This window comes from Engystomops pustulosus, chromosome 6 (genome assembly GCF_040894005.1).
Source record: "Engystomops pustulosus chromosome 6, aEngPut4.maternal, whole genome shotgun sequence".
Lineage (NCBI taxonomy): Eukaryota > Metazoa > Chordata > Amphibia > Anura > Leptodactylidae > Engystomops > Engystomops pustulosus.
In genome coordinates, this window is record NC_092416.1 from 158,552,045 (window position 1) to 158,624,133 (window position 72,089).

Consider the following 72,089-nt stretch of genomic DNA (forward strand, 5'->3'; position numbering starts at 1 on the left):
GTTTAGTTTATTTGATATATTTGTAACACTTTGCTGTTCAGAGGGTTAATATTTCTAACGTAAACCAACACCATTGATGGAGAGATTTTTAAACTGTGGTCATGCAACATTGCGCGTAGATCAAGACTAAGGCTCATTGCTGAAACGCGTCGATCTGTTTGTTGCGTTACATTTGGAGAAGAATTCAAACTTCCAAGTGCTTGATCTATTTTTCTTTTTACAGTGGCAGGATAGGGATGTGGATCTGGCTAAAAGTATTGAATATAGTACTTATAGTCCTCATGATTGACCAATGAAAATAAATGGCCAATCATTATATCTATAATAAGAAAGAGTTTAATAATGAGTTTATTTCCTTAGGCTAATCATCTACCAATCAAAGTATAACTACACTGCCATGTATGCAGTCACTGGGGGTCATTTATCTTATCTCTGTTTTGGCTAGTTTTTGCCTGTTCTTTTTTTCCTCACTTGTGTAATTTATTTATTTTTTTTTTTCAGATCTCTTTTTGAGACATTTGTTACAAATGTCGCAAAAATGCTGCACAAGTGTTTTGAGACAGTTCTTTCCATTTTTAAAGTTTTCCTTAAAGGGGTATTACCACAAAGACAAGTTCCTTATATGTACTCAAAATAACAAAATAACACATTCTCTAATTCACTGTTATTAACAAAAATGCAGCATTTCACAGATATAATTCCAACCTTTCCTATCAGTCCTGGTGTAGACAATTTCAGTTGCCCCTAGACACAACCCTGTAACTTCTGACTCAGGGTTAGGCCGCCATCTTAATTTTCTTTGTGAGATCTGGAAAAAAAAAACATTTTACACAAGGAAAAAGTGAGATTGAAAAGTTATCAAAGAAGCAGAAAAAAGACAGGCAAAAACTTGCCAAAACAAACAGAGATAAGATAAATGACCCCCAATGACCGCATACATGGCAGTGTAGTTATACTTTGATGAAAAGATGATTAGCCTACAGACTATAAGTACTATATTCAATACTTTTAGCTAGATCCACATCCCTATCCTGCCACTGTAAAAAGAAAAATAGATCCAGCACTTGGAAGCTCGAATTCTTCTCCAAATTTACTTTTTAAAAAACACCCTCACATGGGCAAAATGTAACGCAACAAACAGATCAACACGTTTCGGTAATGAGCCTTAATCTTGATATAAGAGCAATGTTTCATGACCATAGTTTAAAAAATTGGTTTCCGGTGGGTGGAACTTGTCCCACGAGAAAATATTAACCCTCTGAACAGCAAAGTGTTACAAATACATAAAATAAACTAAACCAACATCAAATGCTAAAAAACAGGGAGAGAAATTTGTACAAATAAAATACAAGCTTGGTGCAACTTTATGCAACTTCTCACGTCTGCAGAAAACAAGAGAATGAGACCCTGGCCAAGTTCTGCTCCTGTAATAACTTACATTTATGCCTGAAACTCACATCCAAAATGGGGTTTACACGCCTTAGGGCTCATTTACTTACCCGGTCCAGTCGCGATCCCGGCGAGGAATCGGGTCTGCGGGCATTCACTAGATCATGCGCCCAATATCCAGCAGGTGTTGCTGCTGCGCCGAGGTCCGTCGGAGTTCACCTTCTTCTTCCTCGTGCATGTGAGTGCAACAAAATATTTTGGGTTGTCCGATGGCCACGCCCCCCAATTTCTGTCGCATGAAATCGGGCACCGATGTGCTTAAGATGTGTGAGTTATAAGCTGCCCTAATTTGCCCTGACGCTTTGTGTTCTCTCTTGAAGTAAAACTAGTGATCAGTAACTCAAGTAATTCAGCAAATTAAGTGAGATGTCTACATGTAAATCCACTGAGATCATCATAATCTTTATGTACAGGATCTATATGGTGGCAAGTCTGGAATATTTCCTCACATTGAAGAAGATGATGCATGGAATAAGTAGTGGAAACCAGCAGTGACAAATTTACATGAAGTATATACTCCGTGCTGTGTGGGGGTGCTCATCATATATAGACAATTAACTGAGGCTATAGAGCAGTGGTAGCGAGCCTATGGCACGGGTGCCAGAGGTGGCACTCAGAGCCCTCTCTGTGGGCACCCAGGCATTCACCCCATCACAGAGTTTGCCAGATATGACTCAAGGCTTTCTCCCGTGGTCCAATACAGCCCAGGACGTGCCATGCTCCATGCTATTTTAAAGCAACATCCTTGGCTGCCAGGAGGAGCGGGAAGGTGTGGATAGAGATGGATTGTCATTTGAGCTCCTGCTCTGGGTCCCCTGATTCTTCCTCTTCAGGGGACTCTGGAGGGAAGCTACAATCCAAATTCCTCCATCATCTTTCTATTGTATTGGTAAACTCAGGACCAATACAATTAAAGATGTGATAATGCAGGGATAAATAAGTTACTGCTTAAATTGTCATGTTGGCACTTTGCGACATGTAAGTGGGTTTTGGTTGTAGCTTGGGTGCTCTGTCTCCAAAAGGTTTGCCATCACTGCTATAGAGTATTATGCATCTGCAGGGGTTAGATTATTCTCCTTTACTCCATTCTCACTCTCATATGTAATGTTTTGGGCAATTTTCCAAAAAGTAAACCTGTCCTTTTCACATCTCCCTGAGATTAGTAAAATATTCCTCTCAGAATAAATGAAACAATTAATGATCATCTAAGTTTTTATTGAAATTTTGAGAAGAAACATTAAACAGGTGTTGACTCTTTGGATACATATGAAAACGGTGAAATGCACATAGAAGAAGAAAACATTGATATATAATCATCATCTTTATCTTACTGTAAGTTAAAGGGGTTTTTCATGTATAGTGTTAATGACATCCACAGGATTTGTCATAGATACATGATAGATGTGGGTCCGACCTTTCGGACCTGTAACAATCTTGAAAATGTGGGTACACTGATCTCCCTGTAGTCAAACTGAATTGGAAGTTGGCAGTGGTCAATTCTGAGAATGAATATTTGATATTTGTTATTAAATGAATCCAGAAATCAAACACATGTGCAATGTTTATAGCTTTAAATTAATATTAAAATTATATCATATAAACTATCATCTCTATATAACAAGCAGATAGGTAGCATATCAGTGTTGTAAGATTCAAGTCCAGATTCTGGATATCACATGTCCACCCAGAATCACAGGTTAGTTACTATTATGAGCTGTTTGTCACATCCATGGATAGGAAACTCTTGACATCAATAAACTTGTCACATTTGAAGTTCACCAGTAGTTTCTTTTCTCCCAACACAAAAGGGTTAATGTCCAAAGTGACCTTCATTGTCTGATCAGGTTCCACAACATCAAAACTGCAGGAACAAAAAACATTGGACTATTACTCAAAACAATCTGCAACCAAATCATAAAAAAATCTAAAAACAGATTTGATAAGATTTGGAAGTACCAAGCATCTAATGCATAATGCATCACTTGACTCTTACTAAATTGGGATGTTGGATTGGGATGTTGGTGGCAACATAAGTTGTCACCAAGGGGCTTAGCTCCTTCCCTCCCCTCCATATGCATGATAATATAAACAAAAAAATATTTATGGGATTCTGAAATTGCTATTGTCCAATGAAGCAGTCCATGGGCACCAATCATATATTTGGCCAGACTAATGTTTTGTCAATCAGAGACTACAATGTTGCCATGACCCAACTGTGGCCACTCTTTCAGAAGACCTCTTAGCATACAGTCCACGATATAGACAGTATTCTAGCTGAACTGGAACAGTTTGGCAGCTGTAGTTAATGGTAATGGTTGGTCATACCAAGAGAACTAGCAACAATATCCTCTCATTGAGGAAATTTTTCCAAAATGTACTTATTTATGGCTTAAGCCTCTTTCAACTGACCATAATGGGGGTCATGATGTGACGGCACAATTTGCACCCAGTTGCGGGGAGAGGTAAGTACACATGTCCTTTTTTGAGCATATTTGCGTTGTGACCACTCATCTTTCAATCTTACCCCTTGTGCTGACCTGGGATCCAATTTTGGGCGAGCAAATGGCCATATGAATGTTGCCTTATCTTGAGCTAGATGAGCTGCTTCAGGGGTAACATGGACACTGCAGATTGTATGCAGCAATCGGCTTCAGACACTGTACTCTCTGATGATATCAGCTAATTACTGTACGGCTTCTTTGTCTGGCTCCAGGACTTACCTTTTCATTACTTGACTTTTTATTAAGCCGCTGCCCTCAGCTGTCACTACACAGTTCCTCACCGGAGTAGATAATGGATTAGTAAATTGGACCTCAACAGTCACTGGCTTACCCAACACAGCTGGTCCTAAAACCTGAAAGAAGAGGATAGAGGTGTTTTCTGATTTTTTTTTTCCACATTTTCCATATACACATGCATACACTTTCTTATTTTTACAGGCAGTATTGAATTAAGAGATATAGATCCGTGCAGAGAGCTCGGGAGGAAAGTGATCTACAGGTGTTGAGTCATGTTGTGTTTGGGCTGTATAAGGACTTGCATCTACCAAAGGATCTTCTCATATGACGGGTTATCTAAGTTATCTACAGGATGAGGTATCTGAAGTATCTGAAGTTTGGAGGCCAGCAAACAGAGATCATGAAAATGAAGGTTTACAAGTGTTCCAAGTGTTATACATGAATGGATCCAACAGTGAAAGACTATATAGACAAGATAGATGAAGAAAAGTAATGACTGTATACAAATATTCCAGCACACCCTTCCCACTTTTTTAGATGTTGCTTGTGTTTCCTGAGCACAAACCTTCCCTTTGTTGTTACAGTATATCATAAATCTAAAAGAAATCAGGTCCAGCTCCAACAACACAACATCACAACATCTTTACTGGGGAAATTGCCATAGTGCAGGTCACTGAATCGTGGCTACATATGGTCCATATGTAGCCACTCACTCTCCCCGCCTGTCTCTCTGTCACTCACTCTCCCTGCCTGTCTCTCTGTTGTTGAAGCTAGACCTTATTTCTTTTGGATTTAACAGCATAGTGACCCTCTAATTATTATGGGCAAACTCAAAGGTGCCTGAGGCACTGATCAACTTTTTTTTCTGGTCAGCACCACAAGACACCCAATTTAATTTTCCTCCATTTGGCTGAGCAAGGTTGGATGGTACCGCTGCCTTGTAGTTATTTATGGTTTATTACACTGTGTTGCACTGTTTTGTATATTTGTTTATTACATGTAAGTGTACATGGACATCTGGTACAGGAGAGCTATTGTAATTTATTTAACTACAACCCCCTAGAAGAGAGAACCCACATTTATGTGAAGGACATCACAAGGTGGAATGTTGTTGGTTAGTGGAGTGTCAGAGTGGTGATAGGGAGGGAAAGAGATACTGATTCAGCCCTTGTCTCAGGGACATCTTGTAAAACAACATGGCAGAGCTGTATCTGATTCACCTAGCTCTACATTTAGGGGTGTATCTCAGGAAATAATCTAGGGCCTACAGGCCACATCTTAAGTCAGCCTTACCTATGCCCAGCCTGCTACCATGTTCTGTGCTGTAGCTGTTGTTTCCTGGACCGGAATAAGGAATTATGAGTTTGACCCAATGGTCTCCACATAGGCCATCCTGGGCCTCCCCTGTACCATCAACTGGGACTGTTATTACCAGAGAGTGCCCCAGGGAGATCATTATAGCCATGTGGCCTACTTTAACATCAACCAAGACAATGCCATTGTTACAACTCTGCTAGGGCTCAGACCAAAACCAGTCAAATCCAGAGCTTTAACTCCCTGAACCCTGTAAGTGCCTAGAGGTCATGTTCAGGAAACATGTACTTTTGTTCTCAGGGAATATAGGCCACCACCAGAGGTTTCTGGCATTGGTTCACTCTACATTTCCCACTCAAAACATGTCAACTTTCAGCTAAACAAATCATGTTCATGCATGAAGATATTGAGAAGACTAAGTGTTGTTTGGCCATCCACTATCTAAAAGCTCCCATGGACATAAGATAGAATGGCAACTATTGTTCCCAACTAGGATAGTATAGGTCTATAGGATATAATATACTGTAGTACAGGATTTGTGATCAACGGTAGTTTGACACCTGGGAGGAGCTTAGCTACAAGAGCAGATTCTTTACCTTTGTAATGAGTGGTGGTTTCTTGAGGACTATGTTTTTTTCTACAAAAAGATCTCCCCAGTCTTCGACCTGACATACCGTCGTCACGTTAATTATATTGTCTGTAGTTAAAAGATTCTCATATTGGGAATATGCAATCTTTATAGGGATTTCCTTCTCTGTAAAAAAAAAAAATACATGAGAAAATACAGTATTTTATAACTTTACCATGTGGCTGTATATACATATATGATTAATTTCCATGTTATATGGACATATATAAGTGTTGTGTATGTATGTTATATATATTTACCACTATATTTAATCTGCTGCGAATTTTAATGTGCACAGCAGCATTGAAATTACATGAGTTTCAAAGTTATTAAAACCCGGAGAGAATTTACCGCATGGATTCCACAAGGAAATTCCACTCCGGATGCTTATTGTTCACCCGATAGGTGGCAGAAATGGCAGACAATGAAGGCAACCTTGTTCGATTTATTTTGTCTCTAAAAACATTAGGAGGATTTCTCATTAGCGAGAATACTTGTGCTAGTGTTTTAGAATGTCTAAGTGTCGCAAACAAAGTCTCATATTTTTGCTCAAATCGGCAGTTGAGACAATTCTGAGACATTTGTTCACCATAACACTGACTGACTGACTACAATTCTCCCCCCATTATCTGTTGGCAGAGAATTACCTTCTGTGCTGTTCCAAATAAAGACTGTATGGAACTGACTATTCATATTGTGATGATTGCAAAAACGGCCAATTGGGCACAAGGGGCAATCATCCGGAACCAATTATTCTTAATTAATTACTCATAGTTGCCTTCCTTGTGGGCCTTGTCATAAAAATGTGTCACAAAATTTTCATACAAAAATTAAAATTGGTATTATAGGTACAGTTAAAGGGGAAATTCTTAATAGGTTAAGACATCCTTCACCATAATTACCCCTATGATCCCTACAGTGGTTAAACCCTATCGGTGCAGACCTCCAGAAGCCTATACCTTTAATTTTTGTAGAATATTGTAGATTTTTCCCCTTTAAGGTCCTATAAGAAGTGATTAATCAGAACTGTGGATCACAATTTAGAAGTAATTCATAATTTTTGATTCATTCTACTAATTCAGTGAATTATATTCCGATTTGGATGAATTGATTTTATTTTTTCTTTCATAGAGATTACATTTGAAAGAATAAGAAACTTACCAAACTTTTTCTTTCTTTTGCTTGGAATGCAGGATAAACAAGCGGGCATTGCCCGCCCATTACCTATCATAGGATAAGGAAGTTATTGGCTGTCACATCAACCTTTCAATTATTCTACCAAGTTTTCTACTTTGCATGGTTTTAAGTTACACAGACAGTATGATGACAAATATTTTAATCATTCTATATTTGTGTTGCCTTCTGACCAAAGGAAATGAAAATTTCAGGAAAAGTTATATTTTCTGGTTCCTTAATGTCTACAGGCAGCAGCTGTAAGTGTTGTGAAGCCAATGATATTAAGTTTCTGTTGTGGAGTATTGTTCAACGAGTTTCTCTGCACTTTTCTTCGTAAAGTATGGGTGACCCATTGCATCCACCATGAGATTTTGCCAATGTTCAGCTTCCATCTTAGTTCCATGAATGTTCTCAAGAATTCTTGCGAGAACTTGCTTGGAAATCCTTAGCCACTGATCGCTCGTGTCTTGGGTCGATGCTGGTAATAGGAGTAAAATGTTATTTTCCTTTAAACAAAAGTCGACTCCACATACTTAGCACCTTCACAGGTAGCAGAAATGTACAGCTTGGAAATAGAAGTTCCCAATAAGCCATCTAGAGCACACCATTGACTTTCCTGATATCAAAGTCAAAAAGCCTTAGGTGATAGAAGCAAGATAATAGCTGCGAATATTGGCCAAACGCTTCCAAAGCACCAATCACGACACAGTCCTACTAGAACTGATACTAGAAGTCATGCATTTTTACCTGTGCTTGAAAGATGCACAATCCTTCATCCATGTCTTCCATGATTTCAAATAATTCCAAAAAGATAATTAGGACTTTTGAACTTCGACATTGTCCAACTTCATGCCCCTAAGTCTAACTCACGAATGTACATGCAGTTGTAAATCATATAAAAGAAAAAATACCTTGTGGGAAATCATATCAAGAATTATGAGATGCTTGGAGGCAACATATTTATTGTTAACATTAAATATGGCCGCCTTGTCCCATCTATTGGTCGGATGTCTTCAGTCGTATTGATGTTTCTCACCATAAAAAAATTCTTCTGCTTTGCATTCAAATCAACAAAAAAGAATAGTTGTGTATAGTATAATTGTAGAGAGAAAAAATGTCCCTTAATCACTGCTATATTTATGAAGTCAATGCCGCACAACTATAGAGGGTCTTTGAGAAGGCCCCGAGACCTTTCTACCACATATTAAAAACCTCAGAATTGAAATTAAATTCATGGGAAGTGAATTATCATGGTCATCATTGTGATTGTGCTGGGTCTCCAAAAATAGTAACAATGACCACTGAACGGGTTTGGTGGTGGAAAGGGCTTTCTCTCTCTCAAATTCCTCACTTGGAATACCAACACACGGTACAGGAGGTTGGTCAGCCAGGGGTCTATCATGATATCATATATAATATATGTTATATCAAAGAGTTTAAAGAAAGACTTACATAAATGAAAGTGTGCAAAAGTAATAAAGCAAAAAAAATATTTAGCATATCTTTCAAGACACCAACCAATAAAATAAAAAAAAAAAATGTTGCAAAACTATATTCACAACAAACAAAATCTCAATTAATGCAATTTTTGATATTCTTCAGGAAAGATTTTTTTCTTTTTTTTTAAATGTTGAATGTTGAATAAGAGCAGCCTGATTATTAAGGGAGTTAAAGGGGTTGCCCCAAAATTAATGTTGGGCCCCTTACACACAAGCGAGTATGATGCGTTTAGCTCTCATCACACTCAACTTGTGCTGGCGGGAACGTCCACTGAGCAATGACACTGGAATGAACTCAACGGGGGTCATTTACTAAGGGCCCGATTCGCGTTTTCCTGACGTGTTACTCAAATATTTCCAATTTGCGCCGATTGTACCTGAATTGCCCTGGGATTTTGGCGCACGTGATCGGATTGTGGCGCATCGGCGCCGGCATACACGCGACGGAAATGGGGGGGCCTGGCCGAACTAAAACCTGACGGATTCGAAAAAAACGCCGCATTTAAAAAAAAAATTGTGTCGCGAAAATTTCACTCACCTTCAACCAGGATAGGCTGGTGTATTTCGAGGCATTCCAGCGAACTTCAGCGCAGCAGCTCCACCTAGTGGACGGCGGAGGAACTACCATCATAAATCCCGGCCGGACCCGATTCCAGCGCAGAGAACGAGCCGATGGATCGCGAATGGGCCGGGTAAGTAAATCTGCCCCAACGTGTCAGTGATCGGGATGGTCGTTCCAGCCAGCACAAGCTGCAAGTGTGATGCCAGTTAAATGCCTCACACTCTCTCATGTGATAACCATGTAATAATGGATGTGGTCAGATCACTGGGATCCCTAATGATCAAACAAACAATGTTTTCATCATGTATAATCTTAGGACAACTCCAAACATGACCAATGTTTGTAAAAAAGAATCCAGGTCGATATCTCAATCTACCATGTAAAAGCTATCTACAAGTCCACAATTTAACCATTCATGATGTCCTCGATGATGTCATCTCCTGTATGTGCAACCATTGCTGCTTATATAACTGAATGACGGACTTCTTCTGTAGTGAATTGTCTGTGATCTTGCATTGAAGGTTTTCTTCTCCTGGATTTTTCTGCTTCCGACCAAACACTCGTTTTACGGTCCACTTACACATCTTAACGGTCTTTAACATTTATTTAAAATTGTGTAAAAATATCTTTTTATCATTTATGTCATTTGAGCACAACAAAAAGTATCAAAAATAGTGGGTTTCCATTTTTAATCTTCGATGAACATTTCTACAGAAGATCAGGATTCTGGCCCATGAAGTCCTAGTCTACTTCTTCTCTCTGTTTCCATCACTGCAGCTTGTGAGTATAGAACATCCCCCAGAACACATCCTTCATTAACATTGGCAAAGTGTGTAAATTTTGGTTTATATGATATATGGTCACTGTGTGCTGCCTTAAGATATTAAGGGAAATCATTTCCAATGTTCAGAATGGCATATATGCATATATAACCAGTGTCAAATAGTTTTGAATAGTCTTAATAGTTTAGCAGCACATATTTTACCTTCTTTAAATTATGAAAAGATACCATACAATATAATAGATACAAGCATTAAACAAATATGAAACATTTTTAATAAATACCATGCCACATGCCCCCTAACATTCAGCTCTTCATGTCATGTGACCATGGTGGGGTCATCTATGGTTCTTTGCCCAGTAAAATTAGCATCTACCCCATGTATGCATCTGCTTACATAAAATCACAACATGCTGCCATGGAATTACACTCCTCCCCATCCTCCATGGAGGCATGCTGTGATTTCATGTGATCAGATACATACATGGGGTAGATGTTAACGTTGTTTGGTAAAGTAAATGTTATTGGGTAAAAGATCTTAGGTGACATCACCCTAGTCACATGACATGGAGTGCTGAATGATTTAACATAGCTTTCAACGTTCCAACAAGGCATTGTGTAAAACATTTTTCTAGCACTGATAATAAGTTAGCATAGTTGTATATGTCTGAAGTTGAATATTGGCAGACAGTCCCTAAGTACTAGTTCCCTACAGCTGCATGACTTACTTGTTCCCATCAATCAGGAACAAGTAGACAAAGCAATGCAAGTAAAATTAAATATGTAGGACTCCATTGACATCATCTGGCTCACCCTAGGTGATTTGAATATAAGTTTACATAAGTTTATAAGTGATTTGCATAAAAGTTTGCAAATGGAGAGGACTGAGCCCTCTCCATATGCAGCGGTTGCCACCTTTTATTATATAGCTGACATTTGCTGTGGTCAGTGCTGGCACCTAACAGATTTGCTGCTGGGCGTTGCTATTTTTAAGTGTTCGTCCTCCATGACATTGCACAATGACAGCTGGGGGCCTGTCATTAGAATTTCTGTATTACAGTCTGTCTCAGACAGTAATATAGGAGCAGGATATCTACAATTTACAGCAAAACAGTTGTATGGTAGTATATTGTGTAGGTGATCAGACCCCCCTAGGGTTCACGTATAGAGATGAGCGAGCACTAAAATGCTCGGGTACTCGTTATTCGAGACGAACTTTTCCCGATGCTCGAGTGCTCGTTTCGAGTAACGAGCCCCATTGAAGTCAATGGGAGACTCGAGCATTTTTCAAGGGGACCAAGGCTCTGCACAGGGAAGCTTGGCCAAACACCTGGGAACCTCAGAAAAGGATGGAAACACCACGGAAATGGACAGGAAACAGCAGGGGCAGCATGCATGGATGCCTCTGAGGCTGCTTAAATGCACCATTATGCCAAAATTATGGGCAACAGCATGGCCATGACAGAGTGACAGAATGAAGCTAGATAGCATCTAAAACATCCAATAATTGACCCTGACACTATAGGGGACGGCATGCAGAGGCAGCGGCAGCAGCGGAAGGCTAGAGAGTGGCATGGCGACATACCCTAAATGGACTCAGGCTTCAAACCAATGGGTAGCAGAGAGGAACCAAAGGAGGTGAGCAAGAAGCGCTCAAATAATATTGGTACATGATAAAAGTTTGCCAGTATATTTTGTGGATTACACAGCAGGGTGGCGACAAAGTTAACATGGAAGCCATGAAAACAATCCAAAATTCTGCCTGACACAGCTCGTTTGATAAGGGGACGATGTATGGAGGCAGTGAACTAGTAGTAGATTAAAGGTGCTGCAGTTAAAACTATGTTAGTTGGTTCTTGGCATGGAGCTGGCGCTCCGCTGCCAGGCGAGCTTTCGCCAATCCAAGCCCCTGTCTCTAGGCTACTCCCCAAACAGCACTTCTAAGAACCTTTCGGATAAGATCAAGTGTAGTAGCGTTCTTATAAGTTTGGGATATGGCGGGTGAGGGGAATGTAAACATCTGCGCAAGAAGCGCTGAAATAATATCCGTAAATGAAAAGAGTTTTCCAGTATATTTTGTGGCTTACACAGCAGGGTGGCGACAAAGCTAACAAGTTTGATGTGGAATGCCCTGCAATAGCTCTTGGGCGGTGTGCCTTTTATCACCTAGGCTCAGCAGTTTGAGCACCGCCTGCTGTCGCTTAGCAACGGCACTGCTGCTGTGCCTAGAGATACCGACTGATGGCGCCATGTCCACGGATGGTAATTCGGAGGAGGAGGAGGTGGAGGAGGGGTGGGAGGATTTGGAGGTATAGTAGGCCTTTGAGACCTGGACCGAGGTAGGCCCCGCAATCCTCTGCGTCGGCAGTATATAACCAGCCCCAGGGTCAGACTCGGTCCCAGCCTGCACCAAGTTAAGTGTAGTAGCGTTCTTATAAGTTTGGGATATGGCGGGTGAGGGGAATGTAAACAGATGCGCAAGAAGCGCATGATGCGCATGGAGCTGGCGCTCCGCTGCTAGGCGAGCTTTCGCCAATCCAAGCCCCTGTCTCTAGGCTACTCCCCAAACAGCACTTCTAAGAACCTTTTGTATAAGATCAAGTGTAGTAGCGTTCTTATAAGTTTAGGATATGGCGGGTGAGGGGAATGTAAACAGATGCGCAAGAAGCGCTGAAATAATATCCGTAAATGGTAAAAGTTTGCCAGTGTATTTTGTGGATAACACAGCAGGGTGGCGACAAGGTTAACAACTTTGATGTGGAATCCATGAAAACAACCCAAATTTCGGCCTGACAAACCTCGTTTGATAAAGGGACGATGTATGGAGGCAGCTATATGGACGACTTTTGGAGGTAGCAATGGAGACAACGTGTGGAGGCTGCTATGGAGACAATTCAATTTGGATAGTGCCTGTATGTGGCAGTCCAAAAAATTTTTCAAACCAGAGGAGCAGGTAGGTGGCCCTCCAGAAAAATGGAATAGATTGAGTGCCTGTATGTGGCAGTCCAAAAATTTTTTCAAACCAGAGGAGCAGGTAGGTGGCCCTCCAGAAAAATGGAATAGATTGAGTGCCTGTATGTGGCAGTCCAAAAAAGTTTTCAAACCAGAGGAGCAGGTAGGTGGCCCTCCAGAAAAATGGAATAGATTGAGTGCCTGTATGTGGCAGTCCAAAAAAGTTTTTAAACCAGAGGAGCAGGTAGGTGGCCCTCCAGAAAAATGGAATAGATTGAGTGCCTGTATGTGGCAGTCCAAAAAATTTTTTAAACCAGAGGAGCAGGTAGGTGGCCCTCCAGAAAAATGGAATAGATTGAGTGCCTGTATGTGGCAGTCCCAAAAAATTGTTTAAAACAGAGGACCGGAAAGGTGGCCCTCCAGAAAAATTGAATAGATTGAGTGCCTGTATGTGGCACTCCCAAAAATTGTTTAAAACAGAGGACCGTGTCGGTGGCCCTCCAGAAAAATTAAATGCATAAAGTACTATACCTAGAGCCAGTGGGCCCTGTCAAAAAACAGCCAGTTTCCTCTGCTTTACTGTAGAAAGAGGAGGAGAAGGAGGAAAATGAGGAGGAGGAGGAGTGGATAAATTATTCAGGTTGAGCTTCCTTCACCTGCTGGAGATTTGAAATTAGGAGAAATCCATGCTTTATTCATCTTGATAAGCGTCAGCCTGTCAGCGCTGTCAGTCGACAGGCGTGTACGCTTATCGGTGATGATGCCACCAGCTGCACTGAAAACCCGCTCTGACAAGACGGTAGCGGCAGGGCAGGCAAGAACCTCCAAGGCGTAGAGTGCCAGTTCGTGCCACATGTCCAGCTTTGAAACCCAGTAGTTGTAGGGAGCTGTGTGATCATTTAGGACGATGGTATGGTCAGCTACGTACTCCCTCACCATCTTTCTGTAAAGATCAGCCCTACTCTGCCGAGACTGGGGACAGGTGACAGTGTCTTGCTGGGGTGACATAAAGCTGGCAAAAGCCTTGTAAAGCGTACCCTTGCCAGTGCTGGACAAGCTGCCTGCTCGCCTACTCTCCCTCGCTACTTGTCCCGCAGAACTACGCACTCTGCCGCTAGCGCTGTCAGAAGGGAAATACTGTTTCAGCTTGTGCACCAGGGCCTGCTGGTATTCATGCATTCTCACACTCCTTTCCTCTCCAGGGATGAGAGTGGAAAGATTTTGCTTGTACCGTGGGTCCAGGAGAGTGAACACCCAGTAATCGGTGCTGGAATAAATTCTTTGAACGCGAGGGTCACGGGATAGGCAGCCTAGCATGAAATCTGCCATATGCGCCAGAGTACCAACGCGTAAGAATTCACTCCCCTCACTGGCCTGACTGTCCATTTCCTCCTCCTCCAACTCCTCTTCTTCTGCCCATACACGCTCAACAGTGTAGGACTCAACAATGGTCCCCTCTTGTGTCTCGCCAACATTCTTCTCCTCTTCCTCCTCATCCTCCTCCACCTCCACCTCCTCCGATGTGCGCTGAGAAACAGACCTAAGGGTGCTTTGGCTATCAACAAGGGAATCTTCTTCCCCTGTCTCTTGTGAGGAGCGCAAAGCTTCTGACTTCATGCTGACCAGAGAGTTTTTCAACAGGCCAAGCAGCGGGATGGTGAGGCTGATGATGGCGGCATCGCCACGGACCATCTGTGTTGACTCCTCAAAGTTACTCAGCACCTGACAGATATCAGACATCCACGTCCACTCCTCATTGTAGACTTGAGGAAGCTGACTGACCTGACTACCAGTTCTGGTGGAAGTTGACATCTGGCAGTCTACAATCGCTCGGCGCTGCTGGTAAACTCTGGATAACATGGTCAGTGTTGAATTCCACCTCGTGGGCACGTCGCACAACAGTCGGTGAGCGGGCAGTTGGAGGCGGCGCTGCGCTGCCCTGAGAGTGGCAGCATCTGTGCTGGACTTCCTGAAATGCGCACAGATGCGGCGCACCTTCGTGAGCAAATCAGACAGATTGGGGTATGTCTTGAGGAAACGCTGAACTATCAGATTTAACACATGGGCAAGGCATGGCACATGTGTCAGTCTGCCGAGTTGCAGAGCCGCCACCAGGTTACGGCCGTTGTCACACACAACCATGCCTGGCTTCAGGTTCAGCGGTGCCAGCCACAGATCAGTCTGCGCCGTGATGCCCTGTAATAGTTCTTGGGCGGTGTGCCTTTTATCGCCTAGGCTCAGCAGTTTGAGCACCGCCTGCTGTCGCTTAGCGACGGCACTGCTGCTGTGCCTAGAGCTACCGACTGATGGCGCCATGCCCACGGATGGTCGTTCGGAGGAGGAGGTGGAGGAGGGGTGGGAGGAGGAGGAGGCATAGTAGGCCTCAAACACCTGGACCGAGGTAGGCCCCGCAATCCTCGGCGTCGGCAGTATATGACCAGCCGCAGGGTCACACTCGGTCCCAGCCTCCACCAAGTTAACCCAATGTGCCGTCAGAGATATATAGTGGCCCTGCCCGGCAGCACTCGTCCACGTGTCCGTGGTCAGGTGGACCTTGTCAGAAACGGCGTTGGTCAGGGCACGGATTATGTTGTCTGACACGTGCTGGTGCAGGGCTGGGACGGCACATCGGGAAAAGTAGTGGCGGCTGGGGACCGAATACCGAGGGGCGGCCGCTGCCATGAGGCTGCGAAAGGCCTCGGTCTCTACTAGCCTATAGGGCAGCATCTCCAGGCTTAGCAATCTGGAGATGTGCACATTAAGGGCTTCGGCGTGCGGGTGGGTTGCACTATATTTGCGTTTCCGCTCCAGCGTCTGGGGTATGGAGAGCTGAACGCTGGTGGATGCTGTGGAGGATCGTGGAGGTGACGATGGGGTTTCTGTGGCAGGGTCCTGGGCAGGGGGCTGACTATCAGCTGACACAGGGGAAGGAGCAGTGGTGTGCACGGCCGGAGGTGAACGCGCTTGTTGCCACTGAGTGGGGTGTTTAGCATTCATATGCCTGCGCATACTGGTGGTAGTTAAGCTAGTAGTGGTGGAACCCCTGCTGATCCTGGTTTGGCAAATGTGGCACACCACAGTCCGTCGGTCATCCGGTGTTTCCTTAAAGAACCTCCAGACTTCTGAAAATCTAGCCCTCGCCGCAGGAGCCCTCGCCACGGGAGCTTCACTAGTTGACACATTTGGCGCTGATGCACCAGCTCTGGCCCTGCCTCTCCGTCTGGCCCCACCACTGCCTCTTCCAACCTGTTCTGGTCGAGGACTCTCCTCCGTCTCAGAAGCACTGTGTTCACCCGGCCTCTCAACCCAGCTTGGGTCTGTCACCTCATCATCCTCCGATCCCTCAGTCTGCTCCCCCCTCGGACTTCCTGCCCTGACAACAACTTCCCCACTGTCTGACAACCGTGTCTCCTCATCGTCGGACACCTCTTTACACACTTCTTCCACTACGTCAACAAGGTCATGATCACCCACAGACTGCGACTGGTGGAAAACCTGGGCATCGGAAAATTGCTCATCAGCAACCGGACAAGTGGTTTGTGACTGTGGGAAGGGTCCAGAAAACAGTTCCTCAGAGTATGCCGGTTCAAATGGCAAATTTTGCTGGGAGGGGGCAGACTGGGGGGGAGGAGGCTGAGGTGCAGGAGCTGGAGGAGTGCTGATTTCGGTGACATGGGTGGACTGCGTGGAAGACTGACTGGTGGACAAATTGCTCGAAGCATTGTCGGCAATCCACGACATCACCTGTTCGCACTGTTCTGGCCTCAACAGTGCTCTACCACGATTCCCAGTAACTTCAGACATGAACCTAGGGAGTGTAGCTCTGCGGCGTTCCCCTGCTCCCTCATAAGCAGGTGGTGTCTCACCCCGCCCAGGACCACGGCCTCTGACCCCTGCAGTAGTTGGACGCCCACGTCCCCGCCCTCGTCCTCTACCCCTAGCCCTCGGGTTAAACATTTTGAAAATGAGAGTTATAACTTGTATTTTTTTTTTAACTTTTTTTTTTTTTTTTTTTTTTTTTTTTGTGTTTTTTAGTTTTTAAAACCAAACGATGCTATCCTATTGCTATGGCTATTTTCTAGCCAAGTATTACAGCACACTACTATGCCAGATGAGATGACGCTGAGTTATGAAAAAAATAAACGTAAAATAAAAAAGGAAATGGCAGACTGTGCCTAGTTGAAATACAACCCCGGGCCCTAATAAATTTTCCCACTTCGGTCTTTGCGATGGATATGTGCGTCACTAAAACACAGTGGTCGCAAGTCTGACTCCAAATTGCTCCCAATTTGATAGTAGATGCACTGCAGCAAGTACAGCCACCAGCAGATCAACCAGAAATCAAATATATATAACGCTACTGTAGGCGTAATTAAGACGTTTGTATTCTCCTATGGCTATTTTCTAGCCAAGTATTACAGCACACTACTATGCCAGATGAGATGACGCTGAGTTATGAAAAAAATAAACGTAAAATAAAAAGAAACTGGCAGACTGTGCCTAATTGAAATACAACCCCGGGCCCTAATAAATTTTCCCACTTCGGTCTTTGCGATGGATATGTGCGTCACTAAAACACAGTGGTCGCAAGTCTGACTCCAAATTGCTCCCAATTTGATAGTAGATGCACTGCAGCAAGTACAGCCACCAGCAGATCAACCAGAAATCAAATATATATAACGCTACTGTAGGCGTAATTAAGACGTTTGTATTCTCCTATGGCTATTTTCTAGCCAAGTATTACAGCACACTACTATGCCAGATGAGATGACGCTGAGTTATGAAAAAAATAAACGTAAAATAAAAAGAAACTGGCAGACTGTGCCTAATTGAAATACAACCCCGGGCCCTAATAAATTTTCCCACTTCGGTCTTTGCGATGGATATGTGCGTCACTAAAACACAGTGGTCGCAAGTCTGACTCCAAATTGCTCCCAATTTGATAGTAGATGCACTGCAGCAAGTACAGCCACCAGCAGATCAACCAGAAATCAAATATATATAACGCTACTGTAGGCGTAATTAAGACGTTTGTATTCTCCTATGGCTATTTTCTAGCCAAGTATTACAGCACACTACTATGCCAGATGAGATGACGCTGAGTTATGAAAAAAATAAACGTAAAATAAAAAGAAACTGGCAGACTGTGCCTAATTCTACTCAAACCCCTAATAAATTTTCCCACTTTGGTGTTTGAGGTGGATATGTGTGTCACTAAGAGCTAAACACAACGGTAGCAAGTCCCCCTGCTAATTCCTCACAATATGGTACTAGCTGCAAATAAAAAAAAAAAAAAATTATAACGTTATTGTAGCCCTAAGAAGGGCTGTTGGGTTCTTTTAGAATCACTCCTGCCTAACAGTAAGCTAATAGAACACCCTAACGCTTTCCCTGAGCAGCAGCAGCTCTCTCCCTAGCGGCATCCAGACAGAGAATGATCCGAGCAGCGCGGGCAGCGGCTAGTCTATCCCAGGGTCACCTGATCTGGCCAGCCAACCACTGCTATCTACGTGTAAGGGTACCACGTCATGCTGGGTGGAGTGCAGAGTCTCCTGGCTTGTGATTGGCTCTGTTTCTGGCCGCCAAAAAGCAAAACGGCGGGAGCTGCCATTTTCTCGAGCGGGCGAAATACTCGTCCAAGCAACGAGCAGTTACGAGTACGCTAATGCTCGATCGAGCATCAAGCTCGGACGAGTATGTTCGCTCATCTCTATTCACGTACCCTAGGGGGGTCTGAACTTAAAGTAAAAATAAAGTTTTAAACGATATGTAGAAAATGTTAAAAAATAAATTCAAATCACTCCTTTTCCATAGAACACATACAAAAAAAAACAAGTAAAATCATAAACATGTCAAAATGTCATATATAATAAAACATAAAGACAATTATTCCGGGCGATGAACCCCGTAGCAGAAAATAGCGCCTAAATGCCCGAATCAACACTCTTTTGCCATTTTGCCTCCAATAGGAAATTTTAATAAAAAGTGATCAAAAGGTTTTTCAAAATGGAATCAATGAAAACATCATCCAAGCGACTAGACCTTACACAGCTCCGTACACGAAGCAAAGCATTTAAAAAATAAATCCCATCAGAATATGACAGAACTATTTTTTGGGCAATTCTACAACCTTTGGATTTTTTTTCCTAGTACATGACACAGAATATTAAACATTGCCGCTAGAAAACAAAAATTTGTCTCACAGATAACTAGCCATAATATAGCTTTGTTAACAAAAAAATCCATACGTTACAGCTTGTGGAGTGAAAAATGTTGTTAAGAGGGACTGATTGGTCCCTTATTGAAGCAGGACAGTAGTTTTAATAAATTGCCTGTATTTATCTTTTGACTTAGCTCTTAGAAGGCTTTGGGGTCAGTGGTCAACATGCACATATAATGAACAAGCTTCCGATGATCCACTACCAGTAGAAATCAAGCTCAAACGGGTCCCACAGTTTTGTTAAAAGAACTCTACATTCACAGCTTATTCATTTAATAATGTCTGGTGAAGGGCTTGAAGGGAGGACTCATCTTCATTGTCGTCTTAGAACCTCGCTAGAGTCTAGAGTCCATCTCCAGGTGCAGCAGTGAAAACTTTGTGCAAAAGAGACATCAAATACCACGCAGAATTTGTATGCGCAAGGCTACATTCACACGACCGTCAAGGGGACTAATGTACGGCCGCAAGCTTCTGGCCGTAGATATGTCCACCTTTGACCGCAATGGCCACAGGGAGCGATACGGCACCTCACACATGTGGCACTGTACTGCTCCGTACAAGAGAAAAAGATTGGACATGTCCTATCTTTCCCCGTGTGTATAGCCTGTATGCCGTGCATGTCTATGGAGAGGGTATGGGGTCACCCCTCCTCCTCTCCATGCAACCGGACGTATGCCACTCCAGCTATGGCCCAGCGGGCATATGTTTGTGTGAATCCAGCCTAATGGTGAACCATATCTTATCTTGCTTGAGCCTAGAAGGATCCTAGAGCCTTCTTTCACCTGTAAGTTCAGGTTTTTGCACTAATGTTGTAATCATTTACATGTATCATTACAGTCACACATGTTTCATTCAGTTCCATTTTAGTAGCATTTTTTTTTTACAATGAGTTTATTTGTAATGGTCTACCAACTGGCCTCCATACACATAGGTGATTATAATCTGTGTACAGCAATGAAAATGTTCTGGTACTATCTAAATAGTAATGGGAGTAATGTTTGCTTCTCCAAAGTTATTTTTGCACAAAGTTTACATTTTCCCCAAATGTATGTTTCCGGTTCCCAACTTTTTGGTATTTATTATATGGACAGGTCCGTTGTTTTTCTTTATACCTCTTTGTGGATTTGAACAGGAAATTGAGCACTTACCTCTGTACTTCTCCCTGTTTTCCCACCCAGTTACAGCTGATCACAGGGAGCCCCCAGAGCTCGACATTTTGGATTAATCTTATTGTATAGGAACCACCATGTTCCAGCTAATTACAGGGAGTACTCAAAGTTAAAAATTTGCATTCGTTTAATGGCCTAAGAGCCATTCTAAGATCTATTTCACACGGCCGATGTTGCTCCATAAATCAGGGACCACATTGTCCTGTTTCACGGACCAACCACAGTGTCCAGCATGGGACACCTGACCACAGTAGTGTGAAAACGCCCTAATCCTCTATAGTCGGGAAGTAAGAGTTCTCAATTAAGGCCGCCCTGTAGGCGTGTGGAGACTTATAGCCATGGATGATCCCCTAGAGGATTCTGGGAAAATATGCAAATCATTTTTCCAGGGTGAGTGGTTTTACAAACCCTTTATAAGGAGACAACCCTTTAACCCCATGCAAGTGTAAAATATCAGTAAGTGGTTACCAGTACCTTCATTTGGGCTGAGATGTACATTCACAGACTGATTGAAGATCTTTCGTCTCACGGCCTTATTGTATTTAATGGCAGCTGCACAGATATTGACTGTCACATTCCTGCTTTTTGATGTTAAATTCTTCAGAGTCAGGATTGCATCGATGTCATCTCCAACCCTGGGTGATCCAGAAACTGATATCACCCCAGAAACTTCAGATTCACGTTTTGGGGCTGCGGAGGGTTGTCCTTCTGCAGAGAATGCTACAAATCCTGAACTCCTGCCAGTCAATCGCAGAGCTCTGTTATGTACCTCATTCTGTTCTGATGAACCTGAAGATATAGAGAATATTAGTACTTTTCTGCTCTACAACTTTGCTTTTACCCATGGCTCACTTGTTGTCAACAATATAGTTTACATTACAAATATATTTGCTATTACTTTCAATGATATGTAATGTTTTCAATGTCGAGTTAACATTTGCTTCTTCTGAAGATTTGAGACCATCGCTCCAACTTCCTGTCCAACTGTTTTAGGGGCTAAAGATAATAATGACCTGTCCTCATGATAGGACATCAAAGTCAATATTGTAACGGCCCAAAACCTGGCAATCTCACTGATCATTCACTAGTGCAATTACTAACACTTAAAGGAACACTCCAGTCACAGCTGATTCATTGAATTCTACCTTTGTGGAGGCCTGAAGGGAGGAGCAGGACTCTCGGTTCTAGCAAGGTTCTAGGAATACAATGAAAATGAATCCTGCTCCTCCCTTCAGCTCCTGAAGCAAGTATTGTTCAATAAATTAGCTTTAACTGGATGGTATCCTTAAAGAAAGTTGTGACTCTAGCTCCATTGTCTGTGTAGTGGCAGTACTTGTCATTGCAGCTTATCTCCCTTACTCTGCCGTAATTAAGGAGAAGTGTTCAGTTCTATCTGCCTCCTACTGCTAGCAACTTTGGGTACTCCAGTTCTCTGGCACGGGTTAGGCCTCAGAACATCACTTGTTCTCTAGCCCAGCCAACAGCGTAAATTACCAAATACCCCAATGATGCTAGAAGCAGGAGCCATAGCAGGCCTAGTACACTTTCTTTTATTGGGGGTACAACTGCCTTAGCCACAAAGGGGTTTACCAGGAATTCCCTTTAATTATAATTTAGCAAAAATACTTTACCTTCACCATACTTGTATTCACTCGTGATGTCACTGTAGTCATCTTTCCCTACAGTCTTTGTGCAGATTAAATATCCAACTTTTGTCTTATCTGTTTCTCCAACAGTTTTTCTTCCATTTGGTTGTACGACCACCTTAACCACATCCGCATTTACTTCTGAATACACAAAGCCGGTATCATATTTTTTATCCACCTCTCCGTCTTTTACTGCACGTTGAGATGTGGGGCCCAGTTGGAAAGTACCTACAAATAGAAATCTGGATCATCTACATATAATAATGAATTGTTATAGTTCTTTTCATGTCATATCACATTATGTGTAATATTTCATTTCAGACCAAGATGACAGGTGTCTTTGGCTCATTGTTGGAACCGGACTTTATGTGCCAACCAGCTCAAAATGCTACATCTCATCTGCTGCCTAATAAAGTGAAATAGATGGACATGCCTGAAGGTGAAAGGAATGGTTCGGTAGGAGTAGAATGTTGTAGCCCATCCCATACAAAACAAGACACTAGGCAACAAGTTAGACTTCATGACTTGCATGGAGTAGAAATTGGACGCTACAGCTGGATTGTGACCACCATGGCTAAAGCACCTATACTTTGCATTTCTTAATGATGTTTAGTCCTTTTTTTACCATCACTCATCTCTTGTGGAGTTGAATCAATGATTTGCCATCCATTGTAATGAGATCCAAGATCACTCCGATTGAACCAGCTTTCATTCCAACAGTGGAAATTCCTACAAAAGATCATGTGTTATCATCTAGAAATAGACATTTTTGTTTATCAGCACCCATAATCATCTAAATAAATGTAATTTTAGGATAGTAAGGAACAAATACAAATGTTTTGGTGCTATAGAACCCATGATAGAGGCATCAGAAGCGGGTTCTGATCTTCTCATTTGAGTTTGGGGTTTGGGTGTGCCCCCCACAACCCAGACATATTGGCGGATTGGCTGTTAATACCCCTACCAAGTAGCCACGGCTGGGAGAGACCAGGGGTGTAGATGAGTGGGAAGTTCGATATCTTCTCATCTATCATCACTTTGCAACGCACTTTTTTCCAATTTCAATGGTAAAATGGCTTGCACAGTTATTTTAGTAGTGGGTGCACTGTGATTGTGTTGCACGTGACCCTTTTATTTGTCGTAGCTGCGCTGGCTACCATGCAACACAAATTAGGGGGCGTGCCGCCAGACAGTCCGACTAATTCAGAATGAGCGCGGGATATAACTTTCAAATTGTGCCTCAAGCCGTAGCACTAAAAAGATGAAACTCTGTCAGACCTGAGTGGGGAAGCATTCATGATATTGGGGGCATGATCTAAGTGAATCGCGGCACAGTGCATTAGAGTTGGACAATGCACTTTCTGTGAACTCCAGTGAAATTGTAAGTAAATGTTCCCCAAAGTGCTTAGAAAGTGGAGGCAATGTTTGTCATGTCGTGAGATGCTGTGTAGAAATACAGTACTCACCATATGCTATCATCACTTTCGTCTAAAGGCTCTCCATACGAGCTATAGTATTCTTCAATAGTTAAGTTGCCATTTGTGTCATGGGCAGAATTGTAGTTTGTAATCACTCGACACGGTATCCCAAGCGCTCTGCAGACTGACGAGAAAGACATGGTAGGAACTGCAGTAGTGGATTTTTGGGAAACAACAAAATTAAATCTGGGGGATCCAGATTTGCTCTAAATAATTCTTGTACTGTAGCTTTAATTTATATCAATGCCCCAAGGTGTTGATGTAGTCTAAAGCATGCAGGGTATTTCGAGTTTTCAATCTATTTTTTTTCTGATTCCTTAAAGGACACCTGTCACCAGGAGACCCCTTTTTAGCAACCCCCCTCCCCTGTCCCCATAGAGCATTGCTCATACACTGCTAAACATTTTATGTATGAAAAATATATTATATATTACCTGAATTACATGTGCTGTGTGACTAGTCTAGTCGCCCCCTGGGCATGGCTGAAGAGGAGTAGTTTCCCCCTACCCTTGGGTAACTGTTCCTCCGTGTGAGATTTTCAAAAGTATATTCCCGCCCCTCACCCGTCCTTCTCCGTCATTCTTACGCCCCTTGCACATGTCACCTACCCACATCCAGGAATTCTCACGGTCAGCATGTTTCGTACTGTGCGCAATCACGAGCAGATAAAGTGGTGCCGGCCGCAAGGTCCCCACATTTGTCTGCGCAAGTGCCACTCTACACTACTGACTCAGGTTGGCTACGTAGACAGTGAGGCGCCAGAAGCTACACAAACGATGTAGCTACTCCGAGTTGGCAGCGTAGTGTGGTCACCAGACTGGGTGATTATCTAGGGGTCAGGCTTGTTGAATTTCAACGTATCCAATATCTTAGATTTTAAACCAGATAGACCAATCCTAGCATCGATGTGTGTGAGGTTTGGAGGGGCTGAAACCAGAAACTCCTGCCTTATTAGGTGCACAGCTGTAGTCCCCATATCACCTCCAGTCTCTATATATATGGGAGGCACCATGGCTTAACAAGAGTGCGGAGAGAGGTGAGTATAAAAGTTTATTATTCTTACAGCCTTCCCAGCCATATATCTTTTTTTTTTTTAATTGTAGAACCCCTTTAAAGGGAACCATTCAGTGACTGGGACACATCTAAATAAAACATATGGATTTTTAGGTGGAATACTGTAGACCACAGGGCAAAATTTTGGGGAGGGCAATTCGGGGAGGATTGTTGCTCCTGATTACATCATCGGGGAGCATTTCTCCCAAAAATTCTAGTGCCAGGCAGGTCAGTGCAGGCCCGGGGCCATTTAAGTACTGCTTTTGACTTTGCTAGCAGACCTTAAAGAGCGAGCCCCCAAAATCGTTGTCTTCATCAACTGTGGCTGTTAACTACAGGGGAAGTTGAGTCAGACGCGAACATGAAAAGTTCGGTTCGGTTCAGAATTTGCGTCTCGTGTACGTGGTTCATGTAGTAGACATATGTCCTGTAGATATCCTGCATGCATCTCTATCCACTACTGATAGATTACAGCATCATATTACCTGTGCAGAGAACGCCAGCAAAAACCCAGCATTGCCCATATTTAACTGGCTGCCTTCGATCGTTCCATTGCTGAAGTATAAGAGTACTGCCATTCCAAGAACTGGGGTTTGTGCCTCCGGAGTAATCTTCACTCCAGTTTCCCTGCACCACACCATTATCATCTTTACTGTTTACCTGGAAGGGAGGAACATGAGATTTGTTGAGTTTAGGCCAGAAGAAGACTAAGGTCATCCTCGCTGTCAGTATAGCATCTCAGGGAGATTCTCATGTCACCAGACAGCCATAACATCAGAATTACAAAGAACAACAATTACCTACACATGACATTTATTGGCTCAGATACAACAGGAGAAAATCGAAAACTCGATTTTGATGTAGGTTTGTTATAGATAAATTATTATCTTATTAGAAGGGGCCATCACACATCCCAATATAGGGATAGTGGGGGATATTTATCAGGGTTTCTGTGCCACATCAGTGACATAGAAGCTCTGAAATAAGTGCAAATGCTAGCTTATAGCTAGCACTTGCGATTATTTTCCTCGATGTGCAGCTTCAGCCAGGGGGGGGGGGGTGAGGGGATAGGCGTGGCCAGTTAGGAGCCCACCTCCCGGCGGGAATGGCCGTTGCAGGGCTTTCCTGTCTCTGCGCCTACACACTCGCTGCAGCCAGCAAATTTTCAGATGTGAGAATTCGCCCGCTGCATATATTTCTACGCCTGGCCCCCGTCCAGTAAATATGACAGGTGTGAGAGGATCAATTAGCTAAGCATGCTACTAAAAAGCTTAACAAAATGTAAAAACATTGAAAAAGTGCTGTGCAGCCAATGCTTGCACCACTAATACCCGCCATCGGTGCTAGCACCAATAGCGGATATGAAGCCATAAAAATTTTAATCACCCACCTTTCCCTAGAACTCATAAAACATAATAAACAGTAAAAATCACAATCAAGTTAGGTATTGCAGTGTTTCTTAAAATTCCCAATCTAACAAAATATATAAACAGTTGTTCCCGGTGGTGAACCCCATAATGGAATTTTTTTTTCCCGTACACTTTTGTTTCATTTTTAAAATGTATTAAAACACAATAAATCTTACCACCTTGACTTTATCTTCCACACTCACCTTCCGGCGTTGACCACGGCTACTCTTCCCTTCAGCTCTTCATCTGTAACAAAGCGGGCAGAGACACGTCCATGTGCTTTGTCCGCCAGTGCCCACTATGATGCGGTGTTGCCACTGCTGACGTCATAGTGTGCACCGTTGGGAAGAGCTTTGTTACAGAGGAAGAGCTGAATGGAAGAGGAGCCCGCAGGGAGCATCGGGCAGTGCCGGAAGGTGAGTATAGCATTTTTTTATATACCCAGGGGCTGCATGGCCATACATGAATAGGGGGCGCTCAATGCAGGGCTTTCTATAGGGCATTTTATAAGTAGGGGGTAGGCTGCAGGGTATTTCATTACTAGGGGCTCTGCTGCAGGAAATTTCATTATTAGGGGCCCTGCTTCAAGGCATTTCATTACTCAGGGAGGCTGTGACCAATGTGTTTCCTACCATAGGCTTATACTCGAGCAAATAAGTTTTCCCAGTTATTTGTGGCAAAATATCGGGCCTCGGCTTACACTCTGGTTGACTTATACTTGAGTATATACTGTATATAAACCAAAGAATAAAACAGAGGTGTTATTTGGAGAACACAGTGAAAGTCATAAGAACTGAGCCCAGAGTGGCTCAAATGCCTTTTTTTGTGAGTTAAAAGCCGCCTGACAGCTACAGAGCAATCCCCACTAATAACTAATTCCAAATTATCTTGCCGTCATGTTAATCCGATAACCTCTCTGTGTTCTCCATGTAATAACCGTAAATAATAATTCACAGACAATTAAGCAGACGGAGAAATCATTTGCTTGAAAAATTTCTCTTAGGAACTAATATTAAATGTATGTAATATATGTAGGATCCGAGCCAAGAACAACAGATAATCTTGTTTAATAATAGGTTTCCATATTCAGCCCACAGCAGAAATAACTTACCATATTGTCAGGGTGAACTTAAAGGGACTGTGTCACTAGTTTTTATTCCACTTACAGCCCCTTTCAGGTAGACTGTAAAAAATGTTTTTTTTTTACCTATTAAAAAAATCACCTCCAAAGTCTTATGCATTTTTGCTTGAGACGAGCCTGGGTGGTAGATTTTTATAAGACTCAGGCCAAGGTGACCTTTGGGAGACTTACACAAAGAATATGACAGATTAGATACAGTTGTCTCAATATGATTCTTATGACTTACTATGGCACTGAGGACCCTACAGATATGTGTAGGATCATTGCGCTGCCTTACATCCTCCTGGGGATTTCTCTTGAAGCTTAAGGTTGAATCCAATAGGACAAAGCTGATGTACAGAATATTCTGCTGACACTGCATAGAGAAATAAGGTTTAGTAGAAGTAGCATTAGGCCATGCAGTACATTTCTGATGTCTTTAACTCTCAATTCCGCTTACAAACCTTTTTTTTTTTTTTTTCAGTTACATGTACATTTTTGCCTTATAATCTTATATTTAATATATGTCATCAAAAATTGCCCTAATAAACTATTACTAGTATGTTGTCAATCAGCTTCCAGATCATGTTTCTTCCATGGCCCAGTGTGGTGGCATTATCCAGAAAATCTACTTTGAACTGAGATGTAAATTGATTATATAAAGTCAGAGAGGCGGAGAGTTTAACACTGAAGTCAAGCTCTCCCCATTTCTGAATGCCTCCTTCTCCTCTGTTATTGACATCATGTGCCAGACTGCAGGATATCTGGTCATTGATATCCCGGGACACAGGACCATCAATTACAGGCAGGGAGAGCTTGACTTTAGTGATAAACAGTCCGCCTCCTTGACTTCATAAAACCAATTACATCTCACTTCAAAGGGGATTTTCTGAATGATGCCACCACACTCGGCCCTAATAGAAACATCATCTAGAAGCTGTTTATCTGCTCGGCAATATACTGGTAGTGGATTATTAAGCCAATTTCTGATGACAGGTTCCCTGCCATCAGTGTAAATACACGGTGTAAATACAGTGCCCAGTGTCTAATAAGGCCTATTGTACATAAGGAAACATTAATATGTATTCTCTACACCATGACATCACTGTCTCTCTCTGTACTTCTTCCGCATCACTCGTCAGCTTTGGCTCCGCCCACCTCTAATTAACACTAAATACATGAAATCACATTACTGTAAGTCTAAAAACATTCCTGCACATTGTTCCTGTATTCTTATGAATATTCATACCACGTGGACAACAACTATTGGGCAATAAGAGCCGGTTCTGTTACTTGTGAATAGCTGCATCTCATAAATGTTACGCTTCCTGACCCGACGAGAGAAACGTAAGCATCAAGCTCTCTACTCAACACCTCCTGACCCTATCATTCATTTTTTTGACTGTATATATGTAATTTTTGTCTAGGCACATACAAAGAGTATAATCAACTTATCACAAATAGAAAAGTGATGAATGTGGATTCTGAAGGGGGAATTGGTGAAGGGGGAATTGGTGAGCATGCAATGCAAGGAGGTGATGGTTCATACTTCATTTTACCCTCTAAATCATTGCAGCATCGTTTTTTGCCTTATAATAGGAAGGTTGCTTCTAGGCCAACGCTATCCACAGCTCTAAGGAGTAAAAAAGACTATGGCGCTTATTTACTAAGGGTCATCGGAACACATTTCCGTTGGGCTTCCGGGGATTGCACGGCTGGGACAGGTATTTAGAAGGGGATTGTGTTGCACGTGATCGGATTTCATGCAACAGAAATTGGGGGACGGGCCATCGGACGATCCGACTGATTCGGACTGAGCGCGGGATTTAACATTTAAATTGTGTCAACCAATGCACTTACATGCACTAGGAAGAAGAAGGTGAACTCCGGTGGAACTGAGCGGGGAAGCGACACATGCAGGATATCGGGCGCACAATCTTAGTGAATCGCGGCACAGCGCATTGTTGTCGGACAATGCACTTTCGGGAACTCAGATCGTCCGGGAAAGTGCCCCTATGTATACTAATCAGAAAGAGGATTCCATATATACATCACATATACAGATTTGGCATTGGAGTCAAGGATCTTAATGGAGCCAAGGTTCTTCACATCTGTTTGATTTGAAGGGTTTTTTCCCCATAAAACTACTTTCCTGATCTACAGGGTAGAGGATTTTTTACAAATTGCTGGTCAGACTTCCAATGATCAGGAGAAATTGAGATCGAAAGTTGCTCTATAAAAAAGCATCAGTCCATAAGCATAGAACAGATGTGCTCCATTACAGAGGGACTCGGAGTGCCTCATTAGTTGGGTGTCGTCTTATCCCCTATTCATTTCATAGGTGATAGTTTGGTGTAGCACAGCGTGGCCACACTGTCTGTACAAACATATAAAATGCACATCTAGTTTTTTGATAAACTAGTCATCTTGGACCACACATTTTGGGATATGTTGAGCCAAGAGGAAAAGACAACGAATCATACATCTGTCCATAGACTTATAACCAAATGTATAATTTTTTTTTATTGCTGTGTTGTCATTTACCTGTCCGTAGTTCCAGGGGAATTTTTCAAAATTTCCAGATCCTCCAACACATATAATGCCAAACTCTTGCAAAACATATTCCTGTCTTTCGGCTTCATCTCCTAGGTACGTGCTGTCACCTGCGAGGATATTAGGAATATTAGTGGTTTAAGGACAAGCCAGACCGGCTTTGATACTGACCTGTCATATACGTGTCAGCCGTGACACATCTTTCCAGCAATTTGTATCATTGATCCTGAGTGGCAGCACATATTACCACCACGTGACAGCGTATACTCCATGTGTATAAATGACTATACGTTGTACAGACACTCATGCCAAGTATTCACTGCTGGATGAGCTCACTCTGTTTTTCGGATTACTGGGTGTTAAAATAAGTGGAAAATATGACACACAAACAGGAATCTAAACTGCATGTGCTTCTCTTGTCCACGGTACTGGATATTATCCTGTATTTTCTCATTTACAAAATACCTACAGTATAATGGCAATTGCTACATCTCTAACTCCATATTGTCCAGTGGATAGGGTATAACTATAACTAGACCACCTGGTCACACTTGTGTCCTGCTGCTCCAGTGATTTGGGGTACAATGGACCCTTTGTTCTTGTGATTCAAGGTTAGCCAGGCAATAATAAACACTCCATTCATCAATTACCATATATACTTGACTATAAGCTGAGATGAGCACAAGCCGAGGCGAGTATAAGACTTTCACCACAAAAAACCTGGGAAAACCTATTGACCTGAGAATAAGCCTAGGGTGGAAAATGCAGCCGCTACAATTTAATAAAATGCTCAGCACAGCCCCCTCAGTAATGAGATGTCCAGCAGCACATCCCCCTCAGCAATGAGATATGCAGCAGCACATCCCCCTTAGTAATGAGATATCCAGCAGCACATCCCTCTCAGCAATGAGATGTCCAGAAGCACATCCCCCTCAGCAATGAGATGTCCAGCAGCACATCCCCCTCAGTAATGAGATGTCCAGCAGCACATCCCCCTCAGTAATGAGATGTCCAGCAACACAGCCCATTCCGCAATAAAATGTCCAGCAGCACAGCCCCCTCAGCAATGAAATGTCCAGCAGCACAGCCCCACCTCAGTAATAAGATGTCCAGCACAACCCCCCTCAGCAATAACGTTGTCCAGCTCAGCCCCCCTCAATATTAAAGATGCCCATCACAGCCCCCCACAGGAAAATACCGCCTAGCAAAGCCCCTCCACAGGAAAATAATGCCCAACACAACGCACTTCCCCAAAGAAAATTATTCCCAGCACAGCCCACTAGGGAAAATAATGCTCAGCACAGTCCCTTTCCAGAGGAAAATTATGCCCAGAGAGCGGAGAAGAGGAGCCGTGGGGAGTGCCGGAGGGTAAGTACTAGGTACTAGGGGTGTAGCCCCTCCAAGTCTGGAATCACTTCCTACATCTGACATTAGAATCAGCTTCTTGAGGAATGAAAGATGTGTCCCTTCTGCCTGCTTTCAATCTGTGGTTTCAGGACCAGTAGAGAACCTTTAAATGTCCTGAAATGGCTCCTGTGTACATGTGTATTGATGCTGGTACAGATATATGAGGATCTCATGGGGTTATGGTCCTTCTCAGTATAAAATTAGGTGAGTAGTTTAGTGGCCATGGGCCCTCTAGAAGGCTTGGGCCCCGAGCTATCACCCAAATCATTTATATTATAGTCCACTACTGGAGGGGGCCTACCTAAGTCATCTTTAAGTTCATATTAAAAAAAATAACTCCTCCCACAATAGATAAGTCCCTTGATCAGTGCTGATTCAGTGCCACAGCTCTTTGGCAACCTTCTGAATATCAGGATTTCCTAGATTCCATCAATGTTACCTGTCTCACTAAACAGTAATAGAAACATTACAGAATAATGAACTTCCTGAATACTAATCTTAGGGAAGTCATCCATCAGAAGGAAGGGTTGATGTAAAAAATGTACAAGTTTACTCATACTCAAAAAAAACACTTGACTCTCTGTTTGGAGGCCATTAAAAGTAAACCTCATCTTACACATTTTAAATCTTAATATTGATGACCTAACATCAAGACTTGGGACCTCCTCATTGTATTATGCATTATGTATGCGTGGTGTGTATATGTATGTGTGTGTCTGGAAATGGTATAGTATGTATGTGTGTATTTGATTTATGTGTGTATATGTGATGTGTATATGCGGCATGGGTGTGTATGATACTGTATGTATGTGTATATATGCTGTATGTATATGTGGTGTGCGTATACTGTAAGCTTATGCTGTGATGCCTATGATGTCTATATAGTGTATATATAAGTATACTTATGTGTTTATATAAGTGTGTAATATGTATATTTTTTAAAGGGCCCAATTCAGAAAACTGCTATCTCCTGGTTACGCACCTGAACAAAACATACTTGATTACATTTATATTTAGTAAGTCTTATATTTAGGTCCATCCACTTGAAATTCCAAGGTGAAATCAACTTTCTGAACATAGCTTCGTGATGTTACAACATTATAATGTGATAGCCTCTTTGTTATCCTTTTTATGTACAATTATACACTGAAATCTAATTGGGCCTACTAGAATCATCTCCTACCTGGGAACCAAGGGTTAAAGATCAGCATAAACTCTCCCACGCGTCTGGTTCCTCCATTAGTCCGTACATTAAGCATATAGCGTCCAATGACAGCATCAGTTGAAGTATTTAACGTCACATTAATGGTGGATGATCCATTGCCGCTTCTTTGTGCTGTCCAGCCATGGCCTGAAGAATCTGAGAAAGTGTATTCAAGAAGGGAACTACCTGCCAAGGTACCTGCCAAGGTAAACATATAGATTATTTTACTTTTAAAGGGTTACATTTTAAATATAAACTCTTATTAAGAATAATTACTCTTCCATAGCTCCCCCTTTTGGTGACTGTTTGCAACAAGGTTTTTATCATGTAAACAAAGGAGCTTATTTACTAAGGGTCGCGGATCACACTTTCGTCTGACTTTTCACGGTTCTCGGGATTTGCACAGCTAAGACAGGTTTTTAACAGGGGTTTGTGCTAGGATTGTGTTGCACGTGATCGGTTTTTGGGGGGCGTGTCGTTGCAAGCCCAAGCACTTACATGCACCACGAAGAACTATGAACTCTGTAAATCGTGGCAGAGTGCATTATCATCGGACAATGCATTTTGGGCGAACTCCGTCGGACCGGTAAGTAAAAGTGCCCCAAAGTTGTTACATAAGAATATGACCAATTTGGGTCTGTTCGGTGCTGTGGAATCTGTGTGCACTATATAAATAAGATATTGTAATTATTATTAACAATAGGCAACACATTACAGGCCAGGTAAGTAGTTTAATATAGTTTTGTGGGAAAAGTTTCTTCATACAGTTTTCCTTAAAAACATATAATTTTATAAATGTAACCAGATTCTTTATATGCTATATATTCCAGAAGGTGGTCTCCGTGTTTGCGTGGGTTTCCTCTGGATCCTCTGGTTTCCTCCCACACTCCAAAACATACTGGTAGGTTGATTAGATTGTGAGCCCCATTGGGGACAGGGACTGATTTGGCAAGCTCTGTGCAGCGCTGCGGAATATGTTGGCGCTATATAAATACAGAAATTATTCTGTTATTAGTAGTGTTGAGCAGACCAGAAGAACCAGAACCAAAAAGTTCAGGTTTGTATCGCATTTTGCCTGTTTGGGTCCACAGGGGGTTCAACCCTCTTGCTACCATTTTGGGGAGGATTGTCGCTGCATGATGTCGCCATGTTTGTGCTGGCGCTTGCGTGGCCACAGTGATTTAAATGTGACTTTAACAGTGGTCCTAACAATGTTCAGCCGAGTCCAGTAATAGACTGCAATGGGAGCGCAATATCTGCTGTCAAACAAATGTTCCATAATCTTCAATAATAAAACGTTCTTCAAAAAATCTTCATGACCAAATAAGACTTTTATGCTGAAACTGAAATGACTCTGTGACACGTTATTACCGTCATCGCTTACTAAGTAGAAATCTTACCTCCTGATGAAGTGTTGAGACTAGCGATGAACTCCAGTCTGTCTCCATCGTTTACTGGTGCACTGAAGGTGAGTGACACGCGAAACTCTTGCCCCCTACGTACCACCAGGTCATTGCCTATGTATGAGCTGCAATTGTGAGCTGCTTTATTCTCATTTACATGAAAGTCGTAGTTGGCTAGCTGGAGACCTGCAAGACAATAGATGTGTTACATGTACAGGATGTTCCAGCTCGGATCAATGTAATAAGAAGAATTATACATGAATATGACTCCACAATACAAATAGTTGTAACTATGTCTCATGCTTCATCACAGGCTCCTGATGCTTACATTACATATTTTTTTTTAGAAACAAAGATTACAAGATGCCACTGTCATGTTTACTAAGGTAGGTGGAATACGGTACTTTAAAAGGCAAAGGCTGTGTAAAATTCTCTTCAAATTATTAGTCTGCCCAGGGGTGTAACTACAGGGGTAGCAGCCATTGCAGCTGCTATCAGACCCACAGTGTCACAGGGCCCCGGCATCTGGAGTATTGAGTGTGTATTGGGTTTGTATATGCTGTAAGTCTGTATATGGTATTATATGTATGTGTGTATTTGCTGTGTGTGTGTATGGTCTATATATTGTGTGCATATGTGATGTGTATATGGTGTATGTATATGTGATGTGTATATACTTTACCTACCTTATATACTCGAGTATAAGCCTAGTTTTTCAGCACAAAAAATGTGCTGAAAAACCCAAACTCGGCTTATACTCGAGTCAAAAAAATAAATATATCTAAACTCACCTTTCCGGCGACCCCTGTATATCTTCTGTGCGATCTGTCCGGCAGCGGCGGCAGGCTATATACACTGGGGCAGGGTCTGGCAGGCTATATACACTGGGGCAGGGGCTGGCAGGCTATATACACTGGGGCAGGGTCTGGCAGGCTATATACACTGGGGCAGGGTCTGGCAGGCAATATACACTGGGGCAGGGTCTGGCAGGCTATATACACTGGGGCAGGGTCTGGCAGGCTATATACACTGGGGCAGGGTCTGGCAGGCTATATACACTGGGGCAGGGTCTGGCAGGCTATATACACTGGGGCAGGGTCTGGCAGGCTATATACACTGGGGCAGGGTCTGGCAGGCTATATACACTGGGGCAGGGGCTGGCTGGCTATATACACTGGGGCAGGGCCTGGCTGGCTATATACTGGGGAGGCTGTGACCAATGCATTTCCCACCCTCGGCTTATACTCGAGTCAATAGGTTTTCCAAGTATTTTGTGGTAAAATTAGGGTCCTCGGCTTATACTCGGGTCGGCTTATATATACGGTATGTTTATGCTCTATGTGTGTATATGGTGTGTGTATACGCTGTATGTGTAAGTTACGCCCCTGAGTTTACCCCATTGGTAGGACAACCTATTAACTATAACCATAGTTTTCATTGGCTGTGTCTGCATGTGAATCTGAATTTGGTCAAGTCCATTGTACTGTCTCACATATGGTGTACAATGGGTGATGCAAGTTACAACAAGGTCCCATCTTTTTAAATTAGAGACTGGTGTCACATACTGCTTTGTTCCTACAGAAAACCACGACAGGATCTTCAGAAGGAACCACCAATGTCAACCTTACTTAGATTTTTTATTGAAGTGCTTTGGAGATTTAAAACCTATTGGCCCACATTTATTAAAGCCCCTGTGCCAGTTTTTTGTTTGACTTAGCAAATTCTTTTCAGTGCAAACTACTTGCACATGTATTTAAGAAGTCTCACAAGAGACAAATAAGTGACGCGGTTGTACTATACCCGACGCAACACAAATGACTGCACTGAAAGGGGCATTCCGATGTACAGTCCGATTGTGCACCAGATTTAACAAGCAAAGTCCAACAGAATTGTGTTGCACACTCTTTGTCAAATGTGCAACAAAAAAAGTTGTTCACTCTGTCGGGCAGTGCAGGTGGCACCAGATTCATGAAGAACGTGCTCCAGAAATCCTAAATCTGGTGCCCCCTGCACTACACACAGGCAACTGCACATAGTACACACTGCACTGTTTTTGATAACTGTGGGCTAGTGCATTTCGGTTTGACCAATGTTCATACAATTTCAAGTTTCTATCCACCTAGGAAATGTAATTTATCACAGTTCATTAGGAAAATGACATTTTTATATACAATTATTTCAGATCATTTGAATTCCAATCACTAAATGTTACCTATATGGCACCAGTTTGGGGATGCGCCTGTAAAGTTAATCACAGGCTATAAAATGGAGCATATTTGTTTTACAAAAAGAAGAGGTTAATGATATTTACATTTCAGTGTGAGTAATGGTAATTATTAGCAAGAAAACAATCCCTAATTCTACTAAATGTTTATTATCTATGAAATGATCAAGGTGTGTAAATTAAGGAATGAGAAAGTAAGGTGAACAAGTAAAGACACAATGGGACACATTTACTAAGCTGTCTGTGTCTGTATTCAAACTACAGGCGGTCCCCTACTTAAGAACACCCGACTTACAGACGACCCCTAGTTACAAACGGACCTCTGGATGTTGGTAATTCACTGTACTTTTGCCTTAGGCTACAATAAACAGTAACAGGTATCTGTAATGAAGCTTTATTGGTAATCCTGGTTCTGATGACAACCCAACATTTTTAAAATCCAATTGTCACAGAGGCCAAAAAAAATTGCCTGGGATTACAATTATATAATATACAGTTCCGACTTACATACAAATTCAACTTAAGAACAAACCTACAGAACCCATCTTGTACGTAACCCGGGGACTGCCTGTAGTTGCACATGTATTTTTTTAAGTGTTTGCGCTAGTAGTGTGTTGCATCTGCACAATACACACCGCCACACAATCCTGTGCAAAGAAAGGGCCGTTTGGTGCGTACTCCCACCAGCCGCCAAATTTATGCATAAAGTTCCTGCACTTTGGGTGTATGCAGCACACGCCACATTCATGATGACCTAGATCCGTTCTTCATGAATATGTCTCCCTCTGCACAATCTGCCCCCTGCTCCCACCCTGCATGTCTGGTGATGTTTTAAAGGTTTGGAGTAAAAGGCAATTACTTTTAACCACTCTTCTATTACTTCACATTGCATGGACATGGTTATATAAGGGTCAGCACCACCATTTTTTGTCCCACCCTGTTTGGATTGCCATGAAAAGACAAACCTTTTTCATATAGGATTGCTATGGGGATAATGCCCCTCATTTTCTCCATATGGATAAAGAAAAGACAGAAGAAGAAACTTACCCCATAAAAAATGCCTCATGATAAGAAAATAACACTAAAATTGTAAAAAGAGAAACTACTCAATGAGGACATTTATCACGACTGAACGCATCATGTGCAAGTCGTGAGATTCCCCTGTACCTTGGTGCACCATACGCCTGATATATAAGAGGCTCCAGCAAGGACCAAGGAGAATCCTACAAGAGATTTGGCCTAGTGTCCTGTAAAGCTGACACCAGGATCCTATAAGCAATGGCGTGGAGGTGGCCACTAGTTTGGAGGACTAAACAATTAATTTTTTGTGTAATTCCTTACTTCTCCAGATGTGGCAATACATAAAATGGAGCAAAGTCTAACAAGTCTACCCAAAGATTTCAACAGTGTTTTGGGATTCTAGCAGTAGATAATCCTTTACTCATTGTCAGGTGGTTATCCATCTCGTTTTAACCTAGATGGAACAGTGATCACAATATTTTTTTGGAACCGACAGAGATACTGCAGCCAAGGGCTGTACTGACCATTCCCATGTCAGTGAATAGAGCAATGGACATGGGTGACCAGTGTTCTATTCAAATTTGGATTCCAGCATGGAGACCCCCTGCCATCAGAAACAGAAAACCAGATCCGGTCTGCTAATTGGATAGCTTACAAACCAATTAAAAGAGGCCATCTTTGTAAAGAATCAATTTAAAGGGATGGTCTACTGAAGACAATTACCTTCATTTGTCACCTTATTGCAGCAAACAACTTCTCTAACACAATGAATAACAGGAGATCACATCTAACCATCTGACATGTAGAACTACAGCACAGAAAACCACTTAAATATACAACGTTAGACATTTTTATGATCAAGAGTGAGATCCAACTTAAGGGAACCCAATGTTTTGGCCATCGTAGGGCCTGAAGAAGGGGGTTACTTTCATGAGCTACCATTTGTTTTCAACTCATTTTTATTGAATCTACCATAATATATCACAGAATAAAACAGGGTCCTCTGAGTCGGAGAAATATCATAGCAAAGGTTATTATTAATACAAGATATGAAAAATAAGAGAGCCGCTATCCTCCAGTGGATAAGCCTCAAGATGACATCTTGAAGACTTAAATCCCTTCGCAATTGCACATAATAGCAGGTTGAGAAACCCAGTCTCAGACTGTGAAATTCTTGCTTCAACTATTCAACTATTCTTTCAAGTGAATCAAAATGGTTAGAAAATATCACTAACATTAGTGGCGATCAACTCTGAACCACCAAATGGGATTTGGATATATGGTAAGAAGGAATGGGGGAAATCTACTGACTAGCTCTCCTCGACCCACTCTCCAGCAATCCATAGATCGTTCACCAAAAGTAAAGTCAGTTATCTCATATATGTTCTCCTCTGTGGTGGCCAAGGGCTCCAAATTTTATTAAAATGAGCTACTACTTTGAATAATAAAAGCCACCAATTGTCGATTTTAGTTTCAAGGTCCACAGAACTCAACTACAATAAGTCCTAGTTGTAGTTATCCTAATCTACATTATTCTTCTTATCCATGTTACATTCACAATCCTGATCCTATATAGATTCAAAGACATGAGGGGTCATTTATCGTAGAATCCTTTTTTTATCCTTTTTTTCTTTTATTTTTGTGACTTTTTTGTCCACATTTGATATATTTGCGTCTAGATTTGTGACTTTTCCATTCGCCTAGCAAAACTAGCCGCGCAAGAAAATTTCAGTGTTGTGCCTGATATATCTTTAAAATTCAGATGTGAACATATAAAAAAAGTAGCAATTTTGGCGCATATCGAGATTTAAAAATCGCAAATAAACTCCAGTCCTGACCATGCATAGGTAAAACTTTAGAAGAAGTTGAAGAAGAGTCTTAGACTTTTGTGCGACTTTTGTGGGACTTTTGAATAAAAAGTCGCAAAAACCTTATAGGCATAGCTGCCCAATATATCTACCTCTAAGATAAATCGAACAAGTCTAAAAGTAAAAAATAAACAAGAAAAGACCCGCAAAAATGTCCTGTCTATAGATAAATGACCCCCATGGTGGTCTAGTCTTAGAAGACAAAGATAAAGAAGTCCATTCCCAGTACAAGCTGCTTCTGACCAACCATCCTCTATAATACAACCCCGTTAGCTAAAATATTGACTGTATTATCCTTCAGTCTCCCAGAGCCTCAGTAACGTACCTGTCATGTTGTCTGTGTGCTGGATGTGTGCTGGGATTGTCGGGTATATGACTGTGCTCATGCACAGCTACCATATATAGGAATGCAGCCGCTCCTAGCATTTTAATTGCTATTATTTTTAATGAGCTGGGTGGATCCCTGGATTTTATTGACTTCTTACTATTATTCAAGGCGTCTATTTACTGATGACTTCTGACAGTTGTTTCTATATAGTTAATCTCATTTAAAAGACGATGTAGCAGAGAAGAGAAAACTCATTAGAATATCAGTATACAATAAATTGTAAAGCTGTTGTCTTGAACAAATAAACAAAGAAAGTGTAGATGTCATTTTATAAAACTTTTAGCAGGTCCTAGGTTTTGATTAAGGGGGGGGGGGAGTTGATGCTGAGAACACTGGTTACTAAACTGTAGGGACAGAAGCACAATAGTGATATATAGTCCAGCTCACCTCCAACCAGTGTAGAGTACCTGATGTGGCGTGGATCACCCCTCTGGCATAATATTAAAATTCAAGCGTGTTTCTAGACGGCATGTTTCAAACGGATGAACCGTTCTTAGTCATGGCTCATAGACTCATTCAGCAGGAGCACATAGAAAAGCACTGGGCTCCTTCATTATAGCAGAGAGGATGGTAAGGCTATGTAACAACCAGAGCACTTCTGGCTAATTAGCACAATCTTAAAAGTTGATTTTAGAAGGAAGGAGGCCATGGATAACTAATCTCGGTGCTTGGATCTAGTAAGTGTCCCTGTGATTTTGATGGTAGATTTCCTTTCAACAGAATTATGAAGTCCCTGGCTTGCCTTTTTCTTGAATTTTTAAAACTTTTCATGGTGCTTGTGCTCATTTGTGACTTTTTTGCGCCTAAGTCTCCCTTGAAAGTTCACCATTGTCTAGTTTCCTGCAGTGTTCCCTTAATTTAGGTGCAAATCTACTGCGCTGAAAATAGCTGGGGAGCTGATTGCGACTTTTGGAGATTTGTTTTCACTAAAGACCAAACGCCGCATGTATCGGAAAAAAAACGCTAAGATGCATCTGACCTGCAGAAAAACCAAGAAAAGTCCCAAGAAAATAGTCAGACAAAGCCGGACTCATGATACATGTGGTTCCCTGATCCATATACCTAATTTTTCATTCCACTTTAGAACTGAGTAAAGCTGATCATAAATGAATGGGTACAGTGAAAGTTTGGTAAATTTAACCACTTAGACAACGACAATTAAACAATGTTGTAATAAAAACATTAACACATAAAATTGAATCTGAAAAAGAAAAAAATATATAAAACGGGTAAAAATAATGTTGGGATAGTATCTTGCATAAGAGGACCTTCAACTATAACTGACAAGACCAGGTGGCCTTCCAAGGAATTTAGAGAAGGGTTGCATGAAGAGGACTACCGTCTGATGCGTATATCTGTTCGCAGCTAGCAACAGCAGCTGGCATACACTGGTAAGTGATGGGCCCACCGAAGCAGAGGGGGCCCACCAGGGAAGGGGGGAGGTGTATCCAGGGACTCTATAGATCGGGTTGAATATAATGATGATTCCAAGAAATTCCAGCTTTCCTCATCATCACTGTGCCTCTGCTGATCATGGTGCGCCTCCGTCGGCAGGTGCCATTGATGTGACATCATTCCTCCTGCCAGGTTCAGTACTGTACACAGCAACAGCAGAAAACAGGAGAGCTGTAGGAAATGGGGAGAGGTGAGTAACTGGGGGCACAATAAGAGGGGGTCACAATTTGGAGGGGACACACTGTGAGTGGGCCACAATATGAGGGGGAGATGAAGGAGGCACAATGGGACAAATTTATGAAAATTGTGGTAAGGTAAGTCAGTGCAGAGTTAGACAAAATAGTCTTATGCTGCTCAGGATTCATATAAGTGTCTCATGCTGGATGATAAATCTGGTGTAGTATGAGACTGTTTAGTTGTACTTTGCACCTCCCATTAGTTGGCTTATTTTACTGCAGAATACTCGGGCAAAATGCTATTGGGTTATTAATTTGCCACGCCCCTTTTAATAGGCCATCTTTTGTCGTACTAGTCGTAGGAGTGTCTGAAAACTGACCAAAACCCTTTATATATGTAGTGCAGACAAAAAAAAATTCTTAATTAAATATATTTTGGGGTCAACTTCCTCTTCTGAATTAGTGCAATCAATCATTACATAGTATATATTATCTATTCGGGTCAATCTAATATGTCCTACAAGCAGACCTCAGGGTCCACCGAAGGGACAGACATTGCAAAAAGGGTGATAAAACAAATAAAGAAAATATAGAAAAAAATCTAGACAGTAATCCCAACCATTCATCAGACAAGTTTTAAAACTTCATGGGTGTGAAACAGGACGCAGAACAAAACCAGGATCCTGACTTTGTAGTAGAAAAGCAGAAAGAGTATTTCAAGCCCCAAAAAACTGATGTACAAGACTGAGATGATGAAGTGTATGGAGAGCAGTGAAGAAGGTCTAACAGTGATTGTTATCTTGTATCAGAAGAAGCAAAACTTGAGATGTTTCACATACCTTGACAGTAGATGAGCTAAAGATTTTTCTCATTGGTGTGCTGGACCCCTACAAACTGATCAAAGAATAATGACATCCAGAGTGACTACCAGTAAAACTGTTCTAGTTGCCCATGAAAACCAATCAGAGCTCAGACTTCATTTTATAAACAGCTGTGAGAAAATGAAAACCAAGCTCTGATTGGTTGCCATGGGCAACTAGAACAGATTTACATCAGACACGTTTGATAAATCTCCCCCTGTATGTCAGTGCCGATGGTCTATCATTTTGTTATCAGACTCTATAATAGGAAGCCAGTGACTTCATAATTGCTGAGAAAGCTGCTCTAATCCAGTGTCTAATAATCCACTGATGTTGGGTGGCGCAAGGTATTTCAAAATTAAGTCGTAAAAATATAAGGCGAGGCTCCTCCGGTATTTTGGTTTCTGGTATATTCTCATTTTGAACCCTAGAATTTTAGCCCGTGAGGCGTTCTACGGATGCATAGGTCATTGTGGTTGTTTTCCGAGCTCAGCTCAACCTAACTGTCTGGTGGGTTCTGGATGTTACTTTTTTTCTAATGTTGGCTAATGTGAGTACACATTTACCACCATGTAATTATTTTTTATTGTATTAACAATCTCTTATTCTTCTTTGTATGGAATTAAGAATATAAAGTGCTGGACCACCCGCTGCTCCTGGTCTCTGTTGTAAGTTGGGAAACAGTCCCTTTTGGGTGCCGGTGTATGACTGAATTGTTATGAGTGGACCCATTAAAATTTAGGTTCGGCCACGTTTGGCTGTACCCAAATTCTGTGGTTACCAGCAATAGCATTCATATTACTGCGGCCGACATTTGGACAGCGATAGTGGGCGTTAATTGTGCGAGGGGAGGGAGGTTGGAGTAGTTGAGTTGGACCTTGTGGTTTGATTCAGTCAACACTACTACTTAACAGTGCTTTGGGATATCTTTGTCACATCTGTTATCAGACAACATGAAAAGGGGCCCCGCATGGGGATTGCATGGTGGCACAGCCCATATCATCAGGAATTTGCTTAATTTGGCCAGTTGTAGCAGGCAATGTAAGAGTTAATCTATTGTTTCAAATGTTAGGCTGTCTTGGGTACATTTTCTCTTCCCCTCCCTCTTTTTGTCTCTACAAGTGGTACTTACCAAAGGGGGTTATGCCCCTAATCCTTCCCCACTCAGCTTTTGGTGGTGTGCTCCATTCTAGAAGTTTTGGGTAGCCGGCTGATAATTGTTAGCAGTCAGCTGTTTGCCCACCCAATGCTTCTCAGATTATCATGGTCTTAATTTTAGGGCAGTGTCACCTACCCTGGACTGTTGTGCACAGATGAATTATTCTGAAATATTTATTGGTTTCAATGATTTATTTATTATTATAATGACATTAATTAACTATTGTTTTATAAATTGGTATATTGTTATGTTACCTAAAACACTGCAGTCTTTTATTTCCAATTATTTTGGTGTCTTGTTTTCTTATTTTACTTTAGGCTATTTTGGTTGTATGTATGTGTGAGGTCTGCGTTACCATGTTGTAGTATCCTACACTTTGGGAAAATTGGTACTTACTAAAACTCTGCATATAGTAATTTGAAAAGAAATTGAATCCCTAAATAAATAAACAATATTTGTCATGGATTATACATTTTATAGATTGTTCTGATATCATTTTTTTATTGCACCACATCTGATTTGATACTGTTTAGAAACATAATCAAAGGGCATGGGGCGTCCCGCGGCCCAATCACATATAAGTTTAAATGCAAACGTGTGGGTTCGGTAGCCAGCACCCGGTGTCTTCTATTTAAACAACACAAGACACCGGATGCTGATTATCGATCATGCGTTTGCAGAGAAACTCATATGCACTCAGGCCATGGGACATCCTGCGCTTTGATTCGCCTTCTAAATAGTTTTTTTAGGCTGCAAATAAGGAAGATAATTATAAGTCATCAACAATAGACTGACGTAGCTTCAACACCCAACACCCAGCCGCTGACTAACAGAAGACATAGCAGACGGCTCCATTCTCTGTGTTATGGATGGTTATCCCACCCAATGCATGAGAGTTGATCTGCAGTAACCCTATCTGACCACTACACAGAGAAAGGAGCTGTCTGTTTCCAGTTCTGTACTGTGTATTAGCTGAGAAAGTTAACGGCGATGGCAGGTGTTGTATCTGAGATTGGCGACCAATCCTATGAAAAAATTACCGTATATTCCGGCGTATAAGACGACTTTTGAAGACAGAAAAATCTTCTGTCTTCTCTGGGGTCGTCTTATATGTCAGTAATCCCGACCGCCCACTGTGTATTCACTGCGGCGGTCGGGTCCCGGTGTATGGAGAGGGCTCATGGGCTGAGCCCTCTCCATAGCCGGTAAGTCTTTGCTGCATATTGCTAGCACCGATCGCGGGTGTTTTCACAGCGTGGGCTGCCGGCAAAGCTGACGTGACGTGACGTCATCGGGGGCGGCGATCCGTCTCCATGGTAGCCTCAGGTCTTCCGAAGACCCGAGGCTATTTCGTTTTAACCCCTTCATTACATTGTAATGAATGAGGAAAATCCCCATATACTGCCATACTGTAGTATGGCAGTATATGGTAGGATCGATCAGACAACCTAGGGTTAAAGTACCCTAGGGAGTCTGAAAAATAGTATAAATAAAAAAAAATAATAATAAAAAAACTTAAAATTTCAAATCACCCCCCTTGCCCTAGAACTGACATAAATATAAATAAACAGTAAAAATCATAAACACATCAGGTATCGACGCGTCCGAAAATGCCCGATCTATCAAAATATATAACGGTTTTTAAATGCGTTTAACCCCGTAACGGAAAATAGCGCCTAAAGTCGAAAATGGCACTTTTTTGCCATTTTGAAAAATATAAAAAAACCTATAAAAAGTGATCAAAAGGTCGTACAGTCCTAAAAATGATATCATTGAAAATATTATCAAATTTCGCAAAGAATGACACAAAGTCTTAAAAAGTTATTAGCGCCAGAAGTTGTCAAAATCAAAAAAATAATTTTTGTACAGGAGGTTTTCATTTTTGTAAATGTATGAAAACATTATAAAACCTTTATAAATTTGGTATCCACCTAATCGTACCGACCCAAAGAATAAAGTAGACATGTCATTTGGGGCACTCAGTGAAATACGCAAATGCGTTTTTTCACCATTTTCATTGCATTTGGAATTTTTTTCCCGCTTCTGAGTACATGGCATGGAATATTTATTAAAATAAAAATTTAAGGTACAGTATGGTAACATTTACAGTAAAATGGACGATGGTAATGTTGTTGTATGCCTTATGTTTATGAGCAACAGTTTTCCTGCTATATACCTGCATGTCATAAGAATTTAAATTAAAAAAAGGACCATGTTAAATTCAAATCTGTTTTTTTTTTAAATTTTTACCGGTGTTTTGTATGCGTTGGAAAAGGGGTAGTCTTATACGGCGAATATATCTTAAACTCTATATTTTAAACAGGAAAGTAGGGGGGTCGTCTTATACGCCAGGTCGTCTTAAACGCCAGAATATATGGTATTAATGTTTTTAGACTGAAAAACCCTTCAATATGGTTTTGTGGTGCGAAAATAACTCAAGTATTTTACCAATGCTTTTCACACCTTCTTAGTTTTACAAGATCCATTATATATAACACATTTGTGACTGAACTAATAATAATATTCATGTCCATATCACTTATCTTAGTCTATGTAATGTATTCAATTGTATGTAAATACACCACACCTAACCATAAAGTGATGTCACTCCTCTATTTTAGTCTCTTGACACAGGACAGAGGTGACACCAATTTGTTGTTATCAAAACTTTTTCCCCCAAGTACATTACTCGTTCTTTTTTAAGTTTTAACTGATTGGGCACCACCCAATGTATATATGGTATATATAGTGGTGGTCCAAGTTGGGGTACAAGGGGTTTGCCCATGAAATAAAGATAATATAAAGATGTTTACACAATAAAGATCATTAAGACCCAATAATTGACAATTTTACTCAGTTTTATTAGTGATGGTCAGTGTAAGATTGCAGAGTTTGGGTGGGGATTCTCTAAGCACACACTTCATGATTCCTCTGTGCTGTGAGATGCTGTGTGTCACAATGTGCTTATATTATCAGGGTACAGGGTTTATTTACAATTTCATTTAGCTTCTGAACAGTCTAATAGTATCTGATACATAGAAAAAGAGAGATGAAACAGATCAGAGATGAGATGGATATCATAAACAATGCTCTCTGAGCTCTGATATCTAGTCTATAAAACACAAAAACACATAGTCAGCACTGCTATGTCCCCCTCTCCTCAGATCCAGAGCTTATCTTGTATGTAGAGCTACTGTTTCCTCTACACGCTACTGCTGGACAGGAAGTGTCTCTGTCTGTAGTGCTCTCTGCCTCTTGTCTGTCCTCCTGCAGTGCAAGAGAAGCTATTCAAGAAAAGAAACTGCTGGCCATAGTCAGGAGTTTAAGGTCGGATCCAGGAACAACCAAAAACACCAGAACTGATAGGAAAGGTTGGAATTATATCTGTGAAATGCTGAATTTTTCTTAAAAACAGTGAATTAGAGAATGTGTTATTTTTTTTATCTCTAGTATATTTCCGAGTCTAATCTTCATGGGAATACATTTTTAGGACTGCTGAATGTTGGTTGACCCTCTATGAACAGCTGCAGGAGACTCTGGGGAGCAAATAGCAAAAACAGCACTTTCCCGCTTCTGTCTTACCTTTTTTTTTATACAAAGTGCTGTGCAGGGGCTGCTACTCTGTGTCTATTCTATCGAGTGATCAATTGATTGAACAAGTGATCGCACAAATGCCAGGACACAGTATTTGGGCTGGATCTTTCTAGACCTAGAACATTCCAAACAGTGATAACTGCTTGAGTGACTAAGATGAAGCATTTTGTGGAAAATCAAAGCGAAAATTAAAAAAAAACCTATAATACTAAATGAATGCATTTGAAACACATTCCCCCAAAATGTATTTACCCATTTGATTATAAATCCCTGATTTCAATAATTCTGGATGAATCCAGTCACCAAGAACTTCAAAACTTGTGGCATATAGTGCCAAACAATCTCAGTTTCTCAGTTGTAAAGTAAAGCTAGATTACAGACAGGCCAAAATATAATGAAATGTAAAAAATTTAAAAAACATATTTTTGAACGAGTCTTTTCAATTTGTTTCAAACGTAACAAATATGAACATAAAAATTATTCAATAGTTAACTATTCCTATAAGGGAGTACAAAAACACATCATTTTACCGTAAACATTTATATTTTGCACTATTTAATTTTGCAGTCAAAATAATATGATCCATTTCTTTTCTGGGCTGATAGGATTAGAGCAATGTCATAACTTGATTTTTATGGTAAGATCTGCATGTTTTGGAGGCATTTTAAAGGGGTTTTCCCACAAAAAGTTAGACTCTATCAATAGGATAGGGCCTAACTTGCTGATCGGTGGGGATCTAAATTGTTTCATGGGAAATCCCCTTTAAGACGATGTAAGACTTTTTTTTAATAGATTTTAGTAAAACTGAAAAAAAACCTGTTATTTTTGACAGTTAATTGTTCTTTGTGTGGGATAAATAACATACGGTAACTGTTGTATAGCTTGGGACTTGACAGATTCAGAAATACCCAATACCAACGTTCAAATTTGCTTTGGTCAGTATTGAATATGGCATCTAAGAGGTTACTAGCTCAAGATTAGAGTTTTTCTTGGATTGCAGACATTAATATTGAGTATCTTGGCAAGTACCACCTTAACATGGTAGAGACTTTTGCTAGGTGTGATGCATATACTGTAAAAAAAACTGATGTATGAGCAGTAGATTCGTTAGTGACCTGTTAGTCATTGGCCCCGTTTCAGTAGGTTGGTGACTCGGAGTACTGATCATCTGATCTAAATCTGCAAATTGCAGCCGTAAGTAGATGGCAGTTTCGGTAGTGATCCAAGGTAAGGTAAGTATAATTTTAACGTTTTAATGGTTTAACTTGTGTTTTTCTTTATGTGTTTTTGTATTTTCCTTTTTTTTTTACCATTACTGTAAAACCCATTCAAACCAATTCTATGATATTAGTACCTTTTATTGTTGTCCCAGTGTTGTCTTTATTAAAAAAAAATCTTTAGATTCCACTTCCTCCTGTGTTATTCCACTTCCTCTTGAATATTACACTTCCTCCTGTGTTAACACCAACTTTGCCCCATCCTTTGGAAAGCAGTGTCTTGTTTTGCTTTCTGTACTAGTTTGTTATATCATTTACATAGAGTTACTATAATTTGTAGTGATACACATTTTACGGCTTTTTATGGGGTAATTTAGTTTAGGTGTGTCTGCTGTTTCAAAATTGAATTCTAAAATGAGAGAAAACAGGGAGGAGATTCCTGAAGAAGCTTCGGTGAACAACCATTGACAGCTTAGAGGGCAATATAAGGTTCTCCATGCCCCACCTACCAACCAGCTGTAGACTGCTTTCCCATCATAAGTCGTATGTTAGGAATTCAGTGATGACATAAAAGCTTCTTAAAAACTAATTACAAATCTGCTTTACAGGCTCAGAGTCAGAATGAACAATGTGAAATATGCAGAATGTAACATCTCACCCATAAACTATGCACCATGTCTGGAGTCTCTGTAGTCGTAGCTCCTAGAATTTTGATGTTTTTTTAAAACATAAACAGTTTTTTTCGGGGCGGGGGGTAGAGGGAGGCTATGTGTGGTGGCAGCAACTACATTCATTTCTTTCTTATATAACAGACATCATAGCTGACTAAATCTTTGCTCAGAGTTGTAAGTCAGAAATATTCAGGCATAAACTTTCTACTGTTTCAAGGGGCCCAAAAATTAACTCCATAGAGCTACGAAAGTATTTGAGAACTTACAATATCTGCATCATCATACCGACAAGGCCTTAGACAAGAAGCTACAATCATAATCTTCATTGATAGCTTTCCTCTTGACTTAAAGGGAGTTGATCACTCCCTTTATCCAATATACTAACAGCACCCCGACACAGTAGCCAATGTAGTAACAGCATCACCACACAGTAGCCAATATTGTTAAAGGTGCCTCCACACCGTAGCCAATATAGTCACAGTGCCTCCACACAGAAGCTAATGGACACAAGCAGCTGCAGTTAGCTATTAGTCCGCTGTCGCCACAATAATGCCGCCAGTCGCTACGATAATATTGTAAGTAGTCAATATTACCTTTCCCCAATAGTGGAGGCACCAGTAGCTATTAGTAACAGTACTCCCTACTGTAATCATAATAATGTCCCCTGTAGTCTCAGTGATGCCCCCAGTAGCTAGTAATCACTGGGATTCCCCCTAGTAGGGAGGACAGACAAATCGGTGAGCCCTAAATGGAGCCCCCCAAAACTGACTGTCACCTGCCTACTTGCCTCACATCTCCTATCACATCTCCTCGGGTGATAAGGGACAACCAGAAAGACGGTCCAACCCTAAGCCACAGTGCACACAAAACAAGAGTCACAAACAAATATCATATAAGAATCACAAGCGTTCCGCGTCACAACGAGATGGCAGATAAAGATGCAAAATGGAAGGTTAATATACGAAAGCTAAAGTCAATGAACCCGAGATAACAGCGGAATCTAGGGCTAACAACAAAAGAGAGATAAATATATAAATATATTTATTCAATGCGGATTCAAGCTGCTTTCACATGAATACGTGCTGTTCCCAGGCTGGGAGCTTGGTGTAGCACACGTTTGACCGAAGAGGTGGGGGGATGAGCATTGCTCACCCCACTCCTTTCTTTGCAAGGTATGGCACCAACTGTTCACATGTGTGGTCACTAGAGATGAGCGAACATGCTCGTCCGAGCTTGATGCTCGGTCGAGCATTAGGGTACTCGAAACTGCTCGTTGCTCGGACGAATACTTCGCCCGCTCGAGAAAATGGCAGCTCCCGCCGTTTTGCTTTTTGGCGGCCAGAAACAGAGCCAATCACAAGCCAGGAGACTCTGCACTCCACCCAGCATGACGTGGTACCCTTACACGTCGATAGCAGTGGTTGGCTGGCCAGATCAGGTGACCCTGGGATAGACTAGCCGCTGCCCGCGCTGCTCGGATCATTCTGTGTCTGGATGCCGCTAGGGAGAGAGCTGCTGCTGGTCAGGGAAAGCGTTAGGGTGTTCTATTAGCTTACTGTTAGGCAGGAGTGATTCTACAAGAACCCAACAGCCCTTCTTAGGGCTACAATAACGTTATACTTTTTTTTTTTATTTGCAGCTAGTACCATATTGTGAGGAATTTGCAGGGGGACTTGCTACCGTTGTGTTTAGCTCTTAGTGACACACATATCCACCTCAAACACCAAAGTGGGAAAATTTATTAGGGGTTTGATTTCAATTAGGCACAGTCTGCCATTTACTTTTTATTTTACGTTTATTTTTTTAATAACTCAGTGTCATCTTATCTTGCATAGTAGTGTGCTTTCATACTTGGCTAGAAAATAGCCATAGGAGAATCCAAACGGCTTACTTACGCCTACAGTAGCGTTATATATATTTGATTTCTGGTTGATCTGCTGGTGGCTGTACTTGCTGCAGTGCATCTACTAGCAAATTGTGAGCAATTTGTAGTGAGACTTGCGACCACTGTGTTTTGCACTTAGTGACGCACATATCCATTGCAAAGACCGAAGTGGGAAAATTTATTAGGGGTTGGATTTCAATTAGGCACAGTCTGCCATTTCCTTTTTTATTTTACGTTTATTTTGTTTAATAACTCAGTGTCATCTCATCTGGCATAGTAGTGTGCTTTCATACTTGGCTAGAAAATAGCCATAGGAGAATCCAAACGGCTTACTTACGCCTACAGTAGCGTTATATATATTTGATTTCTGGTTGATCTGCTGGTGGCTGTACTTGCTGCAGTGCATCTACTAGCAAATTGTGAGCAATTTGTAGTGAGACTTGCGACCGCTGTGTTTTGCGCTTAGTGACGCACATATCCATTGCAAAGACCGAAGTGGGAAAATTTATTAGGGGTTGGATTTCAATTAGGCACAGTCTGCGATTTCCTTTTTTATTTTACGTTTATTTTGTTTAATAACTCAGCGTCATCTCATCTGGCATAGTAGTGTGCTTTCATACTTGGCTAGAAAATAGCCATAGGAGAATCCAAACGGCTTACTTACGCCTACAGTAGCGTTATATATATTTGATTTCTGGTTGATCTGCTGGTGGCTGTACTTGCTGCAGTGCATCTACTAGCAAATTGTGAGCAATTTGTAGTGAGACTTGCGACCGCTGTGTTTTGCGCTTAGTGACGCACATATCCATTGCAAAGACCGAAGTGGGAAAATTTATTAGGGGTTAAATTTCAATTAGGCACAGTCTGCCATTTCCTTTTTTATTTTACGTTTATTTTGTTTAATAACTCAGCGTCATCTCATCTGGCATAGTAGTGTGCTTTCATACTTGGCTAGAAAATAGCCATAGGAGAATCCAAACGGCTTACTTACGCCTACAGTAGCGCTATATATATTTGATTTCTGGTTGATCTGCTGGTGGCTGTACTTGCTGCAGTGCATCTACTAGCAAATTGTGAGCAATTTGTAGTGAGACTTGCGACCGCTGTGTTTTGCGCTTAGTGACGCACATATCCATTGCAAAGACCGAAGTGGGAAAATTTATTAGGGGTTGGATTTCAATTAGGCACAGTCTGCCATTTCCTTTTTTATTTTACGTTTATTTTGTTTAATAACTCAGCGTCATCTCATCTGGCATAGTAGTGTGCTTTCATACTTGGCTAGAAAATAGCCATAGGAGAATCCAAACGGCTTACTTACGCCTACAGTAGCGTTATATATATTTGATTTCTGGTTGATCTGCTGGTGGCTGTACTTGCTGCAGTGCATCTACTAGCAAATTGTGAGCAATTTGTAGTGAGACTTGCGACCGCTGTGTTTTGCGCTTAGTGACGCACATATCCATTGCAAAGACCGAAGTGGGAAAATTTATTAGGGGTTGGATTTCAATTAGGCACAGTCTGCCATTTCCTTTTTTATTTTACGTTTATTTTGTTTGATAACTCAGCGTCATCTCATCTGGCATAGTAGTGTGCTTTCATACTTGGCTAGAAAATAGCCATAGCAATAGGATAGCATCGTTTGGTTTTAAAAACTAAAAAACCCAAAATATAACAAAAAAACACAAAAAAAAAGTTAAAAAAAAATTAAAGTTATAACTCTCATTTTAAAAATGTTTAACCCGAGGGCTAGGGGTAGAGGACGAGGGCGGGGACGTGGGCGTCCAACTACTGCAGGGGTCAGAGGCCGTGGTCCTGGGCGGGGTGAGACACCACCTGCTTATGAGGGAGCAGGGGAACGCCGCAGAGCTACACTCCCTAGGTTCATGTCTGAAGTTACTGGGACTCGTGGTAGAGCACTGTTGAGGCCAGAACAGTGCGAACAGGTGATGTCGTGGATTGCCGACAATGCTTCGAGGAATTTGTCCACCAGTCAGTCTTCCACGCATTCCACCCATGTCACCGAAATCGCCACTCCTCCAGCTCCTGCACCTCAGCCTCCTCCCCCCCAGTCTGCCCCCTCCCAGGAAAATTTGCCATTTGAACCGGCATACTCTGAGGAACTGTTTTCTGGACCCTTCCCACACTCACAAACCACTTGTCCGGTTGCTGCTGAGCAATTTTCCGATGCCCAGGTTTTCCACCAGTCGCAGTCTGTGGGTGATGATGACCTTCTTGACGTAGTGGAAGAAGTGTCTAAAGAGGTGTCCGATGATGAGGAGACACGGTTGTCAGACAGTGGGGAAGTTGTTGTCAGGGCAGGAAGTCCGAGGGGGGAGCAGACTGAGGGATCGGAGGATGATGAGGTGACAGACCCAAGCTGGGTTGATAGGCTGGGTGAACACAGTGCTTCTGAGACAGAGGAGAGTCCTCGACCAGAACAGGTTGGAAGAGGCAGTGGTGGGGCCAGACGGAGAGGCAGGGCCAGAGCTGGTGCATCAGCGCCAAATATGTCAACTAGTGAAGCTCCCGTGGCGAGGGCTCCTGCGGCGAGGGCTAGATTTTCCGAAGTCTGGAGGTTCTTAAAGGAAACACCGGATGACCGACGGACTGTGGTGTGCAACATTTGCCAAACCAGGATCAGCAGGGGTTCCACCACTACTAGCTTAACTACCACCAGTATGCGCAGGCATATGAATGCTAAACACCCCACTCAGTGGCAACAAGCCCGTTCACCTCCGGCCGTGCACACCACTGCTCCTTCCCCTGTGTCAGCTGATTGTCAGCCCCCTGCCCAGGACCCTTCCACAAAAACCCCATCGTCGCCTCCACGATCCTCCACAGCATCCACCAGCGTTCAGCTCTCCATACCCCAGATGCTGGAGCGGAAACGCAAATATAGTGCAACCCACCCGCACGCCCAAGCCCTTAATGTCCACATCTCCAGATTGCTTAGCCTGGAGATGCTGCCCTATAGGCTAGTAGAGACCGAGGCCTTTCGCAACCTCATGGCGGCGGCCGCCCCTCGGTATTCGGTCCCCAGCCGCCACTACTTTTCCCGATGTGCCGTCCCAGCCCTGCACCAGCACGTGTCAGACAACATCACCCGTGCCCTGACCAACGCCGTTTCTGACAAGGTCCACCTGACCACGGACACGTGGACGAGTGCTGCCGGGCAGGGCCACTATATATCGCTGACGGCACATTGGGTTAACTTGGTGGAGGCTGGGACCGAGTCTGACCCTGCGGCTGGTCATATACTGTCGACGCCGAGGATTGCGGGGCCTACCTCGGTCCAGGTGTTTCATGCCTACTATGCCTCCTCCTCCTCCCACCCCTCCTCCACCTCCTCCTCCTCCGAATTACCATCCGTGGGCATGGCGCCATTAGTCGGTAGCTCTAGGCACAGCAGCAGTGCCGTCGCTAAGCGACAGCAGGCGGTGCTCAAACTGCTGAGCCTAGGCGATAAAAGGCACACCGCCCAAGAGCTATTACAGGGCATCACGGCGCAGACTGATCTGTGGCTGGCACCGCTGAACCTGAAGCCAGGCATGGTTGTGTGTGACAACGGCCGTAACCTGGTGGCGGCTCTGCAACTCGGCAGACTGACACATGTGCCATGCCTGGCCCATGTGTTAAATCTCATAGTTCAGCGTTTCCTCAAGACATACCCCAATCTGTCTGATTTGCTCACGAAGGTGCGCCGCATCTGTGCGCATTTCAGGAAGTCCAGCACAGATGCTGCCACTCTCAGGGCAGCGCAGCGCCGCCTCCAACTGCCCGCTCACCGACTGTTGTGCGACGTGCCCACGAGGTGGAATTCAACACTGACCATGTTATCCAGAGTTTACCAGCAGCGCCGAGCGATTGTACACTGCCAGATGTCAACTTCCACCAGAACTGGTAGTCAGGTCAGTCAGCTTCCTCAAGTCTACAATGAGGAGTGGACGTGGATGTCTGATATCTGTCAGGTGCTGAGTAACTTTGAGGAGTCAACACAGATGGTCAGTGGCGATGCCGCCATCATCAGCCTCACCATCCCGCTGCTTGGCCTGTTGAAAAACTCTCTGATCAGCATGAAGTCGGAAGCTTTGCGCTCGTCACAAGAGACGGGGGAAGAAGATTCCCTTGTTGATAGCCAAAGCACCCTTAGGTCTGTTTCTCAGCGAATATCGGAGGAGGTGGAGGTGGAGGAGGATGAGGAGGAAGAGGAGGAGAATGTTGGCGAGACACAAGAGGGGACCATTGTTGAGTCCTTCACTGTTCAGCGTGTATGGGCAGAAGAAGAGGAGTTGGAGGAGTTGGAGGAGGAGGAAATGGACAGTCAGGCCAGTGAGGGGAGTGAATTCTTACGCGTTGGTACTCTGGCGCATATGGCAGATTTCATGCTAGGCTGCCTATCCCGTGACCCTCGCGTTCAAAGAATTTATTCCAGCACCGATTATTGGGTGTTCACTCTCCTGGACCCACGGTACAAGCAAAATCTTTCCACTCTCATCCCTGGAGAGGAAAGGAGTGTGAGAATGCATGAATACCAGCAGGCCCTGGTTCACAAGCTGAAACAGTATTTTCCTTCTGACAGCGCTAGCGGCAGAGTGCGTAGTTCTGCGGGACAAGTAGCGAGGGAGAGTAGGCGAGCAGGCAGCTTGTCCAGCACTGGCAAGGGTACGCTTTACAAGGCTTTTGCCAGCTTTATGTCACCCCAGCAAGACACTGTCATCTGTCCCCAGTCTCGGCAGATTAGGGCTGATCTTTACAGAAAGATGGTGAGGGAGTACGTAGCTGACCATACCATCGTCCTAAATGATCACACAGCTCCCTACAACTACTGGGTTTCAAAGCTGGACATGTGGCACGAACTGGCGCTGTACGCCTTGGAGGTTCTTGCCTGCCCTGCCGCTAGCGTCTTGTCCGAGCGGGTTTTCAGTGCAGCTGGTGGCATCATCCCCGATAAGCGTACACGCCTGTCGACTGACAGCGCTGACAGGCTGACGCTTATTAAGATGAATAAAGCCTGGATTTCTCATAATTTCCAATCTCCACCAGGTGAAGGAAGCTCAACCTGAATAATTTATCCACTCCTCCTCCTCCTCATTTTCCTCCTTCTCCTCCTCTTTGTACAGTAAAGCAGAGGAAACTGGCTATTTTTTGACAGGGCCCACTGGCTCTAGCTATAGTACTTTATGCATTTAATTTTTCTGGAGGGCCACCTACCCGGTCCTCTGTTTTAAAAAATTTTTGGGAGTGCCACATACAGGCACTCATTTTATTCAATTTTTCTGGAGGGCCACCTACCCGGTCCTCTGTTTTAAACAATTTTTGGGAGTGCCACATACAGGCACTCAATCTATTCAATTTTTCTGGAGGGCCACCTACCCGCTCCTCTGGTTTGAAAACTTTTTTGGACTGCCACATACAGGCACTCAATCTATTCCATTTTACTGGAGGGCCACCTACCTGCTCCTCTGGTTTGAAAAGTTTTTTGGACTGCCACATACAGGCACTCAATCTATTCAATTTTTCTGGAGGGCCACCTACCCGCTCCTCTGGTTTGAAAACTTTTTTGGACTGCCACATACAGGCACTCAATCTATTCCATTTTACTGGAGGGCCACCTACCTGCTCCTCTGGTTTGAAAAGTTTTTTGGACTGCCACATACAGGCACTCAATCTATTCAATTTTTCTGGAGGGCCACCTACCCGCTCCTCTGGTTTGAAAACTTTTTTGGACTGCCACATACAGGCACTCAATCTATTCCATTTTACTGTAGGGCCACCTACCTGCTCCTCTGGTTTGAAAAGTTTTTTGGACTGCCACATACAGGCACTCAATCTATTTCTTTTTTCTGGAGGGCCACCTACCCGCTCCTCTGGTTTGAAAACTGTTTTGGACTGCCACATACAGGCACTCAATCTATTTCATTTTTCTGGAGGGCCACCTACCTGCTTCTCTGGTTTGAAAACTTTTTTGGACTGCCACATACAGGCACTCAATCTATTCCATTTTTCTGGAGGGCCACCTACCTGCTCCTCTGGTTTGAAAACTTTTTTGGACTGCCACATACAGGCACTATCCAAATTAAATTGTCTCCATAGCAGCCTCCACACGTTGTCTCCATTGCTACCTCCAAAAGTCGTCCATATAGCTGCCTCCATACATCGTCCCCTTATCAAACGAGGTGTGTCAGGCAGAAATTTGGGTTGTTTTCATGGATTCCACATCAAAGTTGTTAACTTTGTCGCCACCCTGCTGTGTTATCCACAAAATATACTGGCAAACTTTTATCATTTACCAATATTATTTCAGCGCTTCTTGCGCATCTGTTTACATTCCCCTCACCCGGCATATCCTAAACTTATAAGAACGCTACTACACTTGATCTTATACAAAAGGTTCTTAGAAGTGCTGTTTGGGGAGTAGCCTAGAGACAGGGGCTTGGATTGGCGAAAGCTCGCCTGGCAGCGGAGCGCCAGCTCCATGCGCATCATGCGCTTCTTGCGCATCTGTTTACATTCCCCTCACCCGCCATATCCCAAACTTATAAGAACGCTACTACACTTGATCTTATACAAAAGGTTCTTAGAAGTGCTGTTTGGGGAGTAGCCTAGAGACAGGGGCTTGGATTGGCGAAAGCTCGCCTGGCAGCGGAGCGCCAGCTCCATGCGCATCATGCGCTTCTTGCGCATCTGTTTACATTCCCCTCACCCGCCATATCCCAAACTTATAAGAACGCTACTACACTTGATCTTATACAAAAGGTTCTTAGAAGTGCTGTTTGGGGAGTAGCCTAGAGACAGGGGCTTGGATTGGCGAAAGCTCGCCTGGCAGCGGAGCGCCAGCTCCATGCGCATCATGCGCTTCTTGCGCATCTGTTTACATTCCCCTCACCCGCCATATCCCAAACTTATAAGAACGCTACTACACTTGATCTTATACAAAAGGTTCTTAGAAGTGCTGTTTGGGGAGTAGCCTAGAGACAGGGGCTTGGATTGGCGAAAGCTCGCCTGGCAGCGGAGCGCCAGCTCCATGCCAAGATCCAACTAACATAGTTTTAACTGCAGCACCTTTAATCTACTACTAGTTCACTGCCTCCATACATGGTCCCCTTATCAAACGAGCTGTGTCAGGCAGAATTTTGGGTTGTTTTCATGGCTTCCATGTTAACTTTGTCGCCACCCTGCTGTGTAATCCACAAAATATACTGGCAAACTTTTATCATTTACCGATATTATTTGAGCGCTTCTTGCTCACCTCCTTTGGTTCCTCTCTGCCACCCATTGGTTTGAAGCCTGAGTCCATTTAGAGTATGTCGCCATGCCACTCTCTAGCCTGCCGCTGCTGCCGCTGCCTCTGCATGCCGTCCCCTATAGTGTCAGGGTCAATTATTGGATGTTTTAGATGCTATCTAGCTTCATTCTGTCACTCTGTCATGGCCATGCTGTTGCCCATAGTTTTGGCATAATGGTGCGATTAAGCAGCCTCAGAGGCATCCATGCATGCTGCCCCTGCTGTTTCCTGTCCATTTCCATGGTGTTTCCATCCTTTTCTGAGGTTCCCAGGTGTTTGGCCAAGCTTCCCTGTGCAGAGCCTTGGTCCCCTTGAAAAATGCTCGAGTCTCCCATTGACTTCAATGGGGCTCGTTATTCGAGACGAGCACTCGAGCATCGGGAAAAGTTTGTCTCGAATAACGAGTACCCGAGCATTTTAGTGCTTGCTCATCTCTAGTGGTCACTGTACTATGTCGGGCGCCATAGACCTCTAGGCAGACCAGTATTTGTGGAAGGATTTCGGTCCCTCACACGTTAGAGTGAAAGAGGCCTAACTGCATGGTAACTAAATAGGTGGTAAGAGAACCTACCCCCAGGTGACTGGAGCACCGGTCTGTCCATCATAGCTAGTAAAATGTTACTGGACAGGGCTGAACTGCAGGGAACTGAGTGTGGTGCGATAAGTCTAACCTTAGTCACAGTTCACACACACACACAAAACTAAGATGAGAATCAACACCTTCTAAGCCGCATTCTGTGGACAGAAGATGATACGGATATTACATTAGTGCTAAATCATTTATTGGGAAGTTAATTAAGGGGTGTACAATAATTATGGAAATGGTTAATGCAAATGAACAAATTAACATCTAACTATGAAGTGATTAGAGCACGATTCATGTCAAGGATTCCTCTTCCATATCTTGATTTTCCCTGAGAAACTGCATTATCATTGATTCCCACATACTTATTGGTATCTTTGATCTGTATAGTCAAGTAAATGACAGGTTCCCAGGGAAGTTATGTAGGTATCGATTGTATTAGTAATATGTGAGACTCCATTATAATCCTAGAGTAAAGTTCTCATTGCCATCTATAGTGAGGCCATAGTGAGGCATTGCCATCTGTAGTCCTTCAACAAGTGACTCCTCTTCTCCTTGTGCTCTGATTTCCATCAGGTCCTAGTAGGAGAGAGGTAATTGGACCACAAAGACTAATGATCAGTGAGCTACACTCCATTCTCTGTTTTCCAAGTAGATATCAGATCCCTATACAGCCGAGCCAGTAGCCTTAGGTGACACTTAAATGTAAAAGCTTGAAAGGGTCCGGTGCCTTTGTACTTCAGTTTTCAGGATTGATGAGGTTTCTATCGGTTGGGTCCCTATAGATCACAAAGTGATGGAGCATCCTAGTACTTTTCTATCACTTTATAACATGTAATTAGTAGGGATGAGTGCACCCGAACTACAATCTTTGGGTCAATGACAAACATTGGGGGTATGGGTCAGGCCCGTTTCTTCCACCAGGCAGGTCGGACGACGGCCGCAACCCCGGTGGAGGAAACGCGAAGCACCAGAAGCCTCCCCCTACCCCTGGCGCCCCCACAACTCGTCTTGTCCCCTCTGCAGCAGGATTGTGACCCACCCTGTGCACTCCTCTAGCAGGCACACTATGACATTATGGTGTGCATGCTAGCTGAGAGCACTGAGTTTGGTTGCGCTCCTGTTGAAGAGGGAGAAGATGAGCCGTGGTGGTTCCATAAGGTGAATATTTAGTTTTTTATTTTTACTGGGGGCAATGTGCTGGCTACTTATGGAGGGGGGTACAGTGTGATGTCTACCTATGAGGGGGAGGGTGGTGCAGTGTTCTGGTTACCTATGGGGGGTTGCAGTGTGCTGGCTGCATTTATACTATAGGGTGGTGGGGAAGTTTGCTGGCTGCCTCTGGAAGGGAGGGGGGGGAGTATGCTGGCTGCCTATGGGGGGATTGCAGTGTCCTGGCTACATATATACTGTGGGGGGGGGGGGGGGTGCAGTGTGCTGGCTGCCTATAAGGGGTGCAGTGCGCTGGCTACCTAAATACTATGGTGCTGCCTATATACTGGGGGGGCTGCCTATATACTGGGGAGTGCAGTGTGTTAGTTGCTCATGGGGGGAGGGGTGTGCAGTGTGCTGGGTGTCTATATACTGTGGGGGAGGGTGGTGGTGCAGTGTGTTGGCTACCTATGGTGGGGGAGGGGGTGCAGTGTGCTGGCTCCCTATATACTGTGAGGGGGTGCAGTGTGCTGACTGTCTATATACTTTGAGGGGTATGGTTTGCTGGCTGTCTATATACCGTATTTTCCGGGCCATTAGGCGCACCGGAATATAAGGGGCATTAGTCCGATGGGCCTTATATATGTAATAATTCCATATATAAGGCGCATCGGACTATAAGGCGCAGGGTCGGGGGCGTGGCGGAGGTCCGGGGGCGGAGCGAAGACCCGACGGGACGAGACGCGACGCCGAGACGAGACGCGGAACGCGGGGAAGGTGAGCGGGAGGTGGAGAATGGCATACTTACATAGGTCCCCGCTACCGGAGACAGCAGATCTCCAGCGGGAACTGCAGACCGACGCGGCAGAAGTTGTTCGTGCCGCGTGGTCTGCAGTTCCCGCTGGAGATCTGCTGTCTCCGGTAGCGGGGACCTATGTAAGTAGGTCCGCTGCCCTCCTATAGGGCGCACCGGACTATAAGGCGCACTTTGGATTTCCAAGGAAATCCAAGGCTTTTATGTGCGCCTTATAGTCCGGAAAATACGGTACTGTGGAGGGAGGGGTTTCAGTGTACTGAATACTATATACTGGGAGGAGGAGGGGGTGCATTGTGCTGGCTATGTATATACTGCAGGGAAGGGAAGGGCTACAGTGTGCGGGGGATGTAGTGTGCTGTATATCTATATAGTAGGGGGGGCTGTAGAGTCCTGGATACCTATACACTGGGGGGAGGGCAGTGTGCCGGCTACCTACTTAGGGACAGTGTATTAGATACTAATATAATGGGGGGAGGTGGGAGATGCAGTGCGGTGGATACCTGGTTATACTGTTGCGTGGGGCTGGAGTGTATTGGCTATCTATATACTGTTGGTTGGGCTGCAGAGTGCTATATAACTTTATACTATGGGGTATTTTTTTAGTCATGTTTTTAAGCTGCTGTTGTAAAAATACATTGTTACATCGCCAGCAAAGCGCTCCCGTCCTGCAGGGTTATGCCTGAGTGACATACAGTTTGTGATCACACATATAGAGGGGGCCACAGTATATATCAAATAAGACTCTGGGCTCTGTACATATGTAAAATCATTTTGGATACTGTATGTAGGGAATACTGGGAATCAGTCCTGGTGTCTTTCTATACCATACAATCTCTACTACTGTTTTTATGTATTGGACTCCATACTGGTGCTGTATTTATGTACTAAGCTTTGTTCTGGTGATGCATATATATAAATCGCAATTATAATAATTCATCATTAATATTTTGCATTTGTGGGGGCTGTTTATTCCAGTGCTGATCACACGTGTTCGCATTCGGTTTGGGTACCCAAACCAAACCATTTTTCTATGTTTGGCTTAGCCTGCAAACCCCATTGGGTCCTCTCATCCATAGGCTCACTATAGAATTACAGGAAAGGCTGAACCTACAGACTAAGCCCCATGCACATGAACGGCAGCTGGCATATGGCCACCATAGAAGTGCATTGTGCATGGCACGGTACAGTGGGCACACACGTATGTCACCATATCATGCCATTGATAGAAAAAAAGGTAACGCATGGTCTATAATATGAGATGTCCGGCTCTCTGTGGAGAGGGAAGGGGTTAGAAGTGCTCACCCTTCCCCTTCTCCAGCCGGTCGTATGCCGGGTTTATGTTCGTGTGTAAGGGACAGTCGCTAAAGATTTCAATTTCAACATCCCTGATCCTGTTTTCCTGCAGCAGATAAGTGTCTGCCAATGAAATCTAAAATCCCAGTGAGAAGAAATCAAGCAAGCACATGCCAGTAATTCTTGTGTATGGAGAGCTGTGCACATAGTCATACGCTACAATGAAAGGACATCCACTGACATCTTGATTTCACCAGTTATACTTACCAAACAAGCACAGTGATACAATTTACCGTACATAATCGCCGTGAGAGCGGACAACTCCCTTCTCTCATTCAACACATTTTTTTAATGATGTCTAAGTATACGTTTGGCTCCGGTTTGTGTGAATTGCAGTAGTGTATATGTTACATTTATCACTCAGCACTGGCTTAGATATGAAAATAATTAAGATAATAACATCTGGCAAACCAGACATTACTAACCTGATAAAGTTCTAATTATGATGCATATATTCACAACTAAAATGTAGATGAAGTAAAAACTAACCCCTATCTGGTTATCTGGTACAATCATCATCGATCTAAAATCTTGTCTCTCCTTCTACTGTATTTGAAAATATTGAAATATTACAAATAGAGATGAGCGAGTATACTCGTCCGAGCTTGATGCTCGTTCGAGTATTAAGGTACTCGAAACGGCTCGTTGCTCGGACGAGTATTTCCCCTGCTCGAGATCGAGCATTTAATTAAAAAAACACAGTGAAGAACAATGAAGAATAGAATAAAAACAGTGAACACAGTGACCACAGGATCATTTAAGTGAAAAAGACAGTGAAGAACACAGTGAAGAATAGATTACAGATGTTCGGCACATCTGCTTACTTGTCGGAAGATACGCGCGAAACGGCAGCAGGGAGACATCAAGCAGCAGGGAGACATCAAGCAGCACGGGGGAGACATCGGGAAGCACGGGGGAGACATCGAGCAGCACGGGGGAGACATCGGGCAGCACGGGGGAGACATCGGGCAGCACGGGGGAGACATCGGGCAGCACGGGGGAGACATCGGGCAGCACAGGGGAGACATTGGGCAGCACGGGGAGACATCGGGCAGCACGGGGGAGACATCGGGCAGCACGGGGGAGACATCGGGCAGCACGGGGGAGACAATCGGCAGCACGGGGGAGACATCGGGCAGCACGGGGGAGACATCGGGCAGCACGGGGAGACATCGGGCAGCACGGGGGAGACACCGGGCAGCACGGGGAGACTTCAGTGGAAGAAGAGGAGCGGATCCCGGGACAGCGTATCACCCCGACAAGTAAGCAGATGTGCCGAACATCTGTAATCTATTCTTCACTGTGTTTTTCACTGCGTTTTTCACTTAAATGATCCTGTGTTCACTGTTTTTATTCTATTCTTCACTGTTCTTCACATCTGTTAACTTGTCGGGAGATAATATACGCGCGGAACAGTGAAGAATACATTGCAGATGTTTGTATACATCTGCTAACTTATCAGAAGACATTCTTTTTCAATTAAATAACACATTTTATTCCTGAACCATGGTCCCTTTGAAAAATGCTCGGGTCTCCCATTGACTTCAATGGGGCTCGTTATTCGAGACGAGCACTCGAGCATCTGGAAAAGTTCGTCTCATTTTAGTGCTCGCTCATCTGTAATTACAAAGTTATAGTTTAACAATTAATTGTGAAACTGATATTGTCCCTGCCATGACCTGCTCCTGAGCTAAGCTATTCAACAGGTGCACAGTTCTTATAGTAAAGAATAGAGATGAGCGAACATGCTCGTCCGAGCTTGATGCTCGTTCGAGCATTAGCGTACTCGAAACTGCTCGTTGCTCGGACGAATACTTCGCCCGCTCGAGAAAATGGCAGCTCCCGCCGTTTTGCTTTTTGGCGGCCAGAAACAGAGCCAATCACAAGCCAGGAGACTCTGCACTCCACCCAGCATGACGTGGTACCCTTATACGTCGATAGCAGTGGTTGGCTGGCCAGATCAGGTGACCCTGGGATAGACTAGCCGCTGCCCGCGCTGCTCGGATCATTCTGTGTCTGGATGCCGCTAGGGAGAGAGCTGCTGCTGGTCAGGGAAAGCGTTAGGGTGTTCTATTAGCTTACTGTTAGGCAGGAGTGATTCTCCAAGAACCCAACAGCCCTTCTTAGGGCTACAATAACGTTCTACTTTTTTTTTTTTTTTTTGCATCTAGTACCATTTTGTGAGGAATTAGCAGGGGGACTTGCTACCGTTGTGTTTAGCTCTTAGTGGCACACATATCCACCTCAAACACCAAAGTGGGAAAATTTAGTAGGGGTTGGATTTCAATTAGGCACAGTCTGCCATTTTTCCTTTTTTATTTTACGTTTATTTTGTTTAATAACTCAGTGTCATCTCATCTGGCATAGTAGTGTGCTTTCATACTTGGCTAGAAAATAGCCATAGGAGAATCCAAACGGCTTACGCCTACAGTAGCGTTATATATTTGATTTCTGGTTGATCTGCTGGTGGCTGTACTTGCTGCAGTGCATCTACTAGCCAATTGTGAGCAATTTGTAGTGAGACTTGCGACCGCTGTGTTTTGCGCTTAGTGACGCACATATCCATTGCAAAGACCGAAGTGGGAAAATTTAGTAGGGGTTGGATTTCAATTAGGCACAGTCTGCCATTTGTCCTTTTTTATTTTACGTTTATTTTGTTTAATAACTCAGCGTCATCTCATCTGGCATAGTAGTGTGCTTTCATACTTGGCTAGAAAATAGCCATAGGAGAATCCAAACGGCTTACGCCTACAGTAGCGTTATATATTTGATTTCTGGTTGATCTGCTGGTGGCTGTACTTGCTGCAGTGCATCTACTAGCCAATTGTGAGCAATTTGTAGTGAGACTTGCGACCGCTGTGTTTTGCGCTTAGTGACGCACATATCCATTGCAAAGACCGAAGTGGGAAAATTTAGTAGGGGTTGGATTTCAATTAGGCACAGTCTGCCATTTGTCCTTTTTTATTTTACGTTTATTTTGTTTAATAACTCAGTGTCATCTCATCTGGCATAGTAGTGTGCTTTCATACTTGGCTAGAAAATAGCCATAGCAATAGGATAGCATTGTTTGGTTTTAAAAACTCAAAAACACAAAAAAAAAAAAAAACACAAAAAAAAGTTAAAAAAAAATTAAAGCTATAACTCTCATTTTAAAAATGTTTAACCCGAGGGCTAGGGGTAGAGGACGAGGGCGGGGACGTGGGCGTCCAACTACTGCAGGGGTCAGAGGCCGTGGTCCTGGCCGGGGTGAGACACCACCTGCTTATGAGGGAGCAGGGGAACGCCGCAGAGCTACACTCCCTAGGTTCATGTCTGAAGTTACTGGGACTCGTGGTAGAGCACTGTTGAGGCCAGAACAGTGCGAACAGGTGATGTCGTGGATTGCTGACAATGCTTCGAGCAATTTGTCCACCAGTCAGTCTTCCACGCAGTCCACCCATGTCACCGAAATCGCCACTCCTCCAGCTCCTGCACCTCAGCCTCCTCCCCCCCAGTCTGCCCCCTCCCAGGAAAATTTGGCATTTGAACCGGCATACTCTGAGGAACTGTTTTCTGGACCCTTCCCACAGTCACAAACCACTTGTCCGGTTGCTGCTGAGCAATTTTCCGATGCCCAGGTTTTCCACCAGTCACAGTCTGTGGGTGATGATGACCTTCTTGACGTAGTGGAAGTGTGTAAAGAGGTGTCCGACGATGAGGAGACACGGTTGTCAGACAGTGGGGAAGTTGTTGTCAGGGCAGGAAGTCCGAGGGGGGAGCAGACTGAGGGATCGGAGGATGATGAGGTGACAGACCCAAGCTGGGTTGAGAGGCCGGGTGAACACAGTGCTTCTGAGACGGAGGAGAGTCCTCGACCAGAACAGGTCGGAAGAGGCAGTGGTGGGGCCAGACGGAGAGGCAGGGCCAGAGCTGGTGCATCAGCGCCAAATGTGTCAACTAGTGAAGTTCCCGTGGCGAGGGCTCTTGCGGCGAGGGCTAGATCTTCAGAAGTCTGGAGGTTCTTTAAGGAAACACCGGATGACCGACGGACTGTGGTGTGCAACATTTGCCAAACCAGGCTCAGCAGGGGTTCCACCACTACTAGCTTAACTACCACCAGTATGCGCAGGCATATGAATGCTAAACACCCCACTCAGTGGCAACAAGCCCGTTCACCTCCGGCCGTGCACACCACTGCTCCTTCCCCTGTGTCAGCTGATAGTCAGCCCCCTGCCCAGGACCCTGCCACAAAAACCCCATCGTCGCCTCCACGATCCTCCACAGCATCCACCAGCGTTCAGCTCTCCATACCCCAGACGCTGGAGCGGAAACGCAAATATAGTGCAACCCACCCGCACGCCCAAGCCCTTAATGTGCACATCTCCAGATTGCTTAGCCTGGAGATGCTGCCCTATAGGCTAGTAGAGACCGAGGCCTTTCGCAACCTCATGGCGGCGGCCGCCCCTCGGTATTCGGTCCCCAGCCGCCACTACTTTTCCCGATGTGCCGTCCCAGCCCTGCACCAGCACGTGTCAGACAACATCACCCGTGCCCTGACCAACGCCGTTTCTGACAAGGTCCACCTGACCACGGACACGTGGACGAGTGCTGCCGGGCAGGGCCACTATATATCGCTGACGGCACATTGGGTTAACTTGGTGGAGGCTGGGACCGAGTCTGACCCTGGGGCTGGTCATATACTGCCGACGCCGAGGATTGCGGGGCCTACCTCGGTCCAGGTGTTTCAGGCCTACTATGCCTCCTCCTCCTCCCACCCCTCCTCCACCTCCTCCTCCGAACTACCATCCGTGGGCACGGCGCCATCAGTCGGTAGCTCTAGGCACAGCAGCAGTGCCGTTGCTAAGCGACAGCAGGCGGTGCTCAAACTGCTGAGCCTAGGCGATAAAAGGCACACCGCCCAAGAGTTATTACAGGGCATCACGGCGCAGACTGATCTGTGGCTGGCACCGCTGAACCTGAAGCCAGGCATGGTTGTGTGTGACAACAGCCGTAACCTGGTGGCGGCTCTGCAACTCGGCAGACTGACACATGTGCCATGCCTGGCCCATGTGTTAAATCTGATAGTTCAGCGTTTCCTCAAGACATACCCCAATCTGTCAGATTTGCTCACGAAGGTGCGCCGCATCTGTGCGCATTTCAGGAAGTCCAGCACAGATGCTGCCACTCTCAGGGCAGCGCAGCGCCGCCTCCAACTGCCCGCTCACCGACTGTTGTGCGACGTGCCCACGAGGAATTCAACACTGACCATGTTATCCAGAGTTTACCAGCAGCGCCGAGCCATTGTAGACTGCCAGATGTCAACTTCCACCAGAACTGGTAGTCAGGTCAGTCAGCTTCCTCAAGTCTACAATGAGGAGTGGACGTGGATGTCTGATATCTGTCAGGTGCTGAGTAACTTTGAGGAGTCAACACAGATGGTCAGTGGCGATGCCGCCATCATCAGCCTCACCATCCCGCTGCTTGGCCTGTTGAAAAACTCTCTGATCAGCATGAAGTCGGAAGCTTTGCGCTCGTCACAAGAGACGGGGGAAGAAGATTCCCTTGTTGATAGCCAAAGCACCCTTAGGTCTGTTTCTCAGCGCATATCGGAGGAGGTGGAGGTGGAGGAGGATGAGGAGGAAGAGGAGGAGAATGTTGGCGAGACACAAGAGGGGACCATTGTTGAGTCCTTCACTGTTCAGCGTGTATGGGCAGAAGAAGAGGAGTTGGAGGAGTTGGAGGAGGAGGAAATGGACAGTAAGGCCAGTGAGGGGAGTGAATTCTTACGCGTTGGTACTCTGGCGCATATGGCAGATTTCATGCTAGGCTGCCTATCCCGTGACCCTCGCGTTCAAAGAATTTATTCCAGCACCGATTACTGGGTGTTCACTCTCCTGGACCCACGGTACAAGCAAAATCTTTCCACTCTCATCCCTGCAGAGGAAAGGAGTGTGAGAATGCATGAATACCAGCAGGCCCTGGTTCACAAGCTGAAACAGTATTTCCCTTCTGACAGCGCTAGCGGCAGAGTGCGTAGTTCTGCGGGACAAGTAGCGAGGGAGAGTAGGCGAGCAGGCAGCTTGTCCAGCACTGGCAAGGGTACGCTTTACAAGGCTTTTGCCAGGGGGGCGTGGCCTGATGCCGGACTGAGCGGACGTGCGCCGCGGAGCTCCCGGGACCCGACACTCCATCCCCTCGTATAGGCAGCCATCCCTCACCTGTGCCCGCTCCCTCCTGCTCCGCTGTGCCCCGCACACCTGCCGCTGTCCACCGGCACCGATTTTGAAGCGGCTGTGGACTCCGCACCGCTCCCCGGCATCCCCCTGCAGCCGGCCACGTGACCAGCGCGGCGGCCCGGTCCTAGCCGCCCGGTACCGCGGCAGGTACACAGCGCGGCTCTGATCACCGGGGAAATCATCCTCCTCCCCTGCAGCCCGAAACACCGCTTCCACCACCGGAGGCACCGTGACAGCTCCAGCCAGCACTGCATCCTGCTGGAGGCGCCATATTGTGGGACTCCCCTGCGCTGCCTGAGGCCTAGGCGCGCAGGGTTAACCCTGACACTGCTGGACTGAGCCAGGACCAGGTAGGAAAGTAATTCCCCTGCTGCTGCCCACCTCTGCCCTGGGGACCCCAGGCTATACAGCCCAACACTAAGTCCTCCATACTCCCAGTGATCCCCTGCTCCTGGGTTCTGTTTTATATTAACCCTTGCAGTGCCGCTGCAATACTCCACGTGGGTTTGGACTGTGTCTCTGCTAATTACTGGACGCTGCCCCCCTGCCCAGACGCCATGGGTAACCGGAGGAGGACGGCTAAAATGCTCAAAGCAGCGTCCGGGGTGTCTGCGCCTCCATCGGATGATGAATCCGTCCATGAAGATCCTCCATTCCAGTCCCTGGAACCCCTGGATGCGCAGGAATGCTCCACATCCCAAGCTGTTCTTGCACAGATACAGTCGAATGCTGCTAAAAAGTTAGGGAGATTCTCCCGCACACAGCCCTGCTCTCCTCAGGGGTCCCCAAACTCCTCTCCCTCCCTCTTTGAAGGCTCCCAGAGCCCGCCACAGCTTGTAAGCTATGAAGAGGGTGCTGATCCGTCTGACGCGGCCACGGAGTTGGATCGCAAATTTGCAGAGGTGCTGGCGGCCATAAACGGATGCCAATCCAAACTGGTCACCAAGGTGGATGAGCTGCGACAGGACTTTGTTCTGCTAAGGCATGATGTCCACAAAGCCAAAGAGCGAATCACCGAAACTGAACGCAGAATATCTGAGGTGGAGGACGTCCAGAGGCCTATGCCGACACAGATCAGAGAGCTCCAGCGCCAAATGTCTGCATCCATCGATAGAGCTGATGACTTCGAAAACCGCCTGCGGCGGAACAACGTCAGAGTGGTCGGCCTCCCCGAAAAAGTGGAAGGGTCTGACCCTGTATCCTTTTTTGAAAATTGGCTCAAAAATATGCTGCCTGCAGATACCTTCTCCCCGTTCTTCACAGTGGAAAGGGCCCATCGTGTGCCATCCCGACCTGGCCCTCCAGGGGGCAATCCAAGACCCTTCCTGGCCCGGCTGCTGCACTTTAGGGACAGGGACTCTATCCTCAGGGCGGTCCGTACCAAGGGAGAAATTCTCTATGCCAACAGCAGAGTGTCCTTCTACCCTGATTTCTCTGCATCCGTCAGGAAACAACGCGCACAATTCACCGAGGTCCGTGCCCGTCTCCGTGACAAGGGGTATAAATACTCCATGATGTATCCTTCCAAGCTCCGAATTGTGGACGGCCAGAAGACTCGATTCTTCACCTGCCCAACCGAAGCACTTCACTGGGCTGATGCAGCCCCTCGGGCTCCCGCTGGAAGGCCCGCACCTCCTGAGTGACTGGACTCACATATCCTTTTATCTGATGTGCTATGACAATGCTGGACTTAGTCCTGAATAGTTATCTAGGGGTCCCAAATCACTGTTACAGTTTTCTAATATTTGTTTACACATTACGTGCCTCACAAATGTACCCTGTGATTGATTTGCGTTCTCTGTTTGGTCATCTCGACCAGTGCGCCACATATGGCACTTCATTCTCTCCCTATTCCCCTCCCCCTCCTCTCCCCTCCCCCTTCCCCTCCCCCTTCCCCTCCCCCTTCCCCTCCCCCCCCTCCCTGCTACCATTACCTCCCCCCCCCCCATCCCCTATCTCCTCTTTGGTTCTCTCTAAATATGGCTGCCTAATAACCTCCTGATCATATATACATTAAGGGTTGAAGGTCCCGGGACAAATGGTGTAGGTTTGTCTTGAGTTAGGGACCACTGTTCTACTATTTGACTGTTAGTGGGTATAGGTCTACACTACTGCTGTTAGGGTGTTAGACAGGGGGTTTGTATTCTTGGGATTGTTAGTACAGTTCTGTTATATTTGTTATGCTCACTGTTGTCTGTCTGTCTATGTCTCTGTGGTATGAAAGGATGAATGCTTGGTTGCTCACGTCTCCTTCCCCACACCCCTTTCCCTTCCGCTAAGATGTCTTCAATTAAGGTAATGAGTTGGAATGTGAGGGGACTTAATTCTAAATTCAAGAGAGCCCTGATGTTAGATGTCATTAAGCGTCAGGCCCCCCATATTGTATGTATCCAAGAGACACACCTTACGGGTCAGAAGGTCCTCTCTCTGAAGCGGGCCTGGGTGGCTAGAGGTTATCATTCCTCCTACTCTGTGTACGCCAGGGGAGTATCCATACTCATATCCAAAGCGCTTCCCATAGAGGTCATACAGGTAGCGCCGGATCACTTTGGCCGTTATGTGATCGTACATTGCGCTTTGTGGGGCTTTACCTTTACTATAGCGTCTATCTATGTCCCCCCTCCCTTTGATCCAGCTGTATTGCACTTAATCTCCAGTAAACTGGCTGCTATGCCTCCAAGCCCGTTACTCTGCATTGGTGATTTCAATGCAGTCCCTAATCCCTCCTTAGATCGCACAAGCGGCCTAGACACAGGCTCGGTCCGTCTAAACGAGTGGCTCACTTCTCTAGACCTCGCCGATGTTTGGCGTAGTAAACACCCTCAGGAGAGAGAATACTCATTCTATTCCTCTGTGCACAAGAGCTTCTCTCGGATTGATCTGGCCTTTGTCTCCCCTGATATGATGCAGCACGTTGATCAGGTATCCTATTGCCCGCGCAGTGCATCAGACCACTCCGCCTTGCTCATCAGTCTCCTTATAGGCCCCCCCAGCGACTCCCGCTTATGGCGCCTGCACCCGGCCTGGCTCCAATCCCCGGCGGTCCTGAGTACTGTTAGGGCAGCGCACAGCGAGTTCTGGGACGTACACTCAACCCATCCTGATCCTCTTCTAGTCTGGGACTCGTACAAGTCCTCGGTGCGGGGAGCATTCATGTCGGGGGTAGCTGGCCATAGGAAGTCTTTAAATGCGCAGGAGGAAAGGCTAACCGCTGCACTGGTGAATGCAGAAAAGGAGTACCTAGAGAAACCTAATCCGGGGAATAAAAAGACTTGGGCTCAGGCGCAGAGGAACCATCTCGCTGTAGTGAAGGAGCGCACCAGCAAGCGCCTGCTAGCCAGGGAAGCGTCCATCTTTGAATTCGGAGATAAAAATGGGAAGCTACTTGCGTATTTATCGCGGGCTGAACGTCCTTGTGCTTCCGTTCCCTCTATCCTTAACAGTAGTGGAGCCCTGATCACAGAACCCCGGGCCATAAACATGGTATTTCATGAATTCTATGCCTCTCTTTACAGCTCCAGATTGTCCGCCTCTTCCGTCGAGATTTCCAGATTCCTTGACAGTCTCCCACTTTGGAGGCTCACACAGGCACAGTCATCGGAGCTTGATGCCCCGCTCTCGGCGGAGGAGGTGGAACTGGCCATCCAATCGTTGCCCCCCGGTAAGACACCTGGACTTGATGGGCTGGGAGGTGAGTGGTATAGGGATAACTGCGAAACTCTGGTTCCCCATCTCCTTAGCCTGTACTCCGATGCGCTCGACAGTGGTTCCCTCCCTGACTCCATGCGAGAGGCCCTTATTGTAGTTCTTCCTAAGCCTGGCAAGGATCCCCTGCTTCCCGACTCGTACCGCCCAATTTCCCTCCTAAACTCAGATGTTAAAATCCTAGCAAAAATTCTGGCAACAAGGCTTAATAAAGTAATATTATCCTTGGTTCACCCAGACCAGACAGGCTTTATGCCTGGGAGGGGAACTGACATAAATATACAAAGACTACACCTGAACATTGCAGAGGCAGAGAAGTCTTCAGACCCTGGGTTTATATTGTCCTTAGACAATTGTAAGGCGTTTGACTCTGTGGAATGGACATATCTGTGGACCCTTTTGCCTAGAATGGGTTTTGGCCCTCGATTTACAGCATTAGTTAAACTATTGTATAACGATCCCAAGGCTAGGGTACGGACTAATCTTAATATCTCACCTACTCTCTCTATGGCCAGGGGCACTAGGCAGGGCTGCCCGCTATCTCCCCTCCTTTTTGCACTTGCCATTGAGCCCCTTGCTGTGGCGATCCGTCACTCTGATAGCATTAAGGGTATTACTAGAGGTCCTATCATTGAAAAGGTATCTCTCTATGCTGATGATACACTTGTATACCTTGGGGATGTGGGCCCCTCTCTGGAATC

At 44.2% G+C, this 72,089-nt stretch overlaps 1 protein-coding gene across 2 annotated transcripts; it reads right to left on the bottom strand.

Moving 5' to 3' along the window:
- Positions 1-2,647: 2,647 nt before the first annotated feature.
- LOC140064815 (protein-glutamine gamma-glutamyltransferase E-like) lies at positions 2,648-39,314 on the bottom strand. 2 transcript variants are annotated; one of them, XM_072112058.1, is made up of 14 exons: positions 39,199-39,314; positions 33,759-33,947; positions 32,338-32,556; positions 29,739-29,857; positions 27,442-27,570; positions 25,151-25,325; positions 23,601-23,736; positions 22,760-22,863; positions 22,120-22,362; positions 20,963-21,277; positions 7,291-7,353; positions 6,098-6,255; positions 4,170-4,303; positions 2,648-3,310 (listed from the first exon to the last, which is right to left on the bottom strand). In XM_072112058.1, exons 1-14 carry the CDS (start codon positions 39,257-39,259, stop codon positions 3,157-3,159), a joined length of 2,199 nt encoding a protein of 732 aa, XP_071968159.1. In that variant the 5' UTR covers positions 39,260-39,314; the 3' UTR covers positions 2,648-3,156. The 2 variants fall into 2 exon arrangements, with proteins under 2 accessions (XP_071968159.1, XP_071968160.1); XM_072112059.1 differs by lacking the exon at positions 7,291-7,353 and having other exon boundaries at positions 39,199-39,313.
- Between the last annotated feature and the right edge of the window lie 32,775 nt (positions 39,315-72,089).

Coding starts and splice junctions, on each gene's coding strand:
- LOC140064815 (XM_072112058.1), bottom strand. CDS start 39,259: ATGAGCACAGTCATATACCCGACAATCCCAGCACACATCCAGCACACA. Junction 29,858..32,337: donor CTTTAACCCTTGGTTCCCAG/GTAGGAGATGAT, acceptor ATATCCTCGCAG/GTGACAGCACGTACCTAGGA. Junction 22,864..23,600: donor GAAAGTGATGATAGCATATG/GTGAGTACTGTA, acceptor GATCTTTTGTAG/GAATTTCCACTGTTGGAATG.